The sequence below is a fragment of the Gobio gobio genome, assembly GCF_949357685.1.
Source record: "Gobio gobio genome assembly, chromosome: 14".
Classification (NCBI taxonomy): Eukaryota; Metazoa; Chordata; class Actinopteri; order Cypriniformes; family Gobionidae; genus Gobio; species Gobio gobio.
Window position 1 is genome coordinate 43,149,977 of NC_137107.1, and position 72,089 is coordinate 43,222,065.

General features: G+C 39.0%; 2 protein-coding genes and 1 long non-coding RNA gene across 3 annotated transcripts; all 3 read right to left on the bottom strand.

The window, feature by feature from the left end:
* Window positions 1–6,276: 6,276 nt before the first annotated feature.
* Window positions 6,277–11,594, bottom strand: LOC307137520 (weak neurotoxin 6-like). Its single transcript, XM_079835217.1, has 4 exons — window positions 11,405–11,594; window positions 11,220–11,315; window positions 10,461–10,562; window positions 6,277–9,632 (listed from the first exon to the last, which is right to left on the bottom strand). The coding sequence occupies exons 1-4, from the start codon at window positions 11,457–11,459 to the stop codon at window positions 9,565–9,567; spliced, it is 321 nt and encodes a 106-aa protein (XP_079691343.1). The 5' UTR covers window positions 11,460–11,594; the 3' UTR covers window positions 6,277–9,564.
* Window positions 11,595–34,006: 22,412 nt separating this feature from the next.
* Window positions 34,007–36,105, bottom strand: LOC307136918 (uncharacterized protein). Its single transcript, XM_079834295.1, has 4 exons — window positions 34,795–36,105; window positions 34,596–34,690; window positions 34,408–34,506; window positions 34,007–34,323 (listed from the first exon to the last, which is right to left on the bottom strand). The coding sequence occupies exons 1-4, from the start codon at window positions 34,920–34,922 to the stop codon at window positions 34,040–34,042; spliced, it is 606 nt and encodes a 201-aa protein (XP_079690421.1). The 5' UTR covers window positions 34,923–36,105; the 3' UTR covers window positions 34,007–34,039.
* Window positions 36,106–69,245: 33,140 nt separating this feature from the next.
* LOC307137884 lies at window positions 69,246–70,696 on the bottom strand. The gene is made up of 4 exons (XR_013817966.1): window positions 69,947–70,696; window positions 69,743–69,863; window positions 69,536–69,646; window positions 69,246–69,417 (listed from the first exon to the last, which is right to left on the bottom strand). It is a non-coding gene; the product is annotated as an uncharacterized lncRNA (long non-coding RNA).
* Between the last annotated feature and the right edge of the window lie 1,393 nt (window positions 70,697–72,089).

The following is a 72,089-nucleotide window of genomic DNA, read 5'->3' on the forward strand; positions in this document are numbered from 1 at the left end:
CACAGCACCAGTAAATTATAGCAGCATGTCCTCAGTCAAATATAACAGTACATTTCAATAAACCACACTGGACTTACCCATTTGTGTTTCCGCTGTCATGCACTTGGAAAATCCACTGGGACATGTCAACTGTTGTTGTTCACAAGAACTTGCCATATTCGTGCACTCATAACATTTGCGAGAGTATCCTTTAGTAATTCAAACAGAGAGACAGTGAGAGAGAGAACATCTAATGATCTGTATTTGTACTCAATAACATCACAAACACTATTTGTTTTTGTACCTGCAGTGAAAAGAATGAAGAGAAGAAAAACTGAGATTTGCAGATCCATCTTTGATCATGAGGAGAATGAAATAATATGCCTGTTTCATCACTCATTTTATAGTTTATCAAAAGGGGAGGATCTTCATGTGAAAATTAAATTTGAAAAGAAATAACATTGGAATGAATAGGTGCACTTGAAGGGGTACTTCACCGCTGGAAAGATGAATGTGTATATAAATTGGGTCATTTATGTAGTAGAAATGTGAAATTATTTTAGAAGTTGGTGCCTTCTAGACTGAGAAAAGCCAGAAAATGTAATTTTTGCTCATATGGATGAAAGACAACAACTCCCAGAATGCACTTGCTTCGCTGCCCTACGAGGCCACTTCCAAGCCACGCCTACCGATTACATCTCTTGCCCACCGCGGCACCACCCCCACCGTCATTTTCATTTTTATAGTAATAAAATAATTTAGTTCAGTTAGAGAACATACACCGCAATTAAAAACGGAATGTGTCTGCTCAACACAGCACAAGCCGAATGAGAGTTGCAGCACAAAAGCAGCTGGAGTCAGATTTCATTCATCAGAGAGCGAGGAGCTGACAGACAATATGATAGCGGAAGATTTGGTTTCAACGCGAAATGCGCCTATTTAAGTGAGTTTGTCATTGTACTGTTTTGTTGTTGTGTTTTCATGAACCCACAATTCAAGCAACCCGCCCCCGAATTGGAGCTAATTCGATGTGCAGCTGCCTGGCATTCATTCACGGCCGCATTGTCCTTCATTCATTCACGGTGCTTGTCCAGTCTGGCGCGTTTTCAGTTCATGACTATGGAAGCTTAACTTTCATAGGAATTCATTGAAAATACTTGTTCGCTCCGTTATCAATGCCCGAGCGGCCATGCTCATTTTACATTCTGTGAGTGAGATCCCACCCCTATGGGCGGGTTGAAAACATGCGGAACTAGCTCCTACTACTGGCTGTAGTCTCTAGCCTCTGGCCAAAAAAGCCTCCGATGAAGCAAAATGACAATATTTGCGTCATCTGAGGCTCTGAGACATAAAATACATAAATCTCATCTCAGGGGGATATGAGGGGGGGAAGCACGATCATTCGAATATACTACCGGGTTTCTACTGATACAAAGCTTAATGCTGAATCGCTGAAGTAACCCTTTAAGCCAATTTGACAAGAAATTATAAAATAATAACAATGTTCAGGATTTCTGTGAAGTTTTCTTAATTTATTGATACCTAATTTCAAATCTGACTCCATGAATAATTTTATCTGACTCCAATTATATGTGACTCCATAAAGTGTGTTACGTTTAGAGTTTATCAGCTGATCTTAAGATTAGTTGCATTTTAATTTAGATCGTTGATTTTTCTTAGTATCACTTATTTTCAAATATTCGTTCCACCATGGGACCCGGAGCCGCACAGAGGCTAGTTTCGCGATTCACTAGTTCTCACGGGACGCAAATTAGTCAGTTCTGATATTACAGAGGATTGCAGAGTGAACTATTTTAACTTTAAGTGAGTCCCACATGTTTACTCATAACAAAAAGTGTAATTTGATTAATAGCCACGAGAGCTGCAACTTATAATAACAGCGACAGTCAGAAATCTGATTTTCTCTCATGCTTGGCTCGATGCTCCCGCTATGGAGTCCTCAGTGTGATCTGTCCCAACAGAGAGATTTGCGGTAGCTCCTACTTACTCCGCATGCGACACTACTAAAATAATGATTGCAGAAAGATACAGAATAAATTAAGACACTCAAAGAGACACTCACACAGACTGCATGGGGGTTCTGGCTACAGAATGTTCCCCCCTGGCAACTCTGTTATCCTTCCTTAAATACTCCAACTAGAACAAAAGGGTTGTAACACAAACACCTGGTTTTGGGGGAGATGATCAGATATCTTTGAAGAGACCACTCAAAAAGGAGAACAGAATTCTCATTAGTTTTCAATCTTTCTAATACTACTAGTGACTGCAGTGAAACTGAGACCATTTTACCATTTGCGCCGAGACCTTTAAAAGGACACCAAACATGAAAGGGATAAAACAAAAGGTTTACAAGATACATCATCACTGGTATATCTGCTTTTGTTGCCTTGAAACAGGGCAAGGAGAGGGCAGAATTTGGAGGGGGTGAAATGTTTGATCAGGGCGGTGTCACACAGTTTCTGTGAGATCTTCTCTCAAGATTAGTGACTTTTATTGTTCTATTGCTGGGGTTTGGATCACAGCTTTTGTCTTAGCACCAAAACCGATCCTTACAACAAAAAGGACTTGATCACACAGAGTCTACTCTGCAATGTGAAGAATTGGATTAAAAAAGGGCCTGATTGGACACAGAACTGATAAAAAAAGGGCACCGATTTGCAAAGTTGCAAAGTATGAAGTCCATGCCAATCTCTCCAACAGAAAACTCTCGACTGAAAAGCCTCATTTCCGTGACATTACCATTTTAGACATTTGCATAATAACTGCCTACTGGTTGCTTTGGCCCACCCTTAACCTGTTAGCCTGCAACCCCGCTTTTGAAAAAATACTAAGAAATTACATAATCAGACTAAAACCGATACAGTTAATGATTCTTTTGCACTAAAATCATAAGTATGGCGTCATTTGAAAGCAGACACTTGGCAGTTTACTATAAATTCAAAATTTTAATTATTTTCATAATCAATAGCTATAATAAGCTTCAAAGTTTTGTAAAGTTATTAGAAATATATTTGTATGAAATATCGTTATGAAAATAAAATTGAAGTTGGCATTTTAGCAACCTAGAAGTGCACTACAGCTGAAGCCACATGTCTGACCATGTTATATTTCAAATCTGAAGATGATAAGTCTAAAACTCTGAATTGTATTAAATGTTTTTCAAGATCATGTGTGTTGCCATGGTTTCTGCAAGTGGATATTACGCCATTGATAGGCGACAATGACAAGGGACGAGCTAATATTTCAAATTGGAATTTCATTGGATTTACAAATCCTTGGGGACTTTTGAGATACAGTAATATAAGTACACAACTGCATGAAATATATCACACTGTGCAAGTGGTTTTTGGATATTTTATTACAAAAATCCTACATATTGTGCCATGTAGGAGCAATTAATAGGTTCATGTCATTTTCTTTCCCACCGCTAGATGGCGCATAATGTATTTATTTTGTCAAGTGTGGACACAGAAAGTGAAAATGAAAGTGACATGTGAAGGCCAAGTATGGTAAACCATTCTATGAATTTGTCCTCTGCATTTAACCCATCCAAGTTAGTGCACACACATTAGGAGTAGTGAGTAGTGAACACACACACACACACACACACACACCCGGAGCAGTGGGTAACCATTATTGTTGCTTGTCAGACTGTAAGTACATTGTCCTCATGGGATCTCAGCTGTCATTAATGTCATACTGTACTTGTCTGGCTATCACCAGACCAAGCTCAATCTTTTTAGATTGAACATTAGTCTGTGGAGTCTGCTCACTTTTTTCTACTGCACAAGAGGCGTGATCAACGGGCATAGTTCAAATGACTCTGTTCGCAATTGGATAGTCCTTCAACCAATCAGACCAACGATCCATCTCTTCTCTATCCGTCATCGTGATAAACCCGCCAATAGCTCGCCAGGTGGATAAGCCGGTTTGGGATTGGTCCCCACAAATTTGTTACGGAAGCAGGATAGAAAAATGTACAGGTTTCCAGCCTGAGCTGCAGGGTGAAATAAAATCGCAGACAGATTAGGCTGGGTTTACCAAGTCTAATACTGTACGACAGTGCATGAAAACATTTACATTTACATTTATGCATTTTGGCAGACGCTTTTATCCAAAGCGACTTACAGTGCACTTATTACAGGGACAATCCCCCTGGAGCAACATGGAGTAAAGTGCCTTGCTCAAGGACACACTGGTGGTGACCGCTGGGATCGAACCAACAACCTTCTGCATATCAGTTAAGTGGTTTAAGTGGTTTAACTCACTGGACCACCACCTCTCCGAAAACAGTTTTACATCCTCAACCCATTCACGTTCGGTGACTGCGAGCTGCATTACACACAGGACTGAAATAGGGGCTAACAAAGAAATCTCTAACGCTAATTTTGGTCATGGTTCATCTTGAAAAACGACAATTTGACGGTCGTTGGGTGAACTTTCCCTTTTACGCACAAACTGATGCTCAAAATTCTTAACGAGCAGCACAACACTAGTTAAGATGCGCATATTTACAATATAGACCTTTGACATTTAGGGCCCTATCATACACCCGGCACAATCCAACGTCATGCGCGAAGTGTTTTTTGCTAGTTCCAGCCTGACGCGGTTATCATTTATAATGACGCCCAGCGTCCATGACTCATTAAGAGACTAGGTACAACCCTTTTGGACCATGCGACGACCGTTTTTCTCGTTGTTAAACTAGCAAAAGTGGATTCAGACACGCCCCAAGTGCACCTACGCCATGCGCTTCAGACCATGCGCTCAGAACGTTAAAATAGGGCCAATAGACTTTATATAAATGCTTAAGGTGTGACTTACATTGATTATGGAAACTACTAGCTAAAAACAGTAAACAATTAACCCTCTCATCCTCTTCGGTCAAAAATGGTTTTTGCTTCATCGGAATGGGATGACACTTGGTGGCTTTTGTCATATTAGCTATGTGAACACAAAAAAATCTTGGAGATGATTCGGATAAGTTAAAGGTTCGGGAAAAAATGATCACACTTGAAATGACCGACATAGGAAAAGAATGGGAAATACGAAAAAATACAACAACTCAGAGAATAATTTTGGTGATACAAACCACAAATCAGCCATGATGTAGAAAAAAAAAGTTCACAATGAAGGGGTGACACTAAAATACGAAGAGTGAAAAATAGACACAAAGTTTCTACAGATATTCCATTGTCTGCAAACTCACCACATAAGATTAGACACATTGAATTAAAGCTACACTATGTAACTTTTCCGTCCACTAGAGGTCGCCTGTTCAAAACAAAGGCATAGTTTGATGATGCCAAGTTTGAACGCAGAATCTTGGGACATGTGGTCTTCACCTCACAGCCGGTGGGAAAGAGTCAGGATAGGACTCGGTCAGAAATCATGTTCATGGATGCGATTATTAACATTACTGTAGTATGAAGCAAAGCAGGACAGAGTGTTGTGGAGCTGAGCAAGGCCGCAGTAGCGATTGAAGAGCGGGACTGTTATTATGGCATAGTCGCCGGCGGGACTTTTATTATGACACGGTCGCCGGCGCCACTTCCTCTTTTCCAGTCATGAGTATGAGGTAACGCAACTCTGTTTATCGTATTAGATATATCTGAGTGTGTTGAAAAGGAAGTTATGACGTTCGCTCGGCGGCTGCTATGACACCGGCGACCGTGTCATAATAAAAGTCCCGCCGGCGACTATGCCATAATAACAGTCCCGCTCTTCAATCGCTACTGCGGCCTTGCTCAGCTCCACAACACTCTGTCCTGCTTTGCTTCATACTACAGTAATGTTAATAATCGCATCCATGAACATGATTTTTTTTTTTTTATTATATAATTATGTGTATATATTTTTTTTTTATTTTAATTTATATTTTTTATTTTATTACAGGTATTTTAATAAGAATTATCATGTTTGGAGAGTAGAGTTTTTCATGAATTGACGTATGTATGGAATGTATGTTTGTGTATGTTGATGTGCAGCAGTTCTCTCATCCAAAACAAATTTCTCCTAAGGGAGACAATAAATGGTACCTTGACCTTGACTTGTTCACACTGCAGTGAGAGTAAAGCGTTTCTGCTAAATAAAACCAGAAACCGAGGGTAACGCAGATATGACGCAATCGACAGGCGACTCCCTCAAATGCATAGCTCACACGACCCGGTTTCTTGGTTAAAATAGCAATTTCTCACTATTTAGAAATAGTTGGAAACATTTGGGATATTCTAAATACTCAACTGAACAAAATATAACACTGGCCTAGTGGTTTTTGGATATTTTACTGCAAAAATCTTACATTGTTCACCTTTAAACAAGAATGTTTTGAATTCATCTTCATCTTTTGACATTTAAAAAAAAATAAAAATAGAAACCTTTTAAAAAAGTATATCTTTCATACATTGACAGGTTTTGATGCATTTGTAGTAAAAAGCAGTAGCAAGAAGGACAGTAGAACCAGAAATAGATTATCGCTTTTGAGTCATTAAATTTCTCTCAGTACCGGTGCAAACACAGACTCTCATCTGTTCAGCATTTGTTTTAAACAGGTGATTTCCCCGGAGGCTGGAGATTTTGCTGCTCCATGTCAACCTTTCTCGCTCATTGTGACATCTAACCTAAGCCACTCCCACACCAGATACGCATCAAAGTAGCAGGAGCAACTTTTCTGGATATGACGAGACATATGGTGAGTGACGTATGTATGCAATTTCCTGAGAAAAACCATCCCAATTGGTCTAAAAAACTTATAATAGACTTACAATAGTGAATCAGGATAAGACAAAAACACTTTTTGGAAGAAGGATTGATGATTTATTGAAAGATACATGATCTACCTCATATCTTGCATTATTGTTGATTGATAGAAAGCTCTTGGGAAGTATTTTTATGGCATAAAAGTGTCACAAGTGGCATCAAATTATCATGTTCATGACTTGTCATTTTCTTCTCAGCATTAGGGAAAATGTGCCAGTGATTCAACTTTTAATCATAAGATGTTCTAAAATATTATTATGATATATAAATATAAGATGAAATATTGAAATAACCCTAAATAAACACTTAGTATGAAAATTCTAACCACATGCAAGAAGAAGCAATTGATTGAGAGATTTGTGGATTTATTCAAAGATTTGGAAATAGACAATAGTAGTGATGCTTCCTGGCATCCCATGTTTAAATGTTAAATTACTTGTGGAAGAACTTGACGACATCAAGGCCAAACCTGAACCTCACTGATCGAGAGAAAGCTGTTATAGCAGCAAAGCAAACTTGAATTAATTTAAACAGAAACATATGAGTATGATGTTCAGGTGCCCACATGTTTGTTTTTTGGGCCATATATAGTGTATCTTTACTTAAGGAAGATTGAGGGAAGATGGTCTGAGGCATACGTTGAATAAATTAATGTTTTCTTTAGTTTTATTTTAACAAAATTAAGCGTGTGGAACGCAATGTGGAAAAAAGTTCAAGTTACACAAAGACCAGCATCTCCCTCTTGTGGCCTTGAGTTGTACTCACATAGGCCTGTTTACTAAAACATAAATAGGCTACATCAAGTTATTATTTTTGAGCAATATTTCAGTACAGGCCTATTGAAAATAACCACTTAAGTGAATCATTTTTTGTTCATAAAATCACTTTTACTATTTCATAAGGTCTCATGTATTTTTACAGTGACATACATTCTCTCAGTCTAATTATAAAAATATTGAAATATTCAGAAAACAGAATCATTTGTCTCAACAAATGTATAACAGTTTCATGCATGATCTTCTGAAATGAAACATTCCTCTTTGGTTTTGAGCTTTTTTTTCTTTTAGTTTAATGTATTGTAACTTTATAACAAATTCTTTTGGGTATTAGGATATTTTTGAATATTTTTTATATTTACATTTATATCATGGCTGGGCAGAACTTCCAGTACTGGAGGGCCACTGTCCTGTAGAGTTTTGCTCCAACCCTGAAGTGCCCACCCCTGATTTATATGAACATTGCTTCAAAAATAAATAACTAATAATCCAGTAAGAAGCATATTTAGGAATCTTTTATGTATTTCTTCGGTAACACTTTACAAAAAGGTTCCATTTGTTAACATGAATTTATAGTAATAATAAAAAAAACCCACTTCTAATGCATTTACTATAATCTCAGTTAATGTTAATTTCATCTTTTACAAATTATTAAAATCAAAAGTTGTATCTGTTATTATTATTTAGTAGCCCTGTTCAAACATTCATGAACAGTTGTATTATGAACTAATATATATTAACTAATGGGACCTCATTAGCGTTCATGTTACATTTTTCACTGGATATTTACATTTACATGCAGACCAATATGCTGATAATCATTTTATTGAAAACCCTGTCAATTTTAATTCCAGGGATGAAGAAGGTGGGCGAAGTAGACTTAAATATAACTTGATTTGCTCACATAAAGTAAACTCAGGCAATGCACTAACAACAAACGCAAACGAAACAGTCTGGCACAAACAATACTGGACAAAGACCATGAGAGACAGAGGAGCTTAAAATACACAAGGTGACGAACAGGTGCGCTCGAGTCCAAAATTGCCCCCTACACCCTCAATAATTATTTCTTGTTAGTCCACTAATACAGTTCACTTGAAGGAGTGAATGAAAACGAGTGAGTGAAATTCAGACATCCGTTGGCTGTACATCGGCTGTACACTCGTTATTGCGGTGCAATGTGGAATAGAATGAGTGCATTTGATAACGTCCACTATGGTTTCGGACACCACTAAAAATGTCTGTCCCCTCAAATATTGCCCTATTTGAAGTATAGAGGGCGATTTTGGATTCAGCCATTGACAACTAATGAAGGATGTGCAAACAGGAACATATGCAGAAACATAATAAGAGTCAATGAAAAGGAAACTAAACGTGACAGAGCTCCTCTCCGGAAGGCGGCTCTTGATGCCACAAAAGAAGAGATTAAAAAGTTAATTTAGGAGGGAGTGTCATAGCTGGTAGCTGGAGGGAGGAGCCAGGGAGGAGATGATTGCAGGCAGAGGCAGATGAAAGTCCCAATTATCCCTGAATTTTGCCTGAAGTAAGCCTTAAATTGCTCATGAATATTCCCTTCACTCAAATGACATAAAAACACATATTTGAAAAATATTAATACCATAAATAGTAAAAATCAGGGGCCGTATTCACAAAACATTATATCTTGCCACTAAGTGTTCTCCTAAATACCAGTAAAAGCTGTTAGTTGAAACCTATTCACAAAGCTGCTGAGACAAACTTTTACTAAGGAATAGAGAAAGGTCTTAAGACTCAAGAGAATGGGATTATATGATTACGAGCCAAGAACCCCTTTTATTGCCATATAGCACCATATTTTTATAGTGTAGACTTAAAAATATACTTGAACTTGACTTAAGTATACTTCATAAAATGAACTAGAAGAATACTTCTTTTTCATAAGGGTACATATTTTTCAGTTCCTTAAATCAATCTTTATTCAGTGAAGTGTAGCAATTGTGTATCATATTCGCTGGTTTTTGCTGTAGAATCTGAAGTGCAGAATCTGGACTCACTGAAACAGGAAGTAGAAGAGCAGAGGAGAGAAGAGCAGGAGGAAGCTGCCCTTAGACACTCCATCTAATCAAGACGATAAAGAACATTCATTAAATACTATAGTACTACACTCTAAAAAATGCTTGGTTAAAAACAACCCAGGTTGGGTTGAAAATGGACTAACCCAGCGGTTGGGTTGTTTTAAGCAAACATTTAAGTCAAGTCAAGTCAACCTTATATATATTGCTTTTAACAATGCAGATTGTTTCAAAGCAGCTTTACAGTGTCAAACAGCAAAATAATGCAACATAATTTTATTCAGCCGTATAGCCATTCTGGAGAAAACGGTTATGTCATCAGTTCATTTCAATTATCATACAGTGACAGTGTGGGCTTTAGATCAGTAATTTCGTTTATATGGTTAATTTAGTTTAATAATTAGATTTATTTGGATATTTAGTTGAAAAATTTAGAACAATTTAGTGTCCCCAACTGAGCAAGCCAAGCCAGAGGCAACAGTGGCAACAGCTAACCCAACAGCTGGGTTAAAACGACCCATTCACTGGGTTAAAACAACCCATTCGCTGGGTAAACAACCCAATTGCTGGGTTAGTCCATTTTCAACCCAACTTGGGTGTACTTATAATCGTTATAAAAGTGGTTAATAAAATAGCATTTTCATTGTTGATTCATTTCATCAGTTTTCTAAAAACAATAAAAACTCTCCAAAAGCACTTTTTCAAAAACGTATCCTTTTCACACTTTTCTAGCTTTACGCTATTTTTGACAAATGAAATTTGATATTGTGTTCCTAATAAACCATCACTTGTGTTTCAATTATTGTAATAGTTGTGGTGGGAAAAGGCACACATGTAAATGTAAATGAGCACATGGTCAAATAAAGGCCAATACCTGCTGCATTGCAAAGGTCAGTGTCACAGCAGCTGAGAGATGTTGTCACTTCATCTACCTGCATGGTCCCGGGTACACATTTTTTTGCACACCCTTTAGTGCCTGCAAAAAGGACAAACTTCCTATATAATAGGCTGAAGAAAAAATTCCGGAAATCATGTTCATCTTGCAATAGACAGATAATTGCAAGTATGTAATGAGATTACATGGGTGTCGGAAGCAAAACAAATGTGGGTTGGTCCTCTTTCAGAAAATTGAACTGGAGTAGATGCCATTTACATTAAGTACAAATATACCGCCTTGTTTGCTAAACGTATGCTTGGGCCAGACAAAATGACAGAAATCACCATATCATTGAGAGCAGCAATAGTGTAGGGGTAAGACACATCAAATTTTGACGCAAATCAAACCGAGGTTCGAATCCGCCTTTTGCCAAACTCAATTCACTCCCTTTTCCCATCAGATATCAGATCAGAAAGGCATTTATTTTCAATTAAAAGGATGAAAATATTAGAAAAGTGGAACTAAAGCGTTAACATGTGTTTAATAAGTGTTTATCGGTTAGGGGTAGGTAAACAGACATGTGCTGAATTAGAGACGATAAAAGTGAGTGGGTCCAATATCACTGATCGTAAAATTAAAATGTACATTGTAAAAACATACAATGGTTCCGACGCCCATGTGAGATTAACATATATAATACTACTTCTTATTATCACTTTCATTAAACAGTAAATTTCCACTTCAAACCGGACTTACCATGATTGAAAAAGGAACATTTAGATTGTCCATCTTTACAGGTCTCTTCCGTTTCACACGTTCCAGACCTGCACGAGTAACACTTGAGAGAATATCCTTAAAGACAGAGAGAGACATTGAGTTACCGCTCTACAGTATGTGTACCAAACAATACATTCAATACTTGCATTTTTTTTTTTTTGTACCTCCAGTGAGAAAAACGAACAGAAGAACAACAACAGACATTCGCAGATCCATCATGTGTCAGGAACAGAATGAAATAACAATGTTTCCATTCCTTTTATGTCTGTTCAGAAAGGGGTGGGTTTAATGAAGAAACGTGTGTTGTCACACAAACTTGACAACCTCAAACAGCCACTGTACATGTTTCTCCTCCAGAATAACTAATGATCAGCTTTAAATAATGGATTATAGTGATACATGTTAATGATTTTAAATGAAAAGTTTAAGACAAAAATTGCAGTGCTGTTCTAGCTGGTTGCTACAGAACTATGTTCTGACTTCTGGCTGGTTAATAGACATTTCTGATTCCTAACGGCATGGTTAATAGATGTGTAGATGATGAAAAAAAATAATTAATTTTTGTTCAATAAAATATACTGCCAGTAAAATATGTTAATATATATATATATATATATATATATATATATATATATATATATATATATATATATATATATATATATATATATATATATATATATATATATATATATATATATATATATATATATATATATATATATATATATATATATATATAGCACAATTATTTTAAAAAGTAAAAATTCTGAAAGCATTGAATGAGAACCCATAATAATGTAATATTGATTTACAGTAGTAACATTAAATCATATTTTATTATATGAAATGATTAATATCATATTTTTAAATATGATGATTTCATTATAAATTTGGTGATCTCGAAGGTGGACACCAAGCTTAATATATGATATTTACCATCTAAATCTAACCATGTCATGTCAACAATTTGAATAGTCAGCAAACTATTTATTACATTCACTTAAGACATAACTAACTGTACATGAATACTTGCATTTTGACATGATGTGTGTGAGTTTATTTGACCGTCCAAGCGTAAACCATTAGATAATTTGTTACAGATGATCCACGGTGCCATCATATTTAAACCATCAAACCATTTAAACCATCATATTTAAACATATGATATTAATCATTTCATATAATAAAATATAAATTGCAAATCAATATTACATTATTATGGGTTCTCATTCAATGCTTTCAGAAATCTTTACTTTTTAAAATATATTTTATTGAACAAAAATTAATTCTTTTTTTCTGTCTGCACGCTTTAACTGTGTGCGCACAGAAAGCCGATATTTATAGTCATATCGCCCAGCCCAAATTTAAGGATCGGTTTTACTGCTAAGACAAAAGCTGAGCTCCAACCCCCTGCAATAGAACAATAAAACACACTAATCTGGAGAGAAGATCTCACAGAAAGACTGTGGGACATCGCCCTGCCGAAACCTTCTCCCCCCTCTACCTCGCCCGACTCCATTCCCCCTGATTCAAGTCACAGAATATCTATATACCACAGATTATGTATCTTGTGAATTTATTGTTTTTCCCTTTCATGTTTGATATCTTTTCAACCCTTTTGTTCTGGTCTGGGTATTTAAGGAAGGGTGGCAGAGCTGCCATATGGGAAAAATTCTGTAGACAGAAACCCCAATGCAGTGTTGTGTCAGTATCCTAGAGACACTCACACACACTGTGTGTACTGTGCCAGATAGGACTCTTTGAAACTATTTTCAGATTATTTTGTAATTGTGTTTTATATTTTTATGCTGAAAGTTGTGTACCATGGATTCTTGTTTAATCATTTTTTATATAAGTTCTGTCACAATAAATGTTAATCTTGATTTGTCTTGTATTATTCTGAAATCATTATTCTAGATTGATGTGGAGTCCTTTATTTCCGCAAATCTCTGTCAGGATAGATCATACCAAGGACCCAATGACTGGAGCATGGTGCACTCGTGTCTATTACTAAAATTACACTTTTCACTCACTGAACAAATTCATCCATAAAAAAGTCAGAATCATGTGTGATTGGTTATAGTATGATGCAACATAAGCAAAAATAAATTTTTCAACACTTTTCATTTAATTACAATTTTCACTTTATTACTAGATTTTAGGGCTGGGTATTGACACAAATTTCACAATTCGATTCGATTTCGATTCACAAGCTTTCGATTCGATTTTCGATTCTTTTCGATTCAATTCGATATCGATTATTTTGGATATGTTTCAAGTATAATACATGGAAAATTTTCTCAAGGAAAATTAATTTCTGAACTAATGTTGTAAACTATGGGAGTCAGTTGATACTACATTAGCCTACTAATATTGAAGGTAACAATTAACTGATTTGTATACAAACACTTAAATGACACTAAATTATGTTTTTTTTAATATAATAATAAAGTTATAATATTAACTTTACAATTACATTATCATAATTCTACTCCAATTAGTTTTTTTAAAATATAAAAATTTAAAGGGTGGCTGTCATAAAAGCTTGCCAGATTTATTAAATATTGAAGAACATTGACAATGAATATCCTATGTAATGTGGTGCATATAATTAGCAAAATGGTCCTCTCTAGAGTTCCTTTTTCTAGCTGACTAACGAGTTTATGGACACTGGATATGGTTTTTCTGAGGTAACAGTGACGTTACGTGACATTGTTTACTTGTAAGCCGTTTTACTTACATCTTTCTGCGGTTGAAACACTGATTAAGCGATTCTATGTGACATGATACGGATTTCGGTAAGTTGTCCTCTATCTTTTAACACACTTTAAGAAGCTCATTCGTGTTTACTTCGCGCTGTTACTGGTATTAAGGTGGAAGAGAAGATCCGTTCATGTTTGCTCCGTGCTGCTGGTTCTCTTGAGCTGAGCTGCGGCAGAGCGATCTCACGCCACAGCGCCAAAGGTATTTATGTTTTTGAATTTCGTAAAAAAATAGACTAATCGATTCTTGGGATTTAAGAATCGATATTGTTTTGTAAAAGTGAGAATCGATTAAAATCGAGAAATCGATATTTTTTACCCAGCCCTACTAGATTTAGTTTAAATGTGCAGGTGCATTTTTGGCCCAAGCCGCTGTTAATATTTGACCGGCCAGGGAAAGGCCTATAGAGAGGCGGCCATCTGTTGGAGGTAGGAGAAGACTTCTCACAGCTGAGCAGGAGACTGCCCTGGTGAATACGGTGATTGTCAATAATGCCATCCACACAATGTCACCATATGTGCAGCAATCATGCAATCATGGCATCCTCCACCACCATGTCAAACCGGGTCCATACAACACGGCATGACTCCTTAAGTTTAGATCAGCTGCACAATAACATTCTTCCACAGGAAGGAGAGCCAGGGCAACCTGAGCAGGCCCAATATGTTGCCATCTTGGGATAGCGTGGGTTTTCATTAACCTTTCTTTCTTTTTTTTGGCAGCATATTCCCCATTTCTGAATCCAATTGAGGATTTTTTCTCAGCATGGTGGTGGAGAGTGTGACCACAACCCCTTACCCAAAACCTGCTATGGTGGACTTCTGTGGTGATGTCTATCCAGGGCACACAAGGGCATTTTTCCCACGCTGTCTGGCAAAAGCAAACATAATGTGTGTTGTTGATGGGATGTTATGGCCTGCCCAAGACTTGAGACGAAATAAGAACACTGATGCTGTTGCTGAGTAACCTGTACATTTTCTGCATTTGGATAAATATAGCTTTTGAAAATGTAAGTATTTTACTGTGCATCAACTCTTCCTTACATGTTTTGTCAGGTGTGACATTTTAAAGGTCAGGTTTTTATCCAAAACAGCATGTAGAGTAGTAGTTCTATAAGGTATTTATTATAGTACTGTTTTGCATTTATTTTGCCAGGGTTGTCAGTCAGTGTGGTGATGTCACAAATGGTGTATATGGAAAGCTTTTGGTAGCAGTGTTTTGAATGAATCCCTCCAGTAACAAACATTCATGTAGTCTGTGTTTTTGTCAGTTTGAGTGTGTTGTCTGAGGGCAAAGTTTTATTTGGGATTGAGAGGTTAGCTGTTTGTACCATTGGGTGTGAGGTTTTAAAATCGTGTGAGAAGATTTGAGAAAATGGTGAGTTGTTCCCAGAATTGTGTCTAAGCAATTGAGAAACTGTGAACAATAATTTTTTTAATTCAGCATCGCCCTTTAACAAAACTAACACCATCTTTTGACCTTTTTTTTTTTTTTTTTTTTGACAACTAAGCCTTTAACCCCTTAACCAGCACCCCATGAAGCTAATGACTTATCCAAAAATGAAATGGCTGCAGCTCGTAAGCACTTTGGTCTACAGGCACAATCCTGGTCTCGTTTGAAAGCAGACACTTGAGTTTCTTGTCAAATTACTTGAATAGAAGCTCTACTTTCAAGAAAACAACATTAAGACTATAGGATTTGAGAGGCTTTACACATATTTTGGTTAGTTTTATTTGGCGTTTGACAAGGCAGGATATTGCTGCACAAAAAAAAAACAGTTACATTTCCTATTAGCAAAACTACCTGAGTTGACATCAAACAGTCAAGGCATCCTATGTATCATATATTATATTAATTTATAAAATGTGGAATAAAAGGAACGTTAATGTCTCTTTCGAAGTAAGGGTAAGTAAGAATTTTGATAAGTAAGAATTAAGAGAAATGTTTTAACAAGTTCTGGTTTAAGTTTGTAGATGATTTTGACAAAACTGTATTTGTTCCAAAGAAACACAAAAAAGTTACTTTTGTTTTGTTCTGTGTTGACATTATGCACTGAGAGAATAAATAAATAAAAATAAGCCATGGCATTCTCACGTAGAGAAAATACATCGCGGAGCAAAGAGGACACTGACAACACGCTGACAGACAGGACAGAGCAAGCTACTTTTGATATGAAACAAAGTCTAAACTTTGAAATTGTCATTTTTTTAAAGGAATTTAAACAATAAATACAGTTTTTTCACACCATTTTTCCAAGTTCAAGTTTACCAACGTTAATCTACTAACTCTCCTGACTGCTTTGTCAGATAAAACGGCAGATTCGGCGTGATTGGTCAGATCGCCTGTCAATCAAACTTGCGGTGAAGGGTGAATTGACTTATGGGCAAGAAACAAAAAAAGTAAAGAATGACACTAGCTTTCTCGAACAAGCTAAGGTGTTCAGCCAGTCACTGGAAAATATGGGAAAAGGCATCATCACTGCAGCAGGTGAAAAATATCTCCGTGACCCTGAAGACTATACCAGCGTGGGTTATACCACTGGCAGGTACCAAGCCAGGCAGTTTTCAGGTTAGAGGCCTCTCTAAAAGCAGCATTGCCATCACCCATTGGCAGTAGGATGATTGGATGAAGATTGGGCCTACTATGCAGTTCTGCCTACTATTCAAATTAGGATATATGCAATAAGTGTGGAGCTTATGTGCATATTAAAATTCATTTAAAAAGAAACTTGTAATTAAAAAAAAGTTACTTTTCATGTATACTTTTACTATGTAAAGTTTTATTTTGGCAGGAGTAAAGGAAAAAATAAGCCTATTTGGGAGTATTTTGGGCATATTCGATTAGTGTGTAGCAAATTTGCACAGTAAAATTCATTTTCAAAGAAACGGGGTACTTTCATTGTGTAAAGTTTCATTTTGATAGGAGTAAAGGAGTGGCCTTATTGGCACACATCTCGGATTGATGAGAATTTAACAAATTTCCTCAACTAGGATTTCTTAGGAGTCTTAGTATGTAGTTCTGGACACCTTATAGAAATGATCTAAGCTGCAAAAATCAGCTAATTATCAGAGAGAGAGAGAGAGAGAGAGAGAGAGAGAGAGAGAGAGAGAGAGAGAGAGAGAGAGAGAGAGATTTTTTGATTTTTACAGTCACTTTATTAAAAACAATTGTTCTTCAAACATTCACATCACATTTAAAAAAAAAAAAAAAAAAAAAAAAAAAAAAATTATATATAAAAACCCTACATCAACTCTCTTACAAAATCAATCTCTTCACCATTAACTGAACACAGAACATTATTACAACACCACTGAATTTCAAAAACATTTATCGTATTCATTAATTTATGAAAATTAAAATCAATAAGAATTCTTGATTTTACCATATTTTTAAAAAGTAACACAGCATCTTGTCCTGACCTCTCTTCTATCTTATTCCTTCTAGTGATATAAACAGCATATTTTGCTTGTCCCACAATGAAATTAATAATATGACATTTTAACTTTTGTTTTGGACTGTAAAAAAACCCAAAAATAAAATCTTGCTTTGTAAAACAAATATTAAAAGAATCCAAAAAAACACTTAACAAATCAAAAAGAGGGTTAAGTCGATTACAGTACATAAAACAATGAAATATGGTCTCTCGTTCCAAACAAAAAGGACATTTGTCACTTACAGTGGGGTTTAAAATAGACACAAAGGCATTTACAGCAATAGCTCCATGTAAAATCCTCCATTGCAAATCACCAATTTTTTTCGTTAATGGTGGTTTGTAGAGTACTCTCCAAACAGGCTTAGTTTCAGAATCAATTGCTAATTTTTCTCTCCATACTGTATCTGTTTTAATACTCAAATAACGCTGATGAAGAACTTTCACAATGCATTTATACAATACCTTCCCTTCTACTGTGCAAAAATCAATATACTCATTATTTCTCAAGTTTAACAAGGGGCTAGTTAAAACAGACTCATCTATAACAGGGGAAATTTCAATATCTGGGAAAAGATCTGTATTATCAGGGATTAATGTTCCTCTACCAAACTCTTCTAAAAGTGTTTTTTCTTCAGCAGTTAAAATTGTAGCTAGCCTGTCAAGAAATTTTTTAGCAAAACGTATGGATCGAATTCCCAAAAGGTTAGCAACTTTGTCAGATCTCTGTAATTCACTTCCTGATTCATTTATAATGTTTTTTAATTTAAAAAGCTTTTTACAACATAATAAATCTGATAAACCAGGAAAATCTTCCCCAGAAACATCAAGACGAGCACTTAACACAATTGGCTCTTCCAACAACCAATACAGAGAATTTGCTGGTTCCATCCAGCGATATTTAAAAAAACCCCACACTTTAAATAGGTTTTGATAAAAAACAGGGATTTCAGCTAAATTCAACCTTTTATGATCCAATAAAAACAATGTTAAATCCATGTCCATATTACCCAGTCTTCTCAAGATGCTTGATGCCAATGGTCTCCACACAAGTGAATAAGGTCCCATTAAAAGTTTCTGTATATATTGGAGACGGTAAGTGGCTCTTCTACTTGCAAGATTAACCAACCCTTGACCTCCTTCATCCTTGGGCAAAAACAAAATACTCTGAGTCGTCCAATGATATTTGTCCCAAAAAAAGTTCACCAGTTCTCTTTGTATGTTTACAAGGAGTCCATTTGGAGGGTCCACACAAGCAAGTTTATGCCATAGTGAAGATGCCACAAGATTATTAATTATAAGAATACGCCCTCTGTAAGACATCTGAGGGAGTAACCATCTCCATTTTTCCAATCTGCCTTTCATTTTCTCAATTAGACCTTCCCAGTTTTTCTTTACGAAGCTTTCATTTCCCAGATAAACACCAAGATACTTTAAACCACCTCTTTTCCAAATTAATCCTCCAGGTAAAGTGGGAAGATCTCCACTCCAGTTTCCCACTAATAGAGCTTCGCTTTTCGCCCAGTTGACTTTAGCAGAGGAAATACATTTAAAATCATTAACAATTTTTTGTAACTTCTTTACATCATCTTTTCCATTTACAAAAACAATAACATCATCAGCATAAGCTGAAAGATGTAAAGAGTCATTACAACCAGGGAAAACCAGACCTTTTAAATGAGTTCGTAATGTCTGAAGTAAAGGTTCGATGGCTAAGGAATAGAGCATACCAGACATGGCACATCCCTGCCTAACTCCCCTCTGAACTCTGAATGGAGCACTCAAACCACCATTAATCTTAAGAACACTCTCAATGTTACAGTACACAGCCTTAATCATTGATATAAAAGAAGGGCTAAAACCAAAAGCCTCTAAAGTATTCCATAAAAACAGATGTTCTACTCTGTCAAACGCTTTCTCTTGATCGAGAGAAATCAGACCAGAGTTAATTCCCAAGAGTTTAGAAGCATCAAAAATATCTCTGATTAAAGCAACATTATCAAAAATAGATCTGTTGGGAATGCAATAAGACTGATCAGAATGTATCAGTTTACTCATAACTTTACTCAGTCTTGTGGCCAAAGCTTTTGACAAAATTTTATACTCTGAACATAAAAGTGAGACAGGGCGCCAATTGCCGATACATTGAAGATCACCTTTTTTAGGTAACAGTGTGATGACTGCTCTCCTGCAGCTTAGAGGTAATAGTCCTCTTTTCAGACTGTCATTAAGAACCGTCAGCAGATCATCTCCCATGACGGGCCATAGAGTCTTATAAAACTCAACAGGTAGCCCGTCAATTCCTGGAGATTTGCCATTTTCCATGCTCATCATGGCATTATGAAGCTCTTGCAATGACAAAGTCTGTTGCAGCCCATTATTGGACTCTTCATCCACCTTTGGAAGTCCTTCAAAGAAATGATCAGCGTCTGCACCCCACTCTATCAGTTCAGATTTATACAGGTCCGAATAAAACTCTACAGCACAGCTACAGATGTCAGCAGGCTCAGTGAGCTCTTGTCCTGTAGCTGAGCGTAGAGAATGAATCAATTTACTTTGACCTTTTTTCATTTCCAAATTAAAAAAAAATTTAGAAGGAGCATCCATTTGGCCGACAGTTTGAAACCGTGAGCGGACTAAAGCTCCCTGTGCTCGTACTCCCAACAGATCTACTAACATCGCCTTTTTTTTCTTCAAATCATCAACATGTTTTTTCTTTTTTGTAAATGCCAATAAATCCTGCAAAACAACAATTTCCATTTCCAATGACTTCATTGACTGGGCTATATCTCGAGTAACATTTAGAGTGTACTTTTGACAGAAATCTTTAAAAAGAACCTTTCCGCAATCCCACCATTGCAGTAAAGAAGCATACAAATGTTTTTGCTGTTTAAAAGTTTCCCAAAAAAAACTAAAATTATCCAAGAAATTTTTATCATTTAACAATGAAGTATTAAAAGTCCAATATGCACTCTTATATTTAACACTTTTCATTAAAACACTGCACAAAACTAAACTGTGATCAGAAAACCCCACTGGAATAATTTTACAAAAATTTAAAAGATTGCGTTGATACTGAACACTATAAATTCTATCAAGTCGTGCCAAGGAGATAGAATGTTCAGTACTATGAGCCCAAGTGTACTGTCTCACATCTGGATTCATACTTCTCCATATATCGCACAAATCATGGGTCTCAATCAGTTGTCTGAGTGTTCTCTGAGATGCAGCATGTGGTTCTATATGATTCCTATCTAACTTATCATTGGCAGTACAATTAAAATCTCCACCAATAAATAACAGCTCTTCTGGATTTAAATCCTTTAAAACAGCATCTACCTTATTAAAGAAAAGCACTCGTTCTAATCCCTTTGTAGGTGCATACAAATTCAAAAGCACCATAGTTGTTTTCTCAAATTTAACTTTAACTTTTAAAAACCGGCCACCTATTATTTCATCTACCTCACAAGATAAAGGTAAAAAATGTTTTGCAAACAAAACAGCGACACCTCCACTAATAGAGGACTTATGACTTGTGATAATCTGTCCATCCCATTCTCTTCTCCAATCGGTTTCATTTTTAAAATTACTGTGTGTTTCCTGTAGAAACACAATATCAATTTGTTTTTGTCTAATAAACTCAAATAACATCATTCTTTTATGTACATCTCTGGCACCATTTAAGTTTAAAGTTCCGATTTTAAAATGTGTCATATTTATTTTAGAGACTAAAACAAAAGAAAAGAGAAAGGCTGCCAAAATAACAATTTTTGGCACTAATTCAGAAATTGACAGCTTCATCATCCTTATTATTTTTTTTTAGTTTGTTTACAAGTTTCCTAAGACGATAAACCTCTACATCTTGAAAGACTCCCTCTTTCATTAAATATCTCACATCATTAATGAATTGTTTGCAGTCAGGGAAAAAATCTGCAACTTTCACTCCTTTCATTCCCTTTGTTTCTAGCAGAAACTTGCTAATGTCTTCAGCTCTATACAAACAAATCAAGTTTTCACTTTGAGAACTTATGGATAGATCTGAACATTGAGACACATTTGAATCAGAAGAATCACTGTCTGATCTCACATTCTCACCACCACCACCATCATCTTTCTTAACTTGTTTAATGGCCTTTCCGCTGCTTTTTTTCTTTCTTTTGACTGGGATTTTGAAAACAGATTCTGCTTCCTTCTCAAATTCAACATCATTGTCTTCTACTTCCATTTCACCAGCGTCTGCCACACACAAATTTCTAGAATGTTCAGCCTGCTCATCGTTTTCACTAGATTTAACCATGTCTGTTGTGTCAAATTTATTTTCAATATCCATAACTACATTCGGCAATCGCTCACCGTTCTCGACCACAGGCGTACCGGCAAACCCCGTGTCAGCCGTATCTCCCGCGATCTCAGCCGGGAGAACGACAGAAACGACCTGTTCCGTGCTTGTGCTCGCACCTGCACTGTCCACCTTACTAGGACAATCACGAACAAGATGTCCGATTTTACCGCAGCTAAAACACTTGATTGTAGTATCCGATGTTGCAAACACTGTGTAATCAAACCCATCAATTTTAGATGCTATACACTTCTTGAGACGATTTGTCAGAGTCTTAGATAATATTTTATAATCAGTTCCCAAAAGAGAGACTGGTCGCCAATTCTTTAATAAACCAAGATCTCCTTTCTTGGGTAAAAGAGTCACTACAGCTCTTCTGCAACTGAGGGGTAAGACTTTTGATTCTGAACTTTCAAGAAACACAGCATACAAATCCTGTCCAATAAGAGACCAGAACGCTTTGTAAAATTCAGAAGTCAATCCATCCAATCCTGGTGATTTTCCTGGAGACTGCTGCTGAACAGCCATGGTTAACTCTTGAAAAGACAAAGGTTTCTCCAATTCAGCTTCATCTTCTTTTTCAAGATGTGGAAGTCCTTCTATAAGCTGATTAGTTGCTTCAAGATCGCAAGGTTTTCCCGTGTATAAATCTTCATAAAAAAGTAAAGCTTGTGAAATTATTTCTTTCTTTCCCGTTATTTCTTTTCCATTTGACAATTTAAGATGATTTATATTCTTCTTTTCTCTAATCTTCCTCTCCAATGAGAAAAAGAAAGTAGTTGAAGAATCCATGCTGTTTAAATGAAGATATTTTCCCCGTATGAATGCACTACGACTTCTTTCTTCATACAAATTCTTCAAAATCAAGTTATACTCTTTTAAGCTTTTTGCTGTTTCCGTCTCTTCGCCCTCACTGATGGAACTGCTTAACTTGAGGATTTGCTGTTCCAAAAACTGGACCTTTTCTTTCAATTCATTCATTCGATTGCTTGTATATTGTTGGCAGAAGATCTGAATCTGTACTTTTCCAATATCCCACCACTGACTTAACGTTTTATACTGTAACTTTCTCTCTCTCCACTCTCCCCAAAAAAGAGTGAAAAATTTTATGAAAGATTTGTCTTGTAGTAATCTATTATTAAAACGCCACATTTTATGGTAGGAAGTACTTTGTACTGTTGTCATAGTTACCGCAATGTAATGATGATCAGAAAATGATGTTGGCGAAATGTTACTATTAAAAAATCTTCCTCTCTTATTCATTTGAACAAAAAATCTATCAAGTCGTGCACCAGAAACGGTGTTAGAATTAATTTTCTGCCACGTATATTGTTTATGGTAAGGAAAAGCTTCCATCCATATATCCACAAGATTATGATACTGGACAACGGTTTTGAGAGTTTTCGCTGAATTTTGATGCGGTTCAACATGATTCCGATCCATAGTATAATCAAGAGTACAATTAAAATCACCAGCTAAAAATATTATACTATTTTGCGGGATTTTTGAAATAACCTCCTTTAATTTCTTAAAAAAGGAAACTCTTTCTACACCATCGTTTGGGGCATAAATATTAATAAGAGAGAAAGACAACTCGTATAACTTAACATCTATCATTTGCATTCTGCCAGGTATAATTTCTTCAACTCTACTATCTTTGATTTGTACATCAGGAGAAATAAGAACTGCTACTCCAGCACTAATATTAGAACCATGGCTAAAAAAAGCTTTACCTTTCCACTCACTTAACAATTGCACCTGATAATCCACATCTGTGTGTGTTTCTTGCAGAAAAACTACACTCGCTTTTTTCCAATTCAAAAAATCAAACAAAGCAAACCTTTTTTCAGCACCAGACATCCATTAACATTCAAAGATCCAAAGTTCATGGATGCCATGATACAGACTATCAAAAGCAAAAGGCATCTAAACCCAGGTTCAGTCCTTCTTTGCATTAGCTTTATCATGCCCTTTACCTTTGTTACTATTTTCTTAAGGCGATATCGCTTCTGTCTACTAAGTTCTTCAAAGGTTGCCTTGTTCAATGCAGTTTTACACGACACCAAAAAATTCTTCAAATCTGGGAAAAATTTCACAATTAGTGGTTTACGAGCTCCTTTGGTTTCATCTAGAAAGTCATTAATTTGCTTTACTGTGTACAATTTAGAGCCCAAAGACTCTATTCTTTCAGAATCGTCCATATCAGAAACACTGCCTATACTCTCAAGATCATTCTCAGAATCATTTTCAGAACACGCATATTCTGAACTCATAGACATCTGAGTATTACTATCATCAGCTGCCTCACTTTCACCGTTGGCTTTATTGTTTTCTATTTCCGTTCGTTCTTTTTCCGATCGTTTATCATCTTCATTTACCGTCAGATTGGATTTCTCTCCACTAACGTTATTTACCTGATTAACGATCTCCTCGCCCTTATCACTATTTACCACATCAGCGTTTTCTTTTGGTGCCGTTTCAACACCAGGGACAAAGTCATTATTTTGTCCAATGTGTTGCTGAATTGTTTGCAAATTAGACGGCTTATCAGTTTGTTTATTTGGGCATGTTTGTCTAACATGCCCTTGTTCTCCGCACGAGAAACTCTTTTGCCAATTTATTTTTGAGGAAGATGCTCTTTGATAGACATCCAAAGATTCAACCAATTTCTTAACATCTTCATCTGACCTTATTACCACTGTAACATCATCAGCATATGCACTTAGTTTAGCTGTTACCAAATCTGTACTATAGGGACACATTGTAGAAATCCCACTTAACTGACGTCTCAGAACTGCCAAAAGTGGTTCGATAACAATGGCATATAAAATACCTGAGAGGCCACACCCTTGTCGGATACCTCTGCCAACCAAAAATGGCCTCAAAAGGGTGCCATTTATTTTTAATATGCTATAAACATCTGTATACAGCAGCTTAACATAAGAAATAAATGATGAACCAAAACCAAAGGCATTAAGACATTTAAAAAGAAAGCCATGATCAACTCGATCAAAGGCTTTCTCTTGGTCCAGAGAAACCAAGCCGACATCAAGTTTATGCACTTTAGCAAAGGAAATCAAGTCTCGAACCAAAAAAAGATTATCAAAAATGGATCGATTCGGAATGCAATAAGATTGATCTGCATGAATCACTGAATATATACACAATTTAAGTCTATTAGTCAAAGCTTTGGAAAGTATCTTGTAGTCAACTCCTAGCAATGACACAGGGCGCCAATTTTTGATGTCTCCAAGATCACCCTTCTTAGGCAGTAAAGTTATCACGGCCCTCCGAAGGCTCACAGGTAACGTGCCTCTTTCCAGACACTCCAGGAAGACAGCAAACAGGTCCTTTCCGATCACAGACCAAAATTGTTTGTAAAATTCAGCATTCAGTCCATCCAATCCTGGAACTTTACCCGCAGAGAGTTCCTGAACAGCTACCGTCAGTTCATCAAATGTCAAAGCCTGATCAAGTCTAGATTTCTCCTCTTCTGCAAGTTGAGGTAAATCTTGAAGAAGAAAGTCAGCCAGTTCATCATCACAGGTTTCAGCCTTATAAAGATTCTCATAAAAAGATGAAGCATAGGACATGATTCCACGATCGTCAGTCACTTTTCCTCCTCCTGGAAGTTTCAAATGACAGAGAATCTTCCTATTTACAGTCTTTTTCTCCAGACTAAAAAAGGATGATGTCGACGCATCCATATTGTTAAAGGTGGTAAACCTTGCTCGGACCAGTGTCTCTTGGGCCCTTTCTTCTAAAAGATTCCGTAAGAGAAATGTGTTCCGTTCAAGGATTTCAGCAGTGTCCACACCATCCGCTTTATCGTCAGTGTAAAGAATGTCTTGTTCAAGCTGTTTCAATGTACTTTCCAGAATACTTTTATTATAGGCAATATAGTTCTGACAAAAAAGTTTAATTTGTGTTTTGCCAATATCCCACCATTGACTTAGGGATTTATATAGCATTTTACTCTCTCTCCAAGTCTCCCAAAAAAAGGTGAAAGAGTGCACAAAGTTGTGATCTTGCAACAATCTACTATTAAACTTCCAGAGTGAGTGCTTAAGAGTGCTCTGTGTGGTAGAAACTTCAACAGCCATATACTGATGATCAGATAAAGCAGTGGGAATAATACAACTATTAAAAAAATGACCTCTAACACTTTTCTGCACATATATTCTATCAAGTCTGGCCCCGGATATCATGTTAGAGTTTACTTTCAACCAGGTATATTGTTTGGTCTGAGGGAAAGCTTCTCTCCAAACATCTACAAGACAATGATAAGTTATCAAGGTTTTAAGTTCTTCTGACGACTGCTTATGTGGTTCTTCATGGTTCCTGTCTAAAATATAATTTAGGGTACAATTAAAATCCCCAGCCAGGACAACCATTCTATCCGGCAAAACATCACTTAAAGCAGTTTTCAGTTTTTTAAAGAAGAGAGTTCGCTCTGAACCCACATTTGGGGCGTACACATTAAATAGTGAAAAACTAAGTCCATTAATCGTTACGTCCACACGCAACATTAGACCAGGAACCAATTCAAAAACACTCACAGAATGCTCCTTATACTCCGGCCCAAAGAGAATTGCAACACCTGCGCTAACACTAGAACCATGACTTAAAATCGCCTGCCCCTTCCATTCACTCAACCATTGTACTTGATTATTTGAGTCTGTATGAGTTTCTTGCAAAAAAACTATACTAGCCCTCTTAATCATAATATAGTCAAAAAGACTAAACCTTTTAATAGCATCACAACAACCATTGATATTAAAAGTGCCAAATCTCAAGGATGCCATGAAGAGAAAGAAGAGAAGATACCAAAAAAAATGCATAATAGCCATCACCTTTTGCCTGGTAAGTGCAGTATACTTCTTACATTACTCAGGAGCTTCTTAATGCGGTATCGTTTTGGTCTGTCTAGCTCATCAAAGGTTGCCTTCCGCATAACCACAGTACAAGATACCAGGAAAAGTTTTAAATCCGGAAAGTACGACTCAATACTGGGCTTGCGAAGCCCCTTTGTATTGTCAAGGAAGGTGTTTATCTGTTGTAATGAGTAGAGTTTAATCCTACCTTCAGAAGTATTCTCCAAGTCCATTACATCACTCCCATATAGTTCCTCATCGTCCTTATCGAAATCCACTTCTTGTGAAACATTATCCTCTTGACTCTGATCGATTAACTCATCATTGCTTATTTTAAACACACTTACTTCAAGTTGTGTTTGTTGGTGTTTATCCTCGAGTGAGTCGGCCTCATGTGCGTCTTTTGCATTTATCTGATCCGAACTCAACTCTGACTGTGTGTCTACGGGCATAACATCGGCTGCCTGGGCAACCTCAGCTATCTCCACGGCACTATTGCTGGAGTTAGCCGACAGTGATCTTTCCCCATGCTCCTCGCGCGAGCCGCTCGGCGCTGACTCCGCGTCGGCCTGTGGATGTAACGGCGCAGCGTCCGCAACGTCAGAGCCTCGCGCCATACCATCAACAATATTATCAGCCAAAACCTCAGTAACGCCATTATTCCTATTACAATTCAGGCAAGTCTGTCGAACGTGTCCAAAATCGCCACAAATGAAGCACTTCATGGACTAACTAATGAAAATAGTACAATCCTTCCCTTCGATGGTTAGTTTCGCCGACAAGTTCAAAGGATCGTTCTGAGAATTCAAAATCATAAACACCTGGCGCCGAAAAGACATTACATGCTTAAGTTGGGGATTTTTGCATCCAAGCGTGATCATCTTAATGGGACTCACTAATTTGCCATATCGCGATAGTATTTCCTCTAGCTTCTCATTTTTAACAAATGGAGGTACGTTTGACAAAACAATCTTCTTTGATGGGCTCGACAGAGGCAAAACAGGCACAAACATTTCATTTATTGTTAATCCACTCTCAATTAAATCATTAACCATTTGGCTTTGACTCAAAAAAATGACTATCGCCTTGTTCATGCGAGAGGCTGATCTGATGTTCACGCCGCCGACTGCAGCACTCACGGCCACTAGGCAATCCTCTACTGACACAGACGCATCAGGCATACATTTGCAACCGTGTCTGATAGTCAGTTGCGAGAAATCACCCGCATTTGTCCCCATTTCCCCACTCGCTGACCGAAGTCAGCCCAAAAAATCCTACCACTTAATAAACCTAGAATCAAGAAAAGAAGAAAAACGAAAGAAAGAAACAAACAAACAAACAAAAAACTCCAGATCAACAACCTCTCACCGACGCCAAACTCCGTTCACTCGCTCCCAGCATGCAACACACACACAGAGAGAGAGAGAGAGATTGCAGAATTTAAGTGACAAATGATGTGTTCGGGAGGAGCTCTATCTAATCACCTCGAGAGAAGGCATACAGTATACACAGCCAAATAACATTTACCTCCACAGTTTTTTGCATCCCTCCACCACCTCGACAGGGGAGTAGGTCTACTCTGGGTTTGGGCTCGGAGAGCATGGCAAATAGGCTTATTTTACTCTTTTACTTTATCCCATCATATGTAAGTGTGAACTCGTGAAACAACTGCCACAAGTAATCAGACATTATTTTATCTTTTTTTTTATTAAATAAAGAATATTTATTATTTTGGGCATTTTTGCCTTTTTATTATAATAGGACAGTGAGTAGCAGGAAGCGAAGTGGAAGAGAGAAAGAGGAGAAAGGTCCGCAATAGCCATTAGGATGGTTTGTGATTTGGTCTTAGTGACTTAGGAGTCCTCTTGACTACTCCTAACGTTTCACAGATTTAGGAGCTAGTTTTAGTGCTAAAATGCTTTGTGAAATACTCTCAGATAAAAAATGTAGGAGTCCTAAAATTAGGACTGACACACCCATTACTTTTAAAAGTTTCTCCTAAATCGGCAAGTTAGGAGCTACTTTTAGCCTTATGATGTTTTGTGAATACAAAAAATATCCATATTTAACAAGTTATAAAGTAAAATTTCTAGCTTCCGGTGGACCGCCTTCCATTTTCAACTTACGCAGAAAGTGTAATTGGCATAACTATGACGTCGGACGTCATTGATTTGTTATGGCTTGGCCCACCAATCACAGAGCTGAACGCGTTAGGCAGAAAAATCCTAATATGGAGTAAACGTACGTCTATAGAAACAGAGCGACACGCATCATAATCTGAAGACTACGCCCACCGGGGGGGACAATACAACGCTCTCCATTGACTTTGCATTGCATGATGCTGCCTCCTTGTAATTTCGGACTTATTACAAAAAACAGAACAATGTCAAAATGTTGATATGTGACAAAGTGTGCAGAAAACAAGCTAAACAAAAACCAGAACCAAAAACCCAGAAGTTTTTATAAGCTGTTGACCCAAAAATCGAACATTTAAGGACACAAAAGTGGATACAGCCAATTGAGACATGTTATATTACACTGAAAACTATGCCCACTGGAGGGGAACGCGATCAGCGACAGGAAATATAATATATAAAACGGACATTTGGATATTTGACTTAACAGTGACAAAATGTTTACTGCACTCGTAGGCATACTGAGGCATACTGAGTGTCAGGATCCCAAAATTTACCCATTCTTCCTGCTGATGCTTTACGTCTTATTGCCTGTCTCCACTTTTGTCTCCTTAGACACTCTTTTTTTGGGGTCGACAACTTGTAAAAGCGTATTTCTGTGTTGTTTAGTTTGTTTGCTGTACACCTTGTCAAATATCAGCGTTTAGACATTGTTCTGTTTTTTGTTATAAGTCCGAAATGACAAGGAGGAAGCCTCACGCAATGCAAAGTCAATGGAGAGTTGGATTGTCCGGGTATGGGCATGTCTCTCTAAAACACAACACAAACTCTCTGAGGGCCTAGAGGGCCCTGACGATTCCCCACTGGTACATGATATTTAAAAATATACTTGAACTTGACTTAAATATACTTCTTAAAATTAACTTGAAGAATACTTATTTTTCATAAGGGTACATATTTTTCAGTTCCTTAAATCATGAGACCAAAGAACATCAGAGCAACAAACAAGCTTTATTCAGTGAAGTGTAGCGATGCATCAGATTGTGTGTAATATTCGCTGGTTTTTGTTGTAGAATCTGAAGTGCAGAATCTGGACTCACTGAAACAGGAAGTAGAAGAGCAGAGGAGAGAAGAGCAGGAGGAAGCTGCCCTTAGACACTCCATCTAATCAAGACAATAAAGAATTGAACAATCATTTGTGTTTGAATTATTGTAATAGTTGTTGTGGGAAAAGGTACACATGTAAATGTAAATTAACACATGGTCAAATAAAGGCCAATACCTGCTGCATTGCAAAGGTTAGTTTCACAGCAGCTGGTGTTCGCTGTCTCTCCAGTTGCTTTTTTACATGTCTTTGCACACCCTTTAGTTGTGTTAAACAACTTATTGGACTCTGCCAAAAAGACAAATAGGCTAAAGAAACAATTCTGGAAATATAAACAAATAATTGCAATTAACATACAACATTTCCACTTCATACTGGACTTACCAATTTTATTTTCCTTTATAATGGTCGCACATTTAGAATATCCATCTGGACATATCTGCTCTTTCGCATCACAGTAACCCGTCTTTTCAGATTTGCACGAATAACACTTGAGAGAAAATCCTTAAAAGACAGAGAGAGACATTGAGTTACCGCTCTACAGTATGTGTACCAAACAATACATTCAATACTTGCTGTTTTTTGTACCTCCAGTGAGAAAAACGAACAAAAGAACAACAGACACTCACAGATCCATTATGTGTCAGGAACAGAATGCAAAAAACGTATCGTTATTACGTATCGTTATTAGTCCCACACAAACTTGACAAACTCAAACAGCCACTGTACATGTTTCTCCTCCAGAATAACTAATGATCAGATTTAAATAATGGATTATAGTAATGTAAGTTAATGATTTTAAATGAAAAGTAGAAAAGTTGCAATTCTGTTCTAGCTGGTTGCTATAGGCATTGCTCTTCTGGCTGGTTAATAGATATTTCTGATTTATAGCTGGTTGATAGATGTGGATACTTAATAATGTAGAATTTACTACAATCTACACTGGTTACCTATTAAGTTCCGTATCAATTATAAAGTATTGCTATTGACCTACAAGGCCCTAAACGGTTTAGCTCCCGTGTATTTAACTGATCTTCTATCGCCCTAAAATCCATCACGCTTTTAAATATCACAAACTCTGAGCCTCTGGTAGTACCTAGGATATCTAAGTCCACTAAAGGAGAAACGTTTTCACATATGGCTACTAAACTCTGGAATAGCCTTCCTGATAATGTCCGGGGCTCAGACTCACTCTCCCCGTTTAAGTCTAGATTAAAGACGCATCTCTTTAGCCAAGCATTCACATGATGCGTCTCATAACCTTGTTCTCCAGTTATATCAGTGCACATGATTGTCTTTGCTTAATGTTATGAACAGCAGATACGCTACTCATTTTCCTGTTATTTTTCATCTCGAGACTCCATCCCGAAGTAACTAGAGAGTCAGTCCGTCAGCTCCAGTCTGGATCCAGCCTATTATGAAGACTTCAGGGCCCGTATTCATAAAGATTCTAAGAGTCCTCTCAGAAAACTCCTAATTTAGCTTAAAAACTTTTACGTACGAGTCTTAGCTTAAGAGCTATTCGGGACCGATCTGAGAGCAACTCTGAGCAAGGAAAATACTAAAACTTTTATCTTAGTGAAGAGGCGGGGCTGACCCCATTGCTACGTATGAGACAGTCTTTTGAAGACTGTGATTGGTTGGTTGTCCAAAAAGGGGAAAAAAGGAGCGCTTTTAAGTATAGGGTCTATTCTAAGCCTTCACTTTGAAATTACAAGCGCAAATTGTCCTATTTTACCGTTCTCTCTCTCTCACTCACTCACACACACACACACACACACACACACACACACACACACACACACACACACACACGCACACGCACACGCACACACACACACACACACACACACACACACACACACAATATATGTGTATATAAATCCTTTTATTATTTACCATGCTGTTAATTTTCTATAAGGTATTTGATTGGCTTAGAACTATAAACATTGTTCCACTCTTTCCAATTACACTGATTGCTGGCATATCTGTTTAATTGGTGGTTTGAAAGTTGGGTTTAATGCAACAAACATGATCCCTGCACCATCTAATCTATAGCGTTTTATTAAGTCAATGTCATCCATTGTCTGCAACACATTTCTTCTCCCTCTTCGTCTTTCTGACATTTTCTCCGCTGCTAAAGAAACTCTTAAGCCTCTTAAAAGTCCTCGTCCGTGCTCCTAACAAATTTGACCTTAAGACCTCTTTTAAGGGTTAAGATGCTTTCTGAATTACGTTTTTCTTTACTAGGATTTTTTAGTTAATTTTAAGAGTAAACGCCCACATTTCAAAGAATTTTCTTAGAATTTTGTCACTAGGAGCTACTCTTTGCATTAAGATTCTTTATGAATACAGGCCCAGATGACCATCACCTGTGAAGAGGTAACTCCAACTCCTGTGAGGACTTCAATGATGCAGCTCTGCATCAACACGCACCAATGCTAAATTTAGTTTCTATATATCCTCATCATAGTTACAACATGTACACTCTAAAAAATGCTGGGGTAAAAACAACCCAAGGTGGTTTGAAAATGGACTAACCCAGCAATTGGGTTGTTTTAACCCAGTGAATGGGTCATTTTAACCCAGCGGTTGGGTTAAATGTTTGCTTAAAACAACCCAATCGCTGGGTTAAAACAACCCAATTTCTGGGTTAGTCCATTTTCAAACCACCTTGGGTTGTTTTTACCCCAGCATTTTTTAGAGTGTAGTCTTTATTTCAATGAGCCCATTGTTTCTGCCTTGAATTATTAGTTTATTAATACATTGTTAGCTAACTGTGTGATTTGTATATGTACTATTCTGAAATCCATAACTTGGACACAGTCTCCTCTGATAACAAATCACTTTAAACTGTAATGCAGATGCATGCATTTTCTGTAAAGCTGCTTTGAAACAATATGTATAGTGAAAAGCACTATACACTGTAAAAAAAATTATGTCTCCAATTGAAAATTCTCTAGTGAGCGATCACATCTAAATTTTTCAGTTGGCCGAATTGAATTTCTGTGAATTGATGCAATTTGTCCAACTGAAAATTTTAGATGTGTTTGCTCACTAGAAAATTTTCAATTGGAGACCTGATTTTTTTTTACAGTGTACAATTAAATATTTGAATTATTGTAATAGTTGTTGTGGGAAAAGACACACATGTAAATGTAAATTAACACATAGTCAAATAAAGGCCAATACCTGCTGCATTGCAAAGGTCAGTGTCACAGCACCTGGTTGTCGATTTCCCTTCAGTTCCTTCTGTACATGTCTTTACACACCCTCTTGTTATTTCAAACAACGCAACGGACTCTGCCAAAAAGACAAACTTCCTATATAATAGGCTACAGAAACAATTCCGGAAATATAGACAAATAATTGCAATTATGTGATGAAATTAACATTTATTTAATCTATTTTGCTATCAATTTCATTAAACTACAACAGTACATTTCCACTTCATACTGGACTTACCAACTTCCTTATCTGTTCTAATGCTCGCACATTTAGAATACACTGCATGAAAGGTGTGATTTTCGACCCCATAAACGCCTGTATACTCCTGGAAATCTCCCTAATTTTCGGCAGTTTTCGACAATTTAGAGGCAGCGAACGTCGCGTTCGTCTGTGCCACAAATTGTCGTAAACGAACCATGACGTAGGTGGAGAGCCCCCCCCCCCCCCCCCCCCCCCGCTGAGAGACCGCGCGGAGGTGCGACGCCTCTAATTTGCATATGAATAGCAGCGAAACCAGAGAGTCAACGGCCAGACTTGAATTTACTCACTCACTATTGGCTGAAGCCACTACATTTAAAAAAGAAAAATCCCTCGTGATTGGTTGGCAGATCACTGCAAACCAATCATTATTGGTCCCCCTGGCTCATTATAAATGTAAACCCCAATAATAATAATAATAAATATATAATTTATGTTGTAATAATTTGTTTCGTATTAATGTTATTGTGCTATGAAGTATTCATACCATCAAGGAATATATGGGAAAATTATACGGACCGTGCCGTTTATTCAAACAAGGGGCTTCATTTATAAGCATACAGCTGTTCATTCAAAGAAAGGGCTTCATTTATAAGCATACAGCTGTTCATTCAAAGAAAGGGCTTCATTTATAAAACACAGCTGTTTATTCAAAGAAAGAGCTTCATTTATAAGCATACAGCTGTTCATTCAAAGAAAGGGCTTCATTTATAAAACACAGCGGTTTACTCAAAGAAAGAGCTTTATTGTTAAACACACAACTATGTACAGTGCAGCAGTAATGTCTCGTAATGTAAAGTTCGTCGAGCTCCAGGCTGCGAGAGGGCGGTGGCCGCACAATCCATCCAGACACCCCGTCAACAAAGCCGTCTTCCTCGTCAAACATGAGTTCAATGGCCGCGGACTTCCACATGTCCACCTCATCCAGCACACTCTCGCTTCCAGCAACTGTAAAACAATCCATAAAGACAATAAGCAACCTGAAAAATACTCACATTGACAAAAAAACGGATCTAATATAATAAATCTTACCCTTTTTCTTCTTGATCGACTCCGAGCTAAACTTCGCAGTTTCAGGTTGTTTGTATCTGAAGCTCCGGCGTGTCGATTCATAATACGTCTTACAGGCAGCTGGAAAACAATTACATGAGACTGGTATTAATAAAAACAGTCACGGTAAAATTAAACAAGGAATGAGAAACACATTAGAAGTTACTTACACACAATTTCGTCATGATCAGCGGTTAAATCTGGACTCGCGGAAATCTCTCCAAGCAGATAAGAGCTCACGGCTTCGTTATGAGGCGAGGATAGTCTGTGTAAACAAAATGTGCAGTTTTAAGCTCGGATCTATTAACGCATCCATTTCCTTATACAGCTGAATAAAAGCATATTCTTTAAATCGTAACGTTACATTACCCATGCTGTGGTTCATAGCGGCTGCAGTTTGCCTCAGAGTTATGAAGACGAAGACAGCCTCCTGAAAATGAGTCCAAAAAGTTCGTCGCGTCCATGCAGAGATTGAGTTGAAGACGGTGTCCTGTCATTGTTGATCACGAAAAAGGAAAGCAGCAAAAAACATTAAAAAATAGTTTAAAGCTCGTCTTCTACGCGTCATGGCCATGACCTCGACCTCGCACCTCATTGGACTAGGGCTCTGATATGGAACGCGCCCGGGGCCAAATCTCTTTATACGAAACGCGTGACTTATGATCGTTTCAACCTTCAACACGCCCTGTTTTCCGCTTCACGCACAGTTTTAACACAGAGAGACACATTTGAACGTGTTTCTTAACGCGCACATTCTGTACATGTCGAAGCGTAATATTTTTTTTTTTAAAGCAGACTTACCTTTAGATGTAGCCTAGGCTACATACATATTAATATAAGATATTAATTAATTGCTTAACTGACTACTGTGCTAGAGTAAAGTAGCCTAATGTTACAATGTATATTAAGTAAATGCTTAATATTATACAATTATTATAATTTATCTATATGGGTTATTGTTTGTTTTTTAAAGTTAGGCTATATATAATTTCTAAAAGTATAGGCTAATTTACACAGCACATATTTATAACTGAAAACACACACAACTTTATTCACTTTCACATAATAATGTTTTTGTAATTTGGTGTTTAGTTTGTTGTATAGTTTGTTTATACTGTTCTGTCTCTGTTTTGTTTCCAGGAACATCTGATGAGTGCTATAATAAAATGACTTCATTATATTTAAAATATGTTTTGATATTCATTTTATTTATATTATTAATATTTTATTTACCCATAAACGTGTCTTTAGGAAGCCATAAGTTATAGAGACAAGAATAACTTTTGCCATTTAAATGCCACATTCATTTACTGAGGACCCATACAGCCAATGATCATGTGTGAAAACACTTATACATAAATTGATCACTTAGAAATCAAAACTAAGGTTTGAGAAAGAAAGAATATGCATACAACAAAATATATTGTTTCATAGCAGCTTCAGTAACAAGTTCAAAACAAATTCTGCTGTAAACCGGCTCTAACAAGCCAATATAGTGTCAATATTCAGCTCAAGTGACTTCAGTGTTGATTCAGTTCAGTTGATTTCAGTTCAACTGTAAATTCCATGTTAATCTTGAGTACCTATAGAGTAGTGTTGCATCCGTCATATCTCTGTAGAGTCTTTAGTTTGATCATATTTATAACGCTGTACCGATTCTTTTCGAAAACACCCGAGCTCATGCAGGCGTGCAGAGCTAAAGAGTCACGGACACACACACACACACACACACACACACACACACACACACACACACACACACACACACACACACACACACTACATCATGACATTATCCCTGGATAACTTTCGATTCACTAATGCCACCCAGTTGTGCATTGTGTAGTTAGATATATGCAAAAACAACATTTTTGGAAATAGTTAAAATAGTTTTGCACAAAGTGTTGCTTTTGCAAGAGATGTCTGATGTTTTGTGTGTAGAGTTACAAGAAATGGAGCCATATTTTCAGAAATTGTGTGTAAGCAATTAGATAAAACTGTAAATGAATCCAGTTTATTTTAGTTCAGGACTCATAGTCCAGGTGTTAGTAATCTGTGCTTAATCTTTGTTCCAGGCAACAATTTTTTAACTCACGATTAACTAGATTAAGGCCTACTCTTGGCATAATTTAAACCAGGAAACCACCTATTGAAAATCTGCATTGATAATTCATAAAATGTGGTGTGAGCTCAATTTAAATGACAATTACAGAAAAACACAATCTGACTTAACTATAAACACACAAACTTGTACTTTTCACATTTATGATTAATAGCCATTTAAAAAATCATTCACAGTGCAGGGTGGAAAAATTAATGTTGGTATGTAAACTGTATGCTTTACTTGATTTATTTGTGTGCTTTGGTTCATTGTCTTGTTGCATCACATAACCTCTCTAAAGGTTGAAGACATGAACTGCTGTCCTGTATTTTTTTATTTTTTTTACATAACATTGGTTATCGCTAATGACATACAGAGTAATTAATCTACACTGTGAGCCCGGACAAGTTGAATCTACTTAAAAAATTGGAGCAAACTGGTTGCCCTAAAAATTTAGTAATGTGTACTAAAACGAGTACATTTTACTTAAATTTAAGATAACATTTTAACTTAAACTTTAAACTTGTTTTAGTCAAAAAAATTCAGAACCTAGATAAAACTCCCCCTGCTGCTACTCTGATTTGCATTTGTGTAGCTCACAGCATGTTCATTTACATGATAAAGCCTCCCCTAGAATTAAGGGGAGGGGGGGTCATGGGGGGACAACTGCCAAGCAAGGCCCACGTCAATTTACCACAATTTACGGCAGTTTTCGGTGTTGCCTGCAAATTGCCGTGCACAGTCGTAAACCTGAAGTTTCACAGCAATCTACAGTGTCACATACTGACGAAAATCCCACTTTTCATGCAGTGATATCCATTTGGACATGTCTGCTCTTTCGCATCACAGGAACCCGTCTTATCAGACGTGCAAGAGTAACACTTGAGAGAATATCCTTAAAGACAGAGAGAGACATTGAGTAACCGCTCTACAGTATGTGTACCAAATAATACATTCAATACTTGCTGTTTTTTGTACCTCCGGTGAGAAAAATTAAAAGAAGAACAACAGACACTCGCAGATCCATCATGTGTCAGGAACAGGATGAAATAATGTTTCCAGACATCCTTTTATGTCTGTTCAGAAAGGGGTGGGTTAAACGAGGAAACTGTGAAGTCCCACACAAACTTGACAAACTCAAACAGCCACTGTACATGTTTCCCCTCCAGAATAACTAATGATCAGATTTAAATAATGGATTATAGTAAAATAAGTTAATGATTTTAAATGAAAAGTAGAAAAGTTGCAATTCTGTTCTAGCTGGTTGCTATTAAGGTTGAACGACTTCCGATTTTTTCAAGTCGACATTTATGTGATGATGAAAGTCGAGTCGACCTCGACTAGTCGCTGATGACGTCATTAATAAACAAATAACCCTGAACCTTGAGCTGAGACGCAAACGCGAGTTTTCTTATGCACAGGACAGCTATGGCATATGTCACAGCTGACCATAAGGTTATTGCTCCTACTACAACAGCTTTTTTAACAGCTCTTTTGTCTTTGGGTCGTTATATTTCTCACAGATTTCTGCTCGTTCTGAATCAGATACAGATAAAGTAGCACAATAAAGATTATGTAGGCTATATGAATGCATTAGTGGAGAGAGCGATTGCGTGTGAATTAATTCTACTTGCCAACGTCTCTCTACTAATAAGCTGTGAGTTTTAGTTACTAAGAAATATATGTTATAACTTTTCAGTTTCGAAACTATTTTAGTGATACATCACAGAACAGTGTTGATTCATTTCTGCGCTACTGAATGGTTTTGTGTAAGGCGCGCGTGCGATCTCCGCGTGATGTGCGAGCTGTGTGTGTGTGGGTGTGTGTTAGAATCAGTCCTGCCGCTGGCCGTTTTGATGCCCTAAGCGCGATCACTTTATGATGCCCACGGTGGCGACGTTCGCGAATTTTGCAAAGCTGACCTGCGGGAGGGTAGAGAGAGCATTTTCTTGGTGCCCTACGCACAGCGCTTTGAAAGTATTTGAAAGATTCTGTCTTCCATCTCAGAGGGTACGTTTCATTTAATTTTTCACATGGACTAAAATTATATGCAAGAGTTTCAGTTTTATTGACGTTCAGTTCATATCATGATATAGAACCAATGTTTTTTAAGAACATCATGACTTCCGGGAGAGACACCTGAGGTTCCCATTCAGTCGGTCACGTTCGACGTATGTCGGACGTACCGACGAATTGGGATCACTTCAGGGAGCCCCTATCAGCTTCGAGATATAGAGAACAGGCCAATGGGCCATTGGCGTGTGAGATTTGCATCTCGCGCTCCGCCCCGCGCCGCGGGTATAAACAGGAAGCGAGAGCGAATGCACGCTGTCATTCACTTCGGAGCCGAACGGCGTTGATGAAGCAAGACTGCTTTTTTAAAAGAGAGCCTATCTGCAAGAGAGATGCTCCAGAGAACGAGAAGGACACTCTGTGTTGGCGAAAAGGCACAATCAGCGCGACCGCATGTTCACCGCTGCATCAGCATAAACTGCTTATCTCACAGCAACTGTCGGTCTGGTGAGGGCGTTTGTTTCAGTGAGTGCACCACAGGACTGCACTTACCACCTGTGTGTTGCCGCGGTCTTCCCCTGGGTGCTTCAGCACTGTTTAAAGAGCGTTTCCTCACAAAAGAGCAACACGGGTGTGACACTGCGTCTTTTTCAAGACGTCATTCCACTTGTGCGTTTCTGGATGCGGTTGTTTCCTGTCCTGACGGCCACGATCCCTCTCACATAAACATGTTGAGACCGTGTTCGTAGGTGATCCGTGTTCTCTCAGGGGAACGGGATCACGTCGACGCACTGGTCATCTCGCCTTCCGCGTGAGGGTTTGAGTGTTCAGCGCGCCGTGTGCCGTCTGGCTGCCGGGTGACAGCGCGGGTTGCCACGGCAACTCTGCGCGCGTCACTCGGCGCCTCCGATGCGCGGTCGAGACTATGATGCCTCAAACGGGGTTGAGTCCCTTCGCTTATACCCCGATCTAGTCTCTTTTCTGGTGCACCAGAGGGGGGACTATTTTGGCTGATAAGCCTGGGTGGCCTGAGGATTACAGTGAGGCTTCCCCGCCACGTACATCTCTGTGGGCCCCTCACTCCTCGATCGCATCACAAGCATGTTGAGACTGTGTTCGTGGGTGGTCTATGCTCTCTCATGAGAGCATAGCCACGTAGGCGCGCTGTTCGTCTTGCCTTTTTCATAAGGGCTTGAGCGTTCAGCGCGCCGTGTGCCGTCTCACGGCCACGCCCACTGTCTCACGTGTCTGCTGGTAGCTTACAGATGGGATTGCTGGTCCTTAAAAGGGGACCTAGCGTTTCATTTGGGGCTCTAGCAGAGGACAGATGTCAATCGCTGCATCGGAGAGAGGGCTGTTATGTGTTGAAAATGAAGATGATGCTGAGATTCCCACCGTAATAGTGGGCGCTCGTGCTGAATCAGATTCATACTTGACAGCCATGCTTTCCCGGATGGCTGAGGCATAGTGCAACGCGTAAATCGCCTTGCCTGCCCCTTGCCTTTTCTCGGATGTGCATTGGAAGGCTTTGGCATTGTGGAACTATTGGTGCCAAAATATGGAACACCAATAGGGCCATAATCTGTATAAAGTTTTCCTCTCTCTCACTACCCTCATCGGTGGGGTGGCAGTGCCACTGGCAGGCCACCTCCGCCCTGCTTAGTGCACGAGGGTAGTTCTGAGCCGAGGTTGAGCTGCGCACAGCGCTGGCCCTTGGCTAGACGATGTCCACCCTGGTCCAGAAACACCATTGACCCGGATTTGGTCTGGAACTGTTCTTCCCCGGAGGAGGGCCGGGTGGAAAACCATTAGTAATTCTGTTCCGCCACTGATGTTAAAAACAGCCAGTGGTCCCCAAAAAAAAAAAAAAAAAAAAAAAGAGCAGTTCCAATACCTCTGGGTCTCGGGAGTTCAGGAATGGCAGCGTGTGACGCTACAAAGCCTCGCCGCTTTCATTCCCCTCCCCACAAGAGAGCGAGAATGGCAGTGTGTGACGCTACAAAGCCTCGCCACTCTCATTCCCCTCGTCTCAGCGGTGCGTGGACAACAGTGCGCAACGCTATGCCTCGCCACTCTTGTTCCCCGCTGAGGAAGGAGGTGAGGCAGACCGTGCGCAACGCCACAAAGCCTTGCCACGCTCAGCCCCTCCTTCATTTGGGAGCGCGCTTGGCGGTGGTCGACGCTCCCATGCCTCGCCACCCTCAGACGCCTCTCCCTTCGCCAGCAGGGGGCGCCGGCTGTGGGAACGCACTCAAGCGGCCTCCCCACACTCGCACGCCCCCTCCGCGGACGCAGGTAAGTGTTGCACAGCACACTCAGATCCCACTTCGGGCCGCTTCCATGCCGTCCGAGTCGGATCCCTGCATTCCGCGTCGCTGCCCCGCTGCGGGTACGTCTGTGGTTAATCCCCTTGCTCGGTGTCTGGAAGCCTGGCTAGAGCTTCCCAGCCCGTCTCGGGGCCGTACCATCAGACTCGACTAAGTTTGGGGGCGTTCACTTCCCAGTAGCGAAGGAGAACGCCCCCGTGCTCCGGGCGGAGATCGCAGTCCTACTGGCGAAGGACGCGATGGAGCCGGTCCCTCCAGCCGATATGAGGTCCGGGTTCTACAGCCCGTACTTCATTGTACCCAAGAAAGGCGGTGGGTTATGGCCGGTCTTGGACCTGCGATTCCTGAACCGGTCCCTTCACAGGCTGCCGTTCAGAATGCTAACGCAGAAGCGCATCTTCAGGTGCGTCCGTCCCCAAGATTGGTTTGTAGCGATCGACCTGAAGGACGCGTACTTTCATTCTCGATTCTCCTCGACCGGCCCTTTCTGCACTTCGCGTTCGAGGGACGGGCATGTCAGTACCGCGTCTTGCCCTTCTTTACGAAGAAGGGCAAGGGCAAGTCTTTACGAAGGTTGCGGAGGTGGCCATTGCCCCCATGAGAGAGCATGGTGTTCGCATTCTCAACTACCTCGACGACTGGCTGATCCTTGCCCAGTCGTGAGAGCAGTTGTGCGAACACAGGGACAAGGTTCTCAGTCACCTCAGCCAGTTGGGACTTCGGGTCAACTGGGAGAAGAGCAAACTCTGTCCCACACAGAGGATCTCTTTTCTCGGTATGGAGATAGACTCGGTCGCCATGACAGCGCGCCTCACAGAGGAGCGCGTCCAGTCAGTGTTGAACTGCTTGAATTCATTCAAAGGCAGGACAGCGGTACCACTGGAACATTTTCAGAGGCTCCTGGGGCATATGGCATCCGCAGCCGCAGTAACGCCGCTCGGATTGCTTTATATGAGACCGCTTCAACGCTGGCTACACGATCGAGTCCTGAGATGGGCGTGGCACAGCGGTTCCCTTCGTGTCCAAGTGACTCCGAGGTGCCGCCAAACCTTCGGCCCATGGTCGGACCCTTTGTTTCTACGGGCGGGAGTTCCCCTAGAACAAGTGTCCAGGCACTCCGTTGTCTCCACGGATGCCTCATCCACGGGTTGGGGTGCCACGTACAACGGGCTTGCAGTTTCGGGTCTGTGGACGGGGCCTCAACTGCAATGGCATATCAATTGCCTCGAGTTGTTAGCAGTTCGTCTTGCACTCAGCCGCTTCAAAGTTCCGCTCAGAGGCAAGCACGTTCTGGTCCGTACGGACAACACTGCGACCGTTGCGTACGTCAAAAAACAGGGTGGTCTACGCTCCCGTCGCATGTCACAACTCGCCCGCCATCTCCCCTTATGGAGTCAGAAGCATCTGAGGTCGCTTCGTGCCATTCACATTCCGGGCCTGCTCAATCGTGCAGCCGACGAGCTGTCACGTCAGCCGGTGCTTCCGGGAGAATGGCGACTCCATCCCCAGGCGGTCCAGCTAATCTGGAGTCGTTTCGGGGCCGCACAGGTAGACCTGTTTGCCTCCCCAGAGATGACCCACTGTCAGTGGTTTTATTCCTTGACCGAGGGAACCCTCGGGTCGGATGCCCTGGCCCACAGCTGGCCCCGGGAAGAACGCAAGTATGCGTTTCCCCCAGTGAGCCTTCTTGCGCAGACACTGTGTAAAGTCAGGGAGGACGAGGAGCAAGTCCTGTTGGTCGCTCTATATTGGCCCAACCGAACTTGGTTCCCGGAACTAGTGCTCCTTGCGACAGCACCTCCCTGGCCCATTCCTCTGAGGAAGGACCTCCTGACTCAGAGACGGGGCACCCTATGGCACCCGCGTCCAGACCTCTGGAAACTCCATGTCTGGTCCCTGGAAGGGGACGCGGAGGTTCTAGGTGACCTACCGCAAGCGGTAGTTGACACCATCACTTCCGCTAGAGCCCCCTCTACGAGGCGCCTCTATGCGTTGAAGTGGAACCTGTTCGTCGATTGGTGCTCTTCTCGCCGAGAAGACCCCCGAAGATGTTCGATCGGATCTGTGCTTGCCTTTCTACAAGATGGGTTGGAGCGAAGGCTGTCTCCCTCCACCCTCAAAGTCTATGTTGCCGCTATCACCACTAATCATGAGCTAGTAGATGGAAAATCTCTAGGTAAGCACGATCTGGTCGACAGGTTCCTTAGGGGGGCGAGGAGGTTAAATCCGCCTCGTCCTCCCTCCATACCCTCTTGGGACTTAACTCTGGTGCTAACTGCACTACAGAGAGAACCCTTTGAGCCTCTGCAGTCAGCTGAGTTGAAAATTCTGTCGTTAAAGACAATACTCCTGACTGCGTTGGCCTCCATCAAGAGGGTAGGGGACCTGCAGGCATTTTCGGTCGACGAATCGTGCCTGGAATTCGGGCCCGGTAACTCTCATGTGATCATGAGACCCCGGCCTGGATATGTGCCCAAGGTGCCCACTACTCCCTTCCGGGACCAAGTGGTGAGCCTGCAAGCGCTGCCTTCGGAGGAGGCAGACCCAGCCCTAGCTTTTCTCTGTCCCGTCTGTGCTCTCCGGACTTACGTGGACAGAACGCAAAGCTTCAGGACCTCAGAGCAGCTCTTCGTCTGTTACGGAGGACAGTGGAAGGGAAAGGCTGTCTCCAAGCAGAGGATGGCCCACTGGATAGTGGATGCCATCGTCTTGGCTTATGAGTCCCAAGACGTGTCCTGCCCGCTTGGGTTAAGAGCCCACTCCACTAGGGGTGTTGGCTCTTCCTGGGCGCTGGCTCGTGGCGCCTCGCTGACAGATATTTGTAGAGCTGCGGGCTGGGCGACACCTAACACGTTCGCTAGATTCTATAGCCTCCGTGTAGAGCCGGTATCTTCCTGCACTGCATGAAAAGTGGGATTTTCGTCAGTATGTGACACTGTAGATTGCCGTGGAACTTCAGGTTTACGACTGTGCACGGCAATTTGCAGGCAACACCGAAAAATGCCGTAAATTGTCTGAAATTGACGTGGGCCTTGCTTGGCAGTTGTCCCCCCATGACCCCCCTCCCCTTAATTCTAGGGGAGGCTTTATCATGTAAATGAACATGCTGTGAGCTACACAAATGCAAATCAGAGTAGCAGCAGGGGGAGTTTTATCTAGGTTCTGATTTTTTTTTAACTAAAACAAGTTTAAAGTTTAAGTTAAAATGTTAACTTAAATTTAAGTTAAATGTACTCGTTTTAGTTCACATTACTAAATTTTTAGGGCAACCAGTTTGCTCCAATTTTTTAAGTAGATTCAACTTGTCCGGGCTCACAGTGTAGATTAATTACTCTGTATGTAATTAGCAATAACCAATGTTATGTAAAAAAAAAAAAAAATACAGGACAGCAGTTCATGTCTTCAACCTTTAGAGAGGTTATGTGATGCAACAAGACAATGAACCAAAGCACACAAATAAATCAAGTAAAGCATACAGTTTACATACCAAAATTAATTTTTCCACCCTGCACTGTGAATGATTTCTAAATGGCTATTAATCATAAATGTGAAAAGTACAAGTTTGTGTGTTAATAGTTAAGTCAGATTGTGTTTTTCTGTAATTGTCATTTAAATTGAGCTCACACCACATTTTATGAATTATCAATGCAGATTTTCAAGAGGTGGTTTCCTGGACAGGGTTTAAATTATGCCAAGAGTAGGCCTTAATCTAGTTAATCGTGAGTTAAAAAATTGTTGCCTGGAACAAAGATTAAGCACAGATTATTAACACCTGGACTATGAGTCCTGAACTAAAATAAACTGGATTCATTTACAGTTTTATCTAATTGCGTACACGCAATTTCTGAAAATATGGCTTCATTTCTTGTAACTCTACACACAAAACACACAAAATGCAAAACATCAGACATCGCTTGCAAAAGCAACACTGTGCAAAACTATTTTAACTCTTCCAAAAATGTTGTTTTTGCATATATCTAACTACACACAAATATGCACAACTGAGGAATTTTACAGTTGAACTGAAATCAACTGAACTGAATCAACACTGAAGTCACTTGAGCTGAATATTGACACTATATTGGCTTGTTAGAGCGGGTTTACAGCAGAATTTGTTTTGAACTTGTTACTGAAGCTGCTATGAAACAGTATATTTTGTTGTATGCATATTCTTTCTTTCTCAAACCTTAGTTTTGATTTCTAAGTGATCAATTTATGTATAAGTGTTTTCACACATGATCATTGGCTTTATGGGTCCTCAGTAAATTAATGTGGCATTTAAATGGCAAAAGTTATTCTTGTGTCTATAACTTATGGCTTCCTAAAGACACGTTTATGGGTAAATAAAATATTAATAATATAAATAAAATGAATATCAAAACATATTTTAAATATAATGAAGTCATTTTATTTCATTTTATCAGATGTTCCTGGAAACAAAACAGAGACAGAACAGTATAAACAAACTATACAACAAACTAAACACCAAATTACAAAAACATTATTATGTGAAAGTGAATAAAGTTGTGTGTGTGTGTTTTCAGTTATAAATATGTGCTGTGTAAATTAGCCTATATATACTTTTAGAAATTATATATAGCCTAACTTTAAAAAACAAACAATAACCCATATAGATAAATTATAATAATTGTATAATATTAAGCATTTACTTAATATACATTGTAACATTAGGCTACTTTACTCTAGCTCAGTAGTCAGTTAAGCAATTAATTAATATCTTATATTAATATGTATGTAGCCTAGACCTACATCTAAAGGTAAGTCTGCTTTAAAAAAAAAATTATTACACTTCGACATGTACAGAATGTGCGCGTTAAGAAACACGTTCTGTGTCTTCTTAACATGTTAAAACTGTGCGTCGACTGTGCGTGTATGCCTGTTACACGACCAGAATGTGCGTGTCTACACATACAAAAGAAACACGTAAAAAATTGCTGCTTGACGTGGACAAACAGTGCGTGTTGACACGGTCACAAGTCACGCGTTTCGTATAAAGAGATTTGGCCCCGGGCGCGTTCCATAGTAGAGCCCTAGTCCAATGACGTGCGAGGTCGAGGCCATGGCCATGGCCATGACGCGTAGAAGACGAGCTTGAAACTTTTTTTTTTTTACATTTCCTGTTTTTTGCTGCTTTCCTTTTTCGTGATCAACAATGACAGGACGCCGTCTTCAATCTCTGAATGGACGCGACCAACTTTTTAGACTCATTTTCAGGAGGCTGTCTTCGTCTTCACAACTCTGAGGCAAACTGCAGGCGCTATGAACCAGAGCATGGGTAATGTAGCGTTACGATTTAAAGAATATGCTTTTATTCAGCTGTATAAGGAAATGGATGCGTTAATAGATCCAAGCTTAAAACTGCACATTTTGTTTACACAGATTTTCCTCGCCTCATAACAAAGCCGCGAGCTCTTATCTGCTTGGAGCGATTTCCACGAGTCCAGATTTAACCGCTGACCATGACAACATTCTGTGTAAGTATAACTTCTAATGTGTTTCTCATTCCTTGTTTAATTTTACCGTGACTGTTTTTATTAATACCAGTCTCATGTAATTGTTTTCCAGCTGCCTGTAAGACGTATAATGAATCGACACGCCGGAGCTTCAGATACAAACAACCTGAACTTACATAGCAGGCGGAAACTGCGAAGTTTAGCTCGGAGTCGATCAAGAAGAAAAAGGGTAAGATTTATTATATTAGATCCGTTTTTTGTCAATGTGAGTATTTTTCAGGTTACTTATTGTCTTTATGGATTATATTACAGTTGCTGGAAACGAGACAAAGTGTGCTGGGTGAGGATGAGATGGACTGGAAGTGCGCAACCATTGAACTCATGTCTGATGAGGAAGACGGCATTGTTGACGGGGTGTCTGGATGGATTGTGCGGCCACCGTCATATACGCCTGTGTTTCCCGAATGTTTTGGGCGCTTCTTTTTGACGTTTTTGGAGGACAACATAAGAGACATTACTGCTGCACTGTACATAGTTGTGTGTTTGACAATAAAGCTCTTTCTTTGAATAAACAGCTGTGTGTTTATAAGCTCTTTCTTTGAATAAACGGCACGGTCCGGGCAAATTTTCCCATATATTCCTTGATGGTATGAATAGTGTAGATCATAGCACAATAACATTACTATAAAACATAAATTATTACAACATAAATTATATATTTATTATTATTATTGGGGTTTACATTTATAATGAGCCAGGGTGACCAATAATGATTGGTTTTCAGTGATCTGCCAACCAATCACGAGGGATTTTTCTTGTTTAAATGTAGTGGCTTCAGCCAATACTGAGTGAGTAAATTCAAGTCTGGCCGTTGACTCGTTTCGCTGCTATTCATATGCAAATTAGAGGCGTTGCACCTCCGCGCGGTCTCTCAGCGGGGGGGGGGCTCTCCACCTACATCATGGTTCGTTTACGACAATTTGTGGCACATTCGCGACGTTCGCTGCCTCTAAATTGTCGAAAACTGCCGAAAATTAGAGAGATTTTCGGGAGTCTACAGGCGTTTACGGGGTCGAAAATCCCACTTTTCATGCAGTGCAAGTGTCCCTTGTGAGAGGATTTTTTTCAAAGGCTGGAGAAATTAGATGTAAAAAAAAAAAAAAGAAGTCAGCTAAATCCTTCAACAGCAGAGTAATTAATATTTTTGAATAAAAATGCTATGTAACAAATGTGACACATTGTGTGGCTTTATTTATTTTATTAATGTTTATTTTTCATGACCAAAAAAACCCTATAGTTCTTCACAATGAGGAGGCTCCCTTGTCAAAAAATCCTATTGGAATTTCAGTTTATCCTGTAGGATATTATTGGATTCTCAGAATCCTATTGGACATTCTGATTTATTTTAATGTAATTTCACTTTGTCCTGTGGTATTTTTTTTATTATTACTTATTATAATAAATTAATTAATTACTTTTTAGAGTAACCCTGGAATGAAAAAGTCACCCTGCTGTTATGTCCTATCTTTTTTTGGGACCTCATAAGCAGAAGAAAAAAAAATCCTGCACGCGCTCCTCCATGGCTGTGAATGGCAGTGGAAACCAGGATAATACTTTACAAAAAGGATACAAAAATATCACGCAATGATGCAGGGAGACGCGCGCCATATATGAAAGTGTTCAGGACGGAAATCACACGCTCCAGACACTCTATTCGCGTTCGGTGTGAACACTTTCCATATATGGCGCACGTCTCCCTGTCTCCCTTTCAAAATTTCAAAAAAAGATAGGACATAGGTCATCAGCAGGGTAAGTAAAAGATTACTTTATTTTTTGTAAGTAACTGTGTGTGTGTGTGTGTGTGTGTGTGTGTGTGTGTGTGTGTGTGTGTGTGTGTGTGTGTGTGTGTGTGTGTGTGTGTGTGTGTGTGTGTGTGTGGACTGGTAATCCCTACGTTATGGGGACAAAATAACGTAAATTATTTGTGTCCCCACAAAGATGGCAATATCCGAAATCCTCATCCTTGTGGGGACATTTTTAGGTCCCCATGAGGAAAACATCTTATAAATCAGACTAAGTGATGTTTTTTGAAAATGTAAAAATGCAGAATGTCTCCTGTGATGGGTAGGTTTAGGGGCAGGGGCAGTGTAGGGGGATAGAATATTTATAGAATATTATAGCCATTACGCCTTTGGAAAGTCTTCATTAAACATGAAAACCCAACATGAGTGAGTGAGTGAGTGAGTGAGTGAGTGAGTGAGTGAGAGAGAGAGTGAGAGAGAGAGAGAGTGTGTGTGAGTGAGTGAGTGAGTGAGTGAGTGAGTGAGTGAGTGAGAGAGAGAGAGAAAGAGAGAGAGAGAGAGAGAGAGAGAGAGAGAGAGAGAGAGAGAGAGAGAGAGAGAGAGAGAGAGAGAGAGAGAGAGAGAGAGAGAGAGAGAGAGAGAGAGAGAGAGAGAAAGAGAGAGAAAGAGAAAGAGAGAGAAAGAGAAAGAGAGAGAGAGAGAGAGAGAGAGAGAGAGAGAGAGAGAGAGAGAGAGAGAGACTTTTTTGACTTTTACAACTCTTTATTTAACATTTACTAAACCACTAAAATTTAATATATTCTATCCATGCAAACACAATGCTACAATATGCATATGCAAAAAAAATCTCAAAATCATAAAAGAAAATAAATAAAAAAATAAATACAATTTAAAATTGCCTATCAAACATCACCAATTAAACACTATAGTCTCATCTTCACATATTGACAATAAAGCATCATTTACACACCATTTAAATTCAAATTCAAGTAAATTCTTTGTCATTTGATAAAATTTGTGTTCTACTCTGATTCTCGATTCAACCAAAGCAGTAAAAATTAGCAGTACACTTATGTTTTTCCCATCAACAGCCATTCTACAGGTCCTCCAAATAGCTAATTTTGCTTGGCCAACTATAAAATTTGCCAAAGTACACTGTTCTTTGTGTGTTTTCAAGTACCTGCATCCATAAACAAAAAGTGTCTTGTTAAAACAAAACCCTAAATTTCCAAGGATTCTTTCCAATACAGTAAAAAGTGGTACTAGCCTGGAACATTCTGCAAAAACATGAAACACAGTCTCTGGTTTGGAACAAAAATTACAGGATGGTAAAACAGTCATATTGAACTTCGAAACAAACTTATTTGTAGGCAATGCACAGTGCAATATTCTCCACTGCAAATCTCCCGAACGTTTTGGGAGGGGACCTTTGTACAAGAGCCTCCAAGAAGGAGCAAGATCATCAGAAACCATAAGATATTCTTTCCATTTTGTATCACACCTGTGATTAATATCTTCAAAATAATCAGTCTTGACACATATCTGATAAAACTCTCTTTTTCCAACTGCTTGAAAATCAAGCTCTTGTAGTCCCTTGAATTTCAACAACTTCCCTTCTTGGTCATCTTCTGTACAGACCCTTGGAGACACAATTAACTTAGGGAAAGAACATTGCATCGAGTCACCAGTCAGGAAACAATTTACAAAATGCAGGAATTGAGAAGGAAAAGAAGCTTTCAGGTGGTTTATGAAATGTTCCACCATTCTTACTGATCTAAATCCCAACTGTTCACAAATTTCAACAGCAGGTCTCCATTTTCTGGAAACAATATCAATCAGATGTGCAACTTTCGTCAAACCCCTCTCTATAAATGTTTTCACAACAATATTAGATGTACAAACATTGCCACCAAGAAACGAATTATAAAACAGTGGTTCATTCAGGCCAAAATGGTATTTTTCCGGTCTAAATTCCTTAAAAACAGTCCAGGAATTTAAAACTGAAACATAGAATTTTACATCAGATATAAAACTTCCATTATACAATGACATCAAGAACAATTGCTTGTCAAGGGAAAAACCACCAAAAGTTCTGAGCAAAGCCAGGCCAAAAGAAACCCATGGTGTAGTATGCTCCTTAACATATAGTAAGGTCTGAGCAATTTTTAGCCTCATAGCTTTAACTTTGGCTGCCAAATCAATTAATCCTTGACCTCCTTCATTAACTGGCAAGTAAAGAATAGCAGGGGGAAGCCAGTGATGACCGTCCCAAAAAAAATCTACAAAAATCTTCTGTAGACATTGCAATATAGTCTTTGGTGGATCAAGTACATTTAACCGATGCCATAGCATAGATGCAGCCAAGTTATTAATAATAAGCACTCTACCCCTATATGACAATTGGGGGAGAATCCACCTCCACTTCTGTAGACGGCCAGACACTTTATCAAATAGGCCTTCCCAATTCTTTTCCATATATTGATCTTCCCCCAAAAAAACTCCAAGCACTTTAAATCCTTCCAAACTCCAAGAGCAATGCTGAGGTAGTGCTGGAGGGCCTCCGTTCTCCCATTTGCCCAATAAAAAAGATACACTCTTTTGCCAGTTTATTCTTGAGGAAGAGGCTCTCTGATAGACATCAAGAGAAGCTACCATTTTCTTAACATCTTCATCTGATCTTATCACCACAGTAACATCATCAGCGTATGCGCTTAGTTTAACTGTTACCAAATCTGTACTAGAAGAACACACTGTCGAGATCCCACTTAACTGACGTCTAAGATCTGTCAAAAGTGGTTCAATAGCAATGGCATATAAAATACCCGAAAGACCGCACCCTTGTCGTATTCCTCTGCCAACTAAAAAAGGTCTCAAAAGGGTACCATTTATTTTTAATAAACTGTATACATCGGTGTACAACAACTTGACATAAGAAATAAATGATGGACCAAAACCAAAAGCATTAAGACATTTAAAAAGAAAGCCATGATCAATGCGATCGAAGGCTTTCTCCTGATCCAACGAAACAAAACCCACATCAAGTTTATACACCTTGGCAAAGGAAATCAAATCTCGAACCAGTAAAAGATTGTCAAAAATGGATCGATTTGGAATACAGTAAGATTGGTCTGCATGAATCACTGAAGATATGCAAAGTTTAAGTCTATTAGTTAAAGCTTTGGAAAATATTTTGTAGTCAACTCCGAGCAATGACACAGGGCGCCAGTTTTTGATGTCTCCCAGGTCACCCTTCTTCGGTAGTAAAGTTATCACGGCCCTCCGAAGGCTTACAGGCAAAGTTCCTCTTTCTAGACACTCCAAGAAGACAGAAAACAAGTCCTTTCCAATCACCGACCAAAACTGTTTATAGAATTCCGCATTCAGTCCATCCAATCCTGGCGCTTTGCCTGAAGAGAGTTCCTGAACAGCTACAGTCAGCTCATCAAAAGTCAAAGGTTGATCAAGTCTAGATTTCTCCTCTTTCGCGAGTTGAGGTAAATCCTGAAGAAGAATGTCAGCCATTTCATCATCACAGGGTTCAGCCTTGTAAAGATCTTCATAAAAGGATAAGGCATAAGACTTTATTCCACGATCATCAGTCACTTCTCCTCCTCCTGGAAGCTTCAAATGACATAAAATCTTCTTATTTACAGTCTTTTTCTCCAGACTAAAAAAGGAAGATGTTGGAGCATCCATATTGTTAAAGGAAGTAAACCTTGCACGGATAAGTGTCTCTTGGGCTCTTTCTTCTAGAAGATTCCGCATAAAAAATCTATTTTGCTCAAGGGTTTCGGCAGTGTCCATTTGATCATCAGTGAAGAGGATATCTTGCTCAAGCCGTTTCATTGTACTTTCCAAAATACTTTTATTGTAGGCAATATAACTCTGGCAAAATAGTTTAATTTGTGTTTTGCCAATGTCCCACCATTGACTTAGGGACTTATATAGCTCTTTTCTCTCTCTCCAAGTCTCCCAAAAAAAGGTGAAAGAGTGCACGAAATTGTGATCTTGCAACAACTTACTATTAAATTTCCAAAGTGAGGACTTAAATGTGCTCTGTGCAATAGAAACTTCAACAGACATATAGTGATGATCAGATAAAGAAGTAGGAATTATACAGCTATTAAAAAATTTACCCCTAGCACTTTTCTGCACATAAATTCTATCGAGTCTGGCTCCAGATATCCTTTTAGAGTTTACTTTTAACCAAGTATATTGTTTAATCTGAGGGAAAGTTTCTCTCCACATATCCACAAGACAGTGATAAGTTATCAAATTTTTAAGTTCATCTGCCGACTGACTATGGGGCTCTTCATGGTTCCTATCTAGAGTGTGGTTTATAGTACAATTAAAATCTCCAGCCAGAACAACAATTCTATCCTGCAAAACATCACTTAAAGCATTCTTCAGCTTTCTAAAGAAGAGAATTCGCTCTGAACCAATATTTGGAACATACACATTAAATAGTGAAAAAGAAAGTCCATGAACCGTTATATCCACACGCAACATTCGACCAGGAACCAATTCAAAAACACTAACAGGTTGCTGCTTATATTCTGGTCCAAAGAGAATCGCAACTCCTGCACTAACACTAGAACCATGACTTAGTATAGCCTGCCCCTTCCATTCACTCAGCCATTGTACTTCATTATTCAAATCTGTGTGAGTTTCTTGAAGAAAAACTATACTAGCCCTCTTTATAGTAACATAATTAAAGAGACTAAACCTTTTAACAGCATCACGACACCCATTGATATTTAAAGTACCAAGTCTCAAGGATGCCATAAAAAAAAGAAAAAAGTAACAAAACTGCATCCAAGCCATCTCACTTTTTGCCTTGCACATGCAAAGTACTTCTTACATTAGAGAGAAGCTTCTTAAGGCGGTACCGTTTAGGTCTATCAAGCTCATCAAAGGTTGCCTTCCGCATAGCCACAGTACAGGATATCAAGAACAACTTTAAATCTGGAAAGTACAACTCGATACTGGGCTTACGAAATCCTTTTGTACTATCAAGAAAGGTATTAATCTGTTGTACAGAGTAAAGTTTAGTCCTACCTTCAGAAGTATTCTCACAGTCCATCCCGTCATTTGCATCATATATTTCCGCGTCATCCTTATCAAAGTCCTCCATCCGTAGTTTTAAATCCATCGCCTCTTGCGAAACATCATCTCCTTGACTCTGATCAATCAAATCATCAGTAACGTCACTTATTTTAATAGCGCTTACTTCAGATTGTGTTTGTTTTTCTTCCTCAGAGTCAACTTCATGCGCGTCTTTAATATGCACCTGCTCCGAACTCAAGTTCAACTCTGGCTGCGTGACTACGGGTATATCATGCTGGTCAGCCGCTGCCTCAACTATCTCCGCGGCGGAACTATTGCTGGAATTGGCCGGCATGGATATTCCCTCTTGCGGATCGTGCGGGCTACTCGGCGTGGATTCCACTTCGGCCTGTTGAAGTTGTAACGGCGCAGCGTCCACAACATCAGAACCTCGCGCCCTACCATCAGCCAAATCTCTGTTTGCACCATTATTTCCATTGCGATTCAGGCAAGTCTGCCTAACGTGTCCAAATTCGCCACAAATAAAACATTTCATGGACTCGGAACTAATAAAAATAGTATAATCCTTATTCTCAATAGTTAATTTCGCCGACAGGTTCAAAGGATCACTCTGTGAATTCAGAATCATGAAAACCTGACGGCGAAAAGACATAACATGTCTAAGTTCGGGATTTTTGCATCCGAGCGTAATCATCTTAATGGGACTCACTAATTTACCATATCGCTGCAGAATTTCTTCTAGTTTCTCATTGTTCACAAATGGAGGTACGTTTGACAAGACAATCTTCTTTGATGGGCTCGATAGAGGCAACACAGGCACAAACATCTCATTAATCTTTAATCCGCTCTCTATTAAATCGTTTACCATTTGGCTTTGGCTCAGGAAAATAACTATCGCCTTATTCATACGAGAGGCCGATCTGATATTAACGCCGCCGACTGCAGCACTCACGGCCACCAGGCATTCCTCCACTGACACAGACGCGTCAGGCATACATTTACAGCCATGTCTAATAGTCAGTTGGGAGAGATCACCCGCATTTGTCCCCATTTTCCCAACTCGCTGACCAAAGTCAGCTTAAAAAACTCTACCACTTTACAAAAACACACTTCAAGAAAAGGGGGAAAAAAAAATAAACAAATAAACAAATAAACAAACTCTAACACGCCAACTCTCAACCACGCCAAACTCCGTTCACTCACTCCCAGCATGCAACACACAGAGAGAGAGAGAGAGAGAGAGAGAGAGAGAGAGAGAGAGAGAGAGAGAGAGAGAGAGAGAGAGAGAGAGACCCAATTGGATTCCATAAAAATCCTGTAGAAATGATCTTACAGGATATTTATGTATTGTTTTATAGGACAAGACATAAATATCCTATAAGACTATTTCTAATGGAATTCTATTAGAATGGTGTAAGGATCGGTTTTGGTGCTAAGACAAAAGCTGAGAAACACACCCCAGCAATTGAACAGTAAAAGTCACTAATCTTGAGAGAAGATCTCACAGAAACTGTGTGACAACACCCTGACAAACATTCCTCCCCCCTCCCCATTTTGCCCTCTCCTTGCCCTGGTTTCAAGTCACAAAATGCAGATATACCAGTGATGATGTATCTTGTAAATCCATTGTTTTATCCCTTTCATGTTTGATGTATTTTTAAAGGTCTCAGTGCGAATGGTAAAATGGTTTCAGTTTCACTGCAGTCACTAGTAGTATTAGAAAGATTGGAAAACTAATGAGAATTCAGTTCTCCTTTTGAGGAATTTCTTCAAAGATATCTGATCAACTCCCCCAAAACCAGGTGGGGGTGTTGCAAATATTTACAACCATTTTGTTCTAGTTGAAGTATTTAAGGCTGGGTAATCTAACTCTCAGAGGGAACATTCTGTAGTCAGAACCCCCCGTGTGGTGCAAACTGCATGTATTGTGCCAGACATGATGACTCTTTTAAATTATTTTCATATTGCTTTGCCATTGTTTTATGTTTTTACGCTGATCAGTTGTGTACCATGGATTCTTGTTTACTTATTTACTTTTCCTGTCTGGCCAAAATAAATGTTAATCTTGATTTATCTTGTATGATTCTGAAATCGTTATTCTAGTATGGATTGATGTATACTCCTTTATTACCGTAAAATCTAGGGTTATGATAGATCACACCGATGACGCCACGACTGAAGCATGGGGCGCAGCGTGCGCGATATTCCGATTTATGACTATCGCTGGATTGGCAAGTTGTAGTCCGTGAATATTACTAAAATTACACTTTTTGTTGAGTGAGCATGTGCAACCACTTAAAGGTAAAATATTCACTCTGCATCCTCTGACTAATTACAGAAGTAACCGTTTTGTGCCCGTGAGCGCGCGGTCCGGACGCGTCATGTCTCTCTGCGATATTGGGCCTCTCGATGAAATAATATGAAAACTAGGAAGATACAAAGAAAATCAACGATCTAAATTAAATCGCAACTAATCGCAAAATCAGCTGATAAACTCTAAATGTAGCACACTTTATGGAGTCACTTAGAATTGGAGTCAGATAAAATTATTAATGGAGTCAGATTTAAAATGAGATATCAATAAATTAAGAGAACTTCCCCGAAAGGCTGAAAAGGCTTACATGCAGAATTCCTTTTGACCAAGCCATTAGTATCCGGTTTTTGGGCTAAATGGATGGAAATTTACAATGGTTCCAAAATACGATAGAAATTCTAAATGGAATCCTGTACAGGTTTCTTATTGGAATCCTTTAGGATTTTTTGACTACTTTCTCCATTGATCATTGTCAAGGTTATTTCAGATAAACACATGCAAGTGACTACTAGGTGTTGCTGTAGAGACAGGTGTCGGATTGATTCGAAGCTTCGAAAAAATATGGCGCATTTGCTTCAACTGTTTCACAAAGTCTTGGTCTGCCCATAACTACAAGAAACCAGGGAAACCGCTCAGAAATGCAGTTATACAACAAACAAGACTTCGCCGTGAATCACAGTGACATGGTTTATATAGGCAAGGTAATGAGGTAAATGAGACACAGGTGTAAACAATGAGTGCTGATGAGTCCAGGCAAAGTATTATGGGTAATGTAGTCTTTGATGGAATGACAGTCCGGGGTGGAGTACCCTCAGATGGTTATCACAGGGCACTCTCACTGGTGATTGTGACAATACCAAACATGTATAGTTGTAATTACTTATTTTACACTTAATGTTGCATAGATTTTGAATGAGTTTTTGCTGAGGGACAGAAAAGGCAGAGCAGAGGGTGATGCGGAGAGTGCAAGAGTGAGGTGTGAACTTCTCAGTGTGGTGCGTCTCGGATGGGGTTGCTACTTATGCAAGGGAGTGTTCAAATGTTAATTCTCTGGAAAGTTATTTGCTTCTAGTCATTCCATCCACCTTACACCTCCTGTGGTTTTCCTCTACTTAGAGTAGGAGTAGGCAAGTTCGGTCCTAGGGAGTCGGTGTCCTGCAGAGTTTGGCTCCAACCCTGAAAGACATCTATATAAGCTCTTATTGAGAGTCAACAGAGGTTTAGTCGTTTTATTGAAAATGTTTGGTAACCATTATGGTGATTAGTGTTTAGTTTAGTTGGGCTATTTGACTATTGGCTTTTTATGTGAGTTTGTGGTTTTTGTTACAGTATTAACAAAACACAATCTGTTAAAATCAAAAGAAGCCATTAACAAAAATTATCATGAAGAAAAATGTTTGACTAAACTCATCACTGACTAAAAATATTAATAAATAAAATTCACCAACAATACTTTATATTCTTGCCACAGATCAGACATTCTGGATTCTGATTTTTGAATACATTCTAGGGGGGGTAAAGTTTAGACACACAGTTATCAAGAATCCAAGTAACATACTTTGCGTTTTATATTGTGAAGGCTTATGGAGCTAAACTCTGCAGCACATCATATCTAGGAGCGAACTTGCACACCTCTGACAAAGGTACAAAGATGTACCCTTATGGGTCCCACCCCAGTGACGGCCACTTGTACCTTAAAATTTACAATTTTGTTTAAAAGTGTAATTTAGCTGTTTGTACCGTTGGGGTGAGGTTTTAAAATCGTGTGAGAAGATTTGAGAAAATTATGAGTTGTTCCCAGAATTGTGTCTAAGCAAATGATAAACTGTAAAAAAGAATTAGTTAAATTCAGCATCATCCTTTAACAAAACTAACACCATCTTTTAGCCTTATTTTTGTTTTGACAACTAAGCCTTTAACCTCTTAACCAGCACACCCACAAGCCGAAAATGACTTATCCAAAATAAAATGGCTGCAGCTTGTAAGCCCTTTTGTCTACAGGCACAATCCTGGTCTCGTTTGAAAGCAGGCACTTGAGTTTCTTGACAAAGAGTCAGAATTACTCAAATAGAAGCTCAAAAGAATCTTTTGACTGCCATTTTTTGTTTGTTTTATATAGCCCTACTTTCAAGCAAAAAAAAACAAACAAACAAACAAACTAAAAAATTAAGAATATAGGATTTGAGAGGCTTGAAACATAATTTAGTTTATTTTATTTGAAGTTTGACAAGGCAGGATATTGCAGCACAAAAAAAGAACAATTACTTTTTTTGCAGCACACCCTGAAATATGTCAAACATAACAGATAATCAAACATCCTATGTAGGTATAATTTTAAAATTAAATGCAGATAAAATAAAATAAAAAATAACAGTTGTTATATTTCCTATTAGCAGCACAACCTGAGTTGACATCACACAGTCAAGGCATCATATATCATTACATTAATTTATAAAACGTAGAATAAAAGAACGTTCATGTCTCTTTCGAAGTATGAGTAAGTAAGAATTTCAATATTTGAAATAAAGATAAATGTTTTAACAAGTTCTGGTTTAAGTTACTGTACTGTGCACTGAGATAAACTAATATGAAAAATAATAATAAAGGGCAAAATAATTAAGGGAACTATTAAACAATTAAATGATATATCAAGATAAAAAAAAAAATTTAAATGCAGTGGAAAAATGGAAGGTACAAAATATGTAATGGAAATAAGTACAACAGTGGACAAATAATATGCATATTTTTGTATGTCTAAGAGGAGAGCACACCACTTCTTGCTTGTTGATTGAAAGGGACGTAATTTTAGGCCAAAAATATACTTGTTGCGCATGTCAAACTGTCACAATTCCGTTGTCATGTCTGCACCTGTTCTCGTTAGTCCCTGATTAGTTCATCTTTCTCCATCTGTGCCTGTTTCGTTCCCTCATTTTCCCTGTGTATTTATACTCCCTGTTCTGTTCATTCCTTTGTCAGGTATTGTTCAAAGTCATGCTGTCTTTATGTGAGTCAACAGTAAAACGCTTTCTTGATCATATCCTGTTTCCTCATCCTTCTTCGTCGGCTACCCGTGACAGAATAATGACTTCTCAAATACGAGATAAAAGAAAGAAGATTGACTCACCCACACTGCGGTAATGAGACACAGGTGTAAACAGTGAGTGCTAATGAGTCCGGGCAAAGGATTATGGGTAATGTAGTCTATGATGGAACAGTCCAGGGGTGCGTTTCCCAAAAGCGTCGTTAGCCAACTATGGTCCAAGTTCCGTCGTTAGGCAGCATAGTTCAACGAGTCAGTGTTTCCCGAAACCATAGTTCCAACGAACGTTCGCAAACAGCATCGCAAAGTTGTGTGGTTGGAACGACAGCTCTCGACCTGTGCTTAGAAGCATAGCTTCTTGTTTGCAGGACATGTGGACTTAATAAATCCTTATCTTGAGCAAAATAAGCAAGCTGACATTATTTAGAATACATACAAATGTCATTTACATCTTTTAGTTTGTCAAGAGATTTAAAGCACCGTTTTTAAAGAGTGCGCATGCTGCATGTGCTTGCTCTAGTACATAAGCATGAGACAATGATTGAATCTGGAAATAATGCTACATTTAAAAATTTGAATTACTCCACAGATGACGTTCATAATTTATAGCAAAAAATCTAGCATTAATTCAACCTTAAACAGATCCATTAAAATAAGTTATTTCTCCACCACCTGCGTGACATCATCAACCAACGTAGTTGAACGACAAATTTGCGACAATATCGTAACTAGCTAGTTGATTTCTTCAACGATGCATCGTACTATGGAAGTTAAGCAGCGAGTTACATCGTTGTACGGGAAACGCACCCCTGGTTGGAGTGCCTTCTGGGGTGTGATCATGGGCACTCACACTGGTAAATTGTGACAGCTGTCAGTCAAAACCTAGCATCTGTAATCTTTCAACCAAGGTTAGGAGTATTGATTAGGGATGTACAGCACGGATAGTCGCATAGAAGGCGCGCTATCATGATAGAATCATAGACTGTAAAAAAATATGGATATAGTGTCCGTGACGTCACCCATAGGATTCTGATGAGCAGTTCTGAAGTGCAAAGTAGGGACGAGCTGGCCGTTGCCATCTTGGCAGCGCGTCACTCCCGGATAACAGAAAATGGGCAAAAAGGCAGGATGTGGGCAGAGCTGAAGTGATGCGATGACTAACAGACAGCAGATAAATGGCTATCCACCTGTTACTCGAAGTAACCAAACCCTTAATTATGCAGAACTTTAATGCTTTATATAGTGTAAACGAATGAGTTCTAAAAAAATGCACACCCCTCACAGTTGTCATGAAGGGCAAAATTAGCCGATAGACCAAAACCGCAATTTGTACCAGGCTGTAAACATGTTTTAATCTGCTGTAAAGTTGGGCATTGTAACATGGGGCTCAATGAGATTCTGCTCCCTTCTGGAGCCTGTCCCTAGCGGCCAGTTGATGAATTGCAGTATATGTCACTTCCGTATAATTGCTTCAAGAGAAACTGCGGGAGGTTGCCGCTTGGATAGAATGCTATGTTACCAAGTCACTGAATGTTAATTAGCCTACATTGTGCATTGTTACCATTGTTACCAAAACATCCACTAAATTAAACTGCTGTAAAAATGTATCAGATAAATCTTTTGTTTTTCTTTTTTTTGCATAAATCTGTAAATCGACCTCAGTCCTGATCAAAACTACTAAATCTTTTTAAAAATCCAGGATTTTATTCTTATAAATGAACATAAATGATGTCACTGATTTGGGGGAAACGCACCCCTGGTTGGAGTGCCCTCTGGGGTGTGATCATGGGCACTCACACTGGTAAATTGTGACAGCTGTCAGTCAAAACCTAGCATCTGTAATCTTTCAACCAAGGTTAGGAGTATTGATTAGGGATGTGCAGCACGGATAGTCGCATAGAAGGCGCGCTATCATGATAGAATCATAGACTGTAAAAAAATATGGATATAGTGTCCGTGACGTCACCCATAGGATTCTGATGAGCAGTTCTGAAGTGCAAAGTAGGGACGAGCTGGCCATTGCCATCTTGGCAGCGCGTCACTCCCGGATAACAGAAAATGGGCAAAAAGGCGGGATGTGGGCAGAGCTGAAGTGATGCGATGACTAACAGACAGCAGATAAATGGCTTTTTTTTGCATAAATCTGTAAATCGACCTCAGTCCTGATCAAAACTACTAAATCTTTTTAAAAATCCAGGATTTTATTCTTATAAATGAACATAAATGATGTCACTGATTTGGGGAAAAAACACAAAATGACTTATTTTCAATATAAAAAGGGATTGTGGATTGGATAAAAAAAAAAAAAAAGTTTACCTTTTATCACAGTCTTGGACATGTGAAAGATTAACAACATTGTATTGTTAGTTTTTGTGCAGCATCAGATTAATTTTTTTTCTCCCTCATTTAAATGCTGTTATACTCTATATAAAAGCCAGAAACTAAGCTTTTTTTGCACAGGCCTATCTAAAGGGTTAATGGTACCACCTGGTTCCCTTTCAGTCGGTCACGTTCGACGTACGTCGGACGTCTCCGTTCCCTCCTTCAGGGAACAAGGGTTACCACACGTAACCGAGACGTTATCAACTGTAAAAATTACAAATTTTACCTCTTCCCAACAGGGAAAACCATCAACAATCAAAATGCATGATTATATGGTGTCATGGCTTTGCAATCAAAAAATGTCGTTATAATGAAAGTCAATGGGGGCAAAAAAAGTATTTTTTTTGTTACTGTAAATACTACTGTACATAATTTGTTAATAAAATGTTTGGTTGTTCAGCATTACAGTCTCAGGTATTTGATTTTTTTGAGTGCATTTGACATTATACAGTTATACTTGCTCTTTAGGGACAGTATACATGATGGTGTATCAGTCAGGATACAATATAATGAGATCAAGTAGATCCACTTCTGTATTGTGATATTCTGTATTGCCAACAGTCTGAAATAATAAAGGAAATTGCCATTAAGGCACTGGTATCTTACAACAAAATAATTCCAATTATAGCTAAGCATTAATAAAGAAATACAAATATAATTTAAAGCCTCATAAATTCATAGACGTATTCATTCCTAAACTATGATGCATTTCCATTTGCAGTAACATAAATAATAGACTATATAATCTGGGCAAACCTGGTGGGATGTCCCCACCAAAGCTGAGACCAAACCTACGCCCTTGGTATACTGTTTTGAACTTAAGTGACTGATCACATCTATTTATTTTAGTTGGCCAAATTGATTTTCTGTGAATTAAATTGCATCAATTCACAGAAATTCAATTTGGCCAACTGAAAAATTTAGATGTGATCAGTCACTAGAAAATTTTCAATTGGAGACCTGAATTTTTTTTACAGTGTATATCATTTCAGGGATTCACATTAGCTACATAAACCTGTGAACATTTGTCATTGCATGCGATGGCCTTGTGAACAATTTTTCAGCACATATTGACATAGGCCCCTATCATACATCCGGCGCAATGCGACGCCAGGCACGACGCAAGTGTTTTTTTGCTAATTTCAGCCTGACGCTGCCCATTTGTGCCCAAGTTAGTTTGAAAACCAGGTGTGTTCAGGTGCATTGTTGGCGCATTGCTATTTTGAGGCAACTGAAAAAGACATTGACCAACTGAAACCTGGTCTAAAGTCAATGGCGCTGTATTTTCGGTGTTATTTAGAGGGCTTGCTAGTAATATGCGTCTATAGGCAGGTGCACAACTCACGTACACTCTGCTTATTACGCAGCAGCACACAAACATTTTTAAATATAAAAAATAAAAGTATCCCTCTCTGGAGAAGTGTTTAGTCTTTCCGCTCGCAAATTCCGCCATGTAAATAGCGAATCCGCCAAGATTCGCCGTGAGTGCAACTGGCTTTTAAAGGGAATGGGAGATGACAGAATAGGGACAACCCTTTTAGGCCATGCGCCGGGCGTGCAGACCATTTTTCCCATCGTTAAACTTGCAAAAACGGATCCAGACACACTCTAAGTGCACATGTGCCATGCGCTTTAGACCATGCACTTAAGAAGAAAAAAAATCAAACAGCCTTGAACGAATGACTCCACTGCTTCCACAGTGCTACTCACCATCATGAACAGCACTTTGGAAGCAGTGGAGTAATTCAGGTTCCTGGGCACCACCATCTCTCAGAACCTGAAGTGGGATATCACAATGACTGTGGACACAATGGATATCACAGTGAAAAAGGCCCAGCAGAGACTATACTTCCTTCGTCAGCTGAGGAAGTTCAACCTGCTGCAGGAGCAGCTGATTCAGCTCTACTTGGCTGTCATTGAGTCTGTTTTATGCACCTCCATCACTGTCTGGTATGGTTCAGCTACCAAATCTGACATCAGGAGACTACAACAGACAGTCCGGAGAGCGGAGAGCAAAAACTGTAGCAAAAGGATTATTGGTGCCCCCCTGCCAACCTTCCAGGACCTGTACTCTTCCAGAGTGAGGAAGAGAGCAGGTAAAATCATCACAGACTCCACTCACCCTGGACGCCTCCTGTTTGAACTGTTACCGTCAGGACGGCGACCCCAATCACTAACCACTAGAACATCTAGGCACAGGAACAGTTTCTTCCCACAGGCCATTTCCCTCTTGAACAGTTAAATACCCCCATATTTTTATTCTTAGAATTTTCTTGTTGTGTTTGTATTGAATATGTGCACTGGGAGCTTCAGCACCGAGAAAAATTCCTTGAGTGTGCAAGCACACTTGGCAATAAAGCTCTTTCTGATTCTGAATGGCTCCCTTTTATACCCGTTAGTCAGTCTATATTCCAAAGAACAGTTTTTTAAACTTTTATTGTTACAATCTACTAGCTAAGAATAACAGAAGTGAAGTGGGTAACACTTTTAAATAAGCTCCTGCCTGATTGATTGCTCCTGTCTGCCTGCTGTGTCTGTTGCTCTGTAGCTCAAGTCTGTAGCTCTGTAGAGCCTTGCTTACGTTTGAATCTTTATTTTGATATTTCCTCTTTTTTCTACTGCTAAATATAACTTACTCATCACCATACATTGTTTAAAAATTGCCTATCACGTTAAATTTGACATCGCTAGCTTTTAATCTAAATCACCATCACACGTTAGCATTTTGCTAGCCTGTTAGCTTGTTATCTCTGCACCCGGGCCTCCCTTTTTCTGAGTTCATAACTTGGATTAGTAAATTGTGTCCAGCAAACGATTGTGGTAAGTGGTAAATTGGATTAATCAACAAACACGGTAAGTCATGTCTTCTCCTGTCATTATCACCTGCAGTGCATGTCGCATGTTTAGTGTAGGCTTCTCCGCTGGCGAACAGGGCTTCACATGTGATAAATGTAAGGAGATAGTTAGGCTGACGGAGAAGATTTCAGAATTAGAAACACGCATCCATACTTTATCTGAGAGTAGTGAGGATGTAACAGCTTTAGACACTGATTTGGATGCGAATAGCTTAGTGAACTCTGTACATTCTTCGGTTCCGGCTGCAGGGCCCTCGCAGCAGGGAAACTGGGTAACAGTGAGGCAGCATAGTCGCAGACCAAAGAACCGCTTTTCCGTTCCGGTTAGAACATCAAACAGGTTCTCCCCTCTCAGTGAAGCACCCACTGAGTATCCTGTTGAAAGTGCCCTAGTCATTGGCGATTCTATTACACGGAACGTGAAGATAGAGACACCAGCCACCATAGTCCCTTGTTTACCGGGAGCCAGAGCACCTGACATCAAAGCAAATTTAAAAGTGCTGGCTAAAGCTAATCGTAAATTCTCTAAGATTATTATTCACGTCGGCACTAATGATGTTCGACTTCGCCAGTCGGAGATCACCAAAATTAACATTAAAGAGGTGTGTGAACTCGCTAGTACGATGTCTGAGGCTGTTTTTTGTTCTGGACCGCTCCCGGCAAAAAGGAGTGATGAGATAGTTAGCAGACTATCATCACTCAATGGCTGGTTGTCTAAGTGGTGTCTGCAAAATAACATAGGGTTCATAGACAATTGGAAAAGTTTTTGGGGCAGACCTGACCTGTTGAAGAAGGATGGCATCCATCCCTCTTGGGGTGGTGCCGCTCTTCTCTCTAGTAATCTGGCACATAGTCTTAGAGCTAAACCTTGACTCACTAGGGCCCAGGTCAGGAAGCAGACAAACTGGCTAAACCGACCGTCTGCTAGCTGTCTCACGTTACCGGAGTCAGATAAATCCCAGCACATAGAGACTCTTTCACCTAGATATTATCATATAGAGACTGTGTCTGTTCCCCGAATTAGTAAATACAAAAAAACATCAAAACCATTCAACAGTAAAAATTTAATTGACGTCCAACAAATAAACAAAATATATAATACAGATGAACAATTGATAAAGCTTGGGTTGCTGAATATTAGATCCCTTTCCCCAAAAGCGCTTATTGTTAATGATATTATTACAGATAATAATCTAGATGTGCTCTGTTTGACAGAAACCTGGCTAAAACCTGACGACTACATTACCTTAAATGAGTCCACCCCCCAAGATTATTGTTATAAACATGAGCCGCGTCTGAAAGGTAAAGGGGGAGGGGTTGCTGTAATTTATAATAATATCTTCAGTATTACTCAGAAGTCTAGTTTCAAATATAATTCCTTCGAAGTTTTGGTGCTTTATGTAACGCTATGTAGTGTACATGATAAAACCCGTTCAACATTTGTGTTAGCTACTGTATACAGGCCACCTGGGCATAATACAGACTTTATCAAAGAATTTGCTGATTTTCTATCAGAGTTAGTACTGGCCGTAGATAAAGTACTAATTGTTGGTGATTTTAATATCCATGTTGACAACGGAAAAGACGTATTGGGATTAGCATTTAAAGACACACTAAACTCTATTGGAGTTAGGCAACACGTGTCAGGAGCCACTCATCGCCATAATCATACTTTAGACCTAATATTGTCACATGGAATAAATGTTGATACCGTTGAAATTCTGCAGCAGAGCGATGACATCTCAGATCATTACTTAGTATCATGTATACTTAATTTAGCTAAGGTTGCAAAGCCGCCCCCTCGCTTTAAAAATGGCAGGACAATCACTGCCGCTACTAAAGATTGCTTTTTAAATAATCTCCCTCATCAGGATCATCTGCTCAGCATCCCAGATAGTATAGAAGAACTCGATGTTGCAACAGAAACTATTGACTCTCTCTTTTGCAGTACTTTAGACACAGTTGCTCCTCTGCGCTTAAAGAAGATTAAAGAAAATAGTCCAACGCCGTGGTACAACGAGCACACCCGGGCCCTTAAAACAGCAGCCAGAAAAATGGAGCGCAGCTGGAAGAAAACAAAATTAGAGGTATTTCGTAATTCGTGGAAAGAGCACATGATCACATACAGAAAGGCCGTAAAAACTGCTAGATCTGCTTATTTCTCAACTCTCTTGGAAGAAAACAAACACAACCCAAGGTATTTATTCGATACAGTGGCTAAATTAACCAAAAATAAAGCTTCAACTTCTGATGATTGTAAACAGCACAGCAGTAATTACTTTATGAACTTCTTCACATGTAAGATTGATAATATTAGGAAAAAAAATTTAACCATGCAGCCGTCTAATACAGCATCACATCAGACAGAGCGTTGTAGTGTCACTGAGGAAAAATTACACTCATTCACTGCTATAGGAGAAGAAGAATTGGCTAAACTCGTTAAATCATCAAAATCGACAACATGCTCGACCCTATACCAACTAGGCTATTAAAAGAGATGCTACCAGAGGTCATAGATCCTCTTCTTAATATCATTAATTCATCTTTGTCATTAGGATATGTACCGAAAACTTTTAAGTTGGCTATTATTAAACCACTTATTAAAAAACCGCAACTTGATCCTACAGATTTAGTCAATTATAGACCAATCTCAAATCTACCCTTTCTGTCAAAAATACTTGAAAAGGCAGTGTCTTCACAATTATGTTCCTTTTTAGAAAGAAATGGTATCTGTGAGGATTTCCAGTCAGGATTTAGACCGTATCATAGCACTGAGACTGCTCTCGTCAGAGTTACAAATGATTTGCTCTTATCATCCGATCGTGGCTGTATCTCTCTATTAGTGTTACTCGATCTTAGCGCTGCATTTGATACTATCGACCACAACATTCTTTTGAATAGACTCGAAAATTATGTAGGTATTAGTGGAATTGCATTATCATGGTTTAAATCATACCTATGCGACCGTTATCAGTTTGTAGTAGTAAATGAAGATATGTCACACCGATCGCAAGTTCAGTATGGAGTACCACAAGGCTCAGTGCTAGGACCGCTACTCTTCACCCTGTACATGCTACCACTGGGAGATATCATTAGGAAGCATGGCGTTAGTTTTCATTGTTATGCTGATGATACTCAGCTCTATATTTCTTCACGCCCTAAAGAAACTTACCAATTCACAAGATTAACGGAATGCATAGCTGATATAAAACATTGGATGACTGGTAATTTCCTGCAACTCAATTCAGAAAAAACTGAATTTTTAATTATTGCACAAAAAAGCTCCACAAGTAGTAACCTAGAATACTGTCTAACACTTGATGGCTGTTCTGTCAAGTCCTCGTCGTCAGTGAGGAACCTGGGTGTGCTCTTTGATACCAATCTTTCGTTTGAAAGCCACGTTTCTAGCATCTGTAAAACTGCTTTCTACCATCTTAAAAATATATCTTAATTACGGCACATGCTCTCAATGCAAAATGCTGAACAGTTAGTTCATGCGTTCATGACCTCAAGGTTAGATTATTGTAATGCTCTACTGGGTGGTTGCCCTGCTCGCTTAATAAATAAACTCCAGCTGGTCCAAAACGCAGCAGCTCGAGTTCTTACTAGAACCAGGAAGTATGACCATATTAGCCCAGTTCTGTCAACACTGCACTGGCTGCCTATTAAACATCGCATAAATTTAAAAATCTTACTTATTACTTACAAAGCACTAAATGGTTTAGCTCCCCAATACTTGAGCGAGCTCTTAACATATTATACTCCATCACGTCTACTGCGGTCTCAAAACTCTGGCCAGTTGATCATACCGAGAATATCCAAATCAACTGCAGGCGGTCGATCGTTTTCCTATTTAGCACCTAAACTCTGGAACAGTCTTCCTAACATTGTTCGGGAAGCAGACACACTCTGTCAGTTTAAATCTAGACTAAAAACACATCTCTTTACTGTGGCATACACATAAAACACTTTTTCAATGAAATGATTGTTAGGCTGCATTAACTAGGTCAGCCGGAACCGGGAATACTTCCCATAACACCTGATGTACTCGTTACATCATCAGAAGAATGGCATCTACGCTAATGATAGTCTCTCTGTTTTATCCCGAGGTTTACTGCAGTCAGCCGGATCCGGGCCGTATCCAGTTCAGATGGTGGACCTGCGCCCAGAGAAGACCAACACAGGACCCCGAAGTGTCTGGGAGACCGTGATTTGACTCCCCCTGAAACTGCCTCATCGACACGCCATCTCAATAAACCCGTCTCCAGCGTGTTGCCTCCGATCATTCGAATATTGCACTTTAATAATTATTTAATCAACATCATCCTCAATAAACCCGTCTCCAGCATGTTGCCCCCGGTCCCTCGAATATTCTGATCTATTATGACCTCCGAGCTGTAAAACTGCCAGAATAATAATAATAATACGCTGTTTGTTAATTGGCCAGAGGAGAACTGGCACCCCGACTGAGCCTGGTTTCTCCCAAGGTTTATTTTTCTCCATTAGGTCACCTAATGGGGTTTTGGTTTCCTTGCCACTGTTGCCTCTGGCTTGGCGTGCTCAGTTGGGGACACCAAATTTTTCAACTAAACATCGAAATACATCTAAATAATAAACTAAATTAACCATTTAAACTAAATTACTGATCAAATTATTGATCTAAAGCCCACACTGTCACTGTATGATACTTGAAATTTTTCCAGAATGGCTATACAGCTGAATAAAATTATGCTGCATTATTTTCCTGTTTAACACTGTAAAGCTGCTTTGAAACAATCTACATTGTTAAAAGCGCTATATAAATAAAGTTGACTGACTTAAATAACTGCACACTATTAAGCATTAGTTAAGGATTTGTAAATTGTTAATTCATCATTTATAAAGCTTATTAAGACATTATAAATAGAGCTATAAATGCTATATTCTTGATTTATATGCATATCTATAATGTGTTTAATAATTGTTTTTTTCATACTTTATTAATGATCAATTAAACAAAAAACTAACAATTTAAAAAAAAAACATTTTTAACAAAAAATTATTTACAAACCACTTAATTAGTAGTTGTCCGTGATTCATAAGATCATTTAGAATGTGTAAGTGAAGTATTAATAAACTAAATGTACGTTTGTGCATATTTAGACATGGAAATAATTACGTGTTAATAAATGCTTTATTAAAATGTATTCCTACTGTAACTCATGATTAATTCAGGTTATAAAACATTTAGTAGGGCAAAAAATGGGCCAATTTAGTCCCAAGCTGTATTGAAATAGTACACACAAGTTGACTAATAGCACATGATATTAGTATACTTACTGCATAGAGTAGACTTAAAATATACTTGAACTTGACTTAAGTATACTTCATAAAATGTACTTGAACACCACTTTTTTCGTAAGGGTACATATTTTTTAGTTCCTTAAATCATGATACCAAAGAACATCAGAGCAACAAACAAGCTTTATTCAGTGAAGTGTAGCGATGCATCAGATTGTGTATCATATTCGCTGGTTTTTGCTGTAGAATCTGAAGTGCAGAATCTGGACTCACTGAAACAGGAAGTAGAAGAGCAGAGGAGAGAAGAGCAGGAGGAAGCTGCCCTTAGACACTCCATCTAATCAAGACAATAAAGAATTGAACAATCATTTGTGTTTGAATTATTGTAATAGGTGTTGTGGGAAAAGGCACACATGTAAATGTAAATGAACACATGGTCAAATAAAGGCCAATACCTGCTGCATTGCAAAGGTTAGTTTCACAGCAGCTGGTGTTCGCTTTCTCTCCAGTTGCTTTTTTACATGTCTTTGCACACCCTTTAGTTGTGTCAAACAACTCATTGGACTCTGCCAAAAAGACAAATAGGCTAAAGAAACAATTCTGGAAATATAAACAAATAATTGCAATTAACATACAACATTTCCACTTCATACTGGACTTACCAATTTTATTTTTCCTCTATAATGCTCGCACATTTAGAATATCCATCTGGACATGTCTGCTCTTTCGCATTACAGTAACCCGTCTTTTTAGACGTGCAAGAGTAACACTTGAGAGAATATCCTTAAAGACAGAGAGAGACATTGAGTAACCGCTCTACAGTATATGTACCAAATAATAAATTCAATACTTGCTGTTTTTTGTACCTCCAGTGAGAAAAATGAAAAGAAGAACAACATACACTCGCAGATCCATCATGTGTCAGGAACAGAATGAAATAATGTTTCCAGACATACTTTTATGTCTGTTCAGAAAGGGGTGGGTTTAACGAGGAAACTGTGAAGTCCCACACAAACTTGACAAACTCAAACAGCCACTGTACATGTTTCCCCTCCAGAATAACTAATGATCAGATTTAAATAATGGATTATAGTAATGTAAGTTAATGGTTAATGGTAAGTTAATTGCAATTCTGTTCTAGCTGGTTGCTATAGGCATTGCTAGGCTCTTCTTCTTGATAGATGTGGATACCTAATAATGTAGAATTTACTACACTCTACACTGGTTACCTATTAAGTTCTACCAGAAAGACTCGGGAAGCCAGATGAGTACAAGAAGTAACACATTTATTAACAGACCAGCAAGTATTATATTTAGAGTTTCTTTGGCGTAGGCCCCGTCCGTAACTCCCGTCTCAAGGGTAACGGACTCTGCATTTCCTGCCTGAAGATCAGTGTTAATTTCGTTGATGAATAATTTGTCATAATTTTCATCAACAATCTTTTTTCACTGACGAAAACGAGACGATAACTAAATAAAAACTAGTGATGGATGACAAAAACTATAACGAAAATCAACTATAATTTTCGTCAATAAATAAAAACGAGACGAAAATGTTAGGGAGGGACGATTAGGGAAGAGATCCTGTCAGAACTGATGTCGTGTCACAGATGCGCACATTTGATTTGAACGTGCTGATCTAACTGCTGGAGAACACGGCGCTGTTGCGCTTCTACAGGCTCACTCACTCATCCCCAATCCAGCGCTCCAGAGCGGCTCACAATCAATGAATAACACACATTTATAAGAGGCAATTGTTTATGAACTAATGCTGATGAATAATGGCAGTGTTTACTTTACGATGTTTATATAGTAATATGTTTTAGACGGTTGTAACAATGCATATTTTATCTCCTCATCTGAACTTGAATGAGCTCCTGCAACTGCAATAGTAAGGCGAGATTTCAAAATAAGAGTCCCTGTGTATTTCCAGCTGGTTTATAATTAAAAGTCACGCATTATAGCCTATATTCGTTTTTGCTTACACAATAAACTATATTTAATTTAATTCCCATTTAATTCATAGTCAGGAGGAAAGACCAGTATTTGACACATTAAATAAAGTATCAGGGTTATAATAGTTAACTAAAACCATTAAAAAAATCTTTGTTACTTGAAATTAAATAAATGTTAACTGAAATAAAAAAAAATAAATGGTAAATGTTGGCTTCAGCATCTGTGAACTCAGACTTGTGTGTGTAAGTGACCATCTTTTATACGCTGATGATTAGGACATGATTGGTTGGGTCTGGATGTGATAAGTGAAGTAACACTGAATCTTCCTGCTGGAACTTTACGCTAGAGCTTTCATTTCTACCAGAAAGACTCGGGAAGCCAGATGAGTACAAGAAGTAACACATTTATTAACAGACCAACAAGTATTATATTTAGTTTCTTTGGCGTAGGCCAAACTAGGCGTAGGGGTCTGTAACTCCCGTCTCGAGGGTAACGGATTCTGCATTTCCTGCCTGAAGATGAAGGCAGGGGCGCAGCCGACCCCCAATAATTGGTGGAGGAAATTAGTTCCTCCAGGACGGGACCTACTCACCCCCAAAAATTGTGAAAAAAAAAATTGTATACTCGCCCGTAGTAAATGCTGCGATTCCTGAAACAATGAAAAGACAGATGTTATTTAGCCATAAATTGAGCATGATAAAATGAAACTGAAAATGAGTTTGCCACAGACTAGCCTTGAATGGCCGCAAATGGGCCTTGATCAGCCAGGTAGAGACGAAAGCCTTGAATGGCCATGGAGACAGGGCCTTGATCAGCCAGGAAGAGACAAGACTTGAACGGCCGCAGACGGGCCTTGATCAGCCAGGTAGAGACGAAAGTCTTGAATGGCCGCAGACGGGCCTTGATCAGCCAGGTAGAGACAAGCCTTGAACGGCCACGGAGACAGGGCCTTGATCGGCGCATAGACGAAAGCCTTGAACGGCCGCAGACGGGCCTTGATCAGCCGGGTAGAGACGAAAGCATTGAACGGCGACGAGACAGAGCCTTGATCGG

Excerpts from the sequence above, each read along its gene's own strand:
- LOC307137520 (XM_079835217.1), bottom strand. The coding sequence starts at position 11,459 with ATGATGGATCTGCGAATGTCTGTTGTTGTTCTTCTGTTCGTTTTTCTC. Across the intron at positions 11,316-11,404 it reads GTTCGTTTTTCTCACTGGAG|GATATTCTCTCAAGTGTTAC; the intron begins GTACAAAAAAAA and ends TCTGTCTTTAAG. Across the intron at positions 10,563-11,219 it reads ATGTTCCTTTTTCAATCATG|GCACTAAAGGGTGTGCAAAA; the intron begins GTAAGTCCGGTT and ends TCCTTTTTGCAG.
- LOC307136918 (XM_079834295.1), bottom strand. The coding sequence starts at position 34,922 with ATGACAGGACACCGTCTTCAACTCAATCTCTGCATGGACGCGACGAAC. Across the intron at positions 34,507-34,595 it reads TGATCATGACGAAATTGTGT|CTGCCTGTAAGACGTATTAT; the intron begins GTAAGTAACTTC and ends ATTGTTTTCCAG. Across the intron at positions 34,324-34,407 it reads GTCGATCAAGAAGAAAAAGG|TTGCTGGAAGCGAGAGTGTG; the intron begins GTAAGATTTATT and ends ATTGTTTTACAG.